We start from the raw sequence: 60,948 nt of genomic DNA on the forward strand, positions 1-60,948 counted from the left end.
CCAGACCCCCCATTCAATCTGGATTTTCTGTAATTCTCAGATCCTGCAAGCAACACAAGTGAGAATGAAGAAGGGGAAATTTCTCAGCGAGAAGGCAATGGGGACTATGAAGTTGAAGAAATACCTTTTGGGCTTGAACCCCAAAGCCCAGAGTTTGAGCCACAAAGCCCAGAATTTGAATCCCAGAGCCCCAGGTTTGAGCCTGAAAGCCCAGGGTTTGAATCCCGAAGCCCTGGGTTTGTGCCCCCAAGCCCTGAATCAGATCCTCAGAGCCCGGAGATTGAATCCCAGAGTCCTAAGTATGAGCCCCGAAGCCCTGGCTGCGATCCCAGGAGCCCTGGCTGTGAACCTGGGAGTCCTAGGTATGAGCCCAAAAGCCCTGGGTACGGTTCAAAGAGCCCCGAATTTGAATCTCAAAGACCGGGGTTTGAATCTCAGAGTCCTGGGTATGAACCGCAGAACTCTGGAGATGGCGTTCAGAATTCTGAGTTTAAAACCCATAGCCCTGAGTTTGAAACTCAAAGTTCCAAATTCCAGGAAGGTGCAGAGATGCCTCTGAGCCCTGAGGAAAAGAATCCCTTGAGCATCTCCCTAGGAGTCCACCCCCTGGATTCCTTTACTCAAGGGTTTGGGGAGCAGCCCACAGGAGCACTGCCTCCATTTGACATGCCTTCGGGGGCTCTGCTGGCTGCACCCCAGTTTGAGATGCTCCAGAATCCCCTGAATCTGACAGGAACCCTGCGTGGGCCAGGCCGTAGGGGTGGCCGGGCCAGGGGTGGGCAAGGCCCTCGACCTAACATCTGTGGCATCTGCGGGAAGAGCTTTGGACGAGGCTCGACCCTGATCCAGCACCAGCGCATCCATACCGGTGAGAAGCCTTACAAATGTGAGGTTTGCAGCAAGGCCTTTTCCCAGAGCTCTGACCTCATCAAACACCAGCGCACACATACAGGCGAGCGGCCCTACAAGTGTCCCAGGTGCGGCAAGGCCTTCGCTGATAGCTCTTACCTACTTCGCCACCAGCGTACCCACTCTGGCCAGAAGCCCTACAAGTGTCCACACTGTGGGAAGGCCTTTGGCGACAGCTCCTACCTCCTGCGACACCAGCGCACCCACAGCCACGAGCGGCCCTACAGCTGCCCCGAGTGTGGCAAGTGCTATAGCCAGAACTCTTCCCTGCGCAGTCACCAAAGGGTGCACACTGGGCAACGGCCTTTCAGCTGTGGCATCTGTGGCAAAAGCTTCTCCCAACGGTCAGCACTTATCCCCCATGCCCGCAGCCACGCCCGTGAAAAGCCCTTCAAGTGCCCAGAGTGCGGCAAGCGCTTTGGCCAGAGCTCAGTTCTGGCCATCCATGCCCGCACCCACCTGCCAGGCCGCACATACAGCTGCCCCGACTGTGGCAAGACCTTCAACCGCTCCTCTACACTCATTCAGCACCAGCGCTCCCACACAGGCGAGAGGCCGTACCGCTGCGCTGTGTGTGGCAAGGGCTTCTGTCGCTCCTCCACGCTGCTACAGCACCATCGCGTGCATAGTGGGGAGCGACCTTATAAGTGTGATGACTGTGGAAAGGCCTTCTCGCAGAGCTCCGACCTCATCCGCCACCAGCGAACCCACGCAGCCGGCCGCCGCTAACCAGTCAAGGGTGGGGAGGTGGTGTGCAGAAGAGATGGGGTCAGGGAATTTAAAGAAACCACTTAAGAGGATAGAGGAAAAGCTGGTGGAGAATAGAAGGACGAAATATTCTAGAAGATAGGTCAGGGCGCAGGAAGCCACATGCCCTCAAGAAGTCTGAGAGTTGGGCTATGAAAGGGTTGGAGGGAGGCCTGACAGGCACCAGGAAGCCCCAGGAGCGAGTCTGCCTCAGCAGCAGTGAGCTCTTTATCTGGGAGGCCCTGTTCTGGCAAAGTACTAGATGGGGAGGGGGGAGGGCAAGGGAGTGTCAGTTAGAGTAGGGTAGCTTAGACTGGTAGCTGCTGAGACCCTTGTGAAACCAGGAAGAGGGCAAAGGGTAGGCAGTGGGGAGTGAGGCCCAGGGGTAGGGTCTGGATCTCAGAGTAAACCCCACCCTGCCTTGTCTTCCTCAGGTTTTGGAGCCGTGTGAGTTCAATAAAACTTTTATGCGGTAAGAGATTTGTCCGTAAGATGTGTATGTGGACAGTTCCCTGAGCAATGGGAGATACCAGTCAGAGCTGCAGCTGCCGGGGTCTTGCCAAGGTCTTGCCCCAGAAGTTTTTTTATGATCAGTGGTTAGTGAGATCTTAGCATTCGACGTTCAGAGAATGGTTTATTTGCCCATGGGCACCAAAGTTCATGTGCTTTTGCATGCTGCACAGATTCAAAGGGAATGATTGTTGGAGGTGTGACAGTCCTCAGCTCTCCCTAAACTAAAGGTCTGTGATTCTGTCAGAAAACCACATGGGGGTGCTCATACCTAGGTGTGACCGCTCCCCATCGAGTGTTGGCTTAACCCCACCCTGTACCTGAGTTAGCACTTCCAGGCACCTCCAGTAGATCATCATCATCATCATCATCTTCTTCTTCTTCTTCTTCTTCTTCTTCTTCTTCTTCTTCTTCTTCTTCTTCTTCTTCTTCTTTTCTTCTTCTTCTTCCTCCTCCTCCTCCTCTTCTTCTTTCTTCTTTCTTCTTCTTTTCTTCTTCTTCATCTTTTCTTCTTTTTTTTTTTTGTTTTTGTTTTTGTTTTTCAAGACAGGGTTTCTATGTGTAGCCCTGGCTATCCTGGAACTCACTCTGTAGACCAGGCTGTCCTCGAACTCAGAAATCCGCCTGCCCCTGCCTCCCAAGTGCTGGAATTAAAGGCGTGCGCCACCACCGCCCGGCTAGATCTTCTGTCTAGGCTCTTGAGACTGGAGCAGGCAGCTGCACTTCAGCTCTACTCAAAGAGGAGGCCAGGCACTTGTTTGACCAAGATTATGGAACCACTTTACCAGCCAGTGTGACCAGCTGGTCTTGCTTGGTCTACTTTCTCTGGTACTGTGTATCAGTTGAAGGGGCTACCTTGCAACGACCCTGTTTTCCCATTCAAGTTCCAGACTCAGGCTGATGCAGACTTACAATCCGTGAGAATGGAGGATTCTAGAGTATGGGCATTTGTGACCTTAGCAGAAGAGAGCAGGCCACACCATGGGGAATCTTTTGGGAGCACATTTTGAGGCAGTGCCTACTGGGAGGGCCTGCTGAAGCATCTGAGAGTTTGCTCCTGTTTCACAGAAGTGGATACAGGCCACCACAGAGGACAGTCACTGTTTAGGCACTGTGTGTCTAAGACCAGATTTGACATTCACACTCCATTTACCTAGCTCCACCTCAGAGCTTGGCCACATCGGCACATTTTGAGTGTCCTTGGTCTTTGGACCTGGTGACATTCCCATCCTTAGGGCCTTCAAATTCATAAAAGCAAAGCTCCTAAGGCCATTTCCATCCAGCTGGTCATGGTCCGCAACTCTGGAAGAAACCACATGGTCCAATTCCATCTGCCTGGTTTTCAAAGTTAAAATAGACCATTATTGTTCTAGTGAAATTTTACAGTAACTGAAGGGCCTTTATGAACGTTGTGCAAGCAGGCCTCTGCTGCAGCTGCCGCCTCCTCTCTTTCCCTCCCTCCTCCTGCCCTTCCTCCCCTTCTTCCTCCTTAAAACGGCATGCCACTGTATAACAACTCACCCTGGCCTGGAGCTCAAGCTCTTACTGCTGAAGTCTAAGTGCTAAGAGCACAAGTGTGCAGCACATGCCCGGTTTATATAAGGTTGGGATCACCCCCATGGCAGGGGAGTCCCGTTAACTAGAGTAGTCCCTTGCTTACCTGCTTAGACTGGCAGTTACAACTTCCGCACTCTACCAATGGAGCTACATCAAAGACTTCATACCAGGCATTTTTATTTTATTTCATTTTATTTTGAGACAGGGTCTTTCTGTGTAGCCCCAGCTGATCTGGTACACTCTGTGTAAACCAGGCTGGCCTCAAACTCACAGAAATCCACCTACCTCTGACACATGCATCATTATGCTTGGCTTTTAAACATTCAACTCTATCATTTTATATTTGGATTTATTTATTTTATATTTGGATTTATTGTGGTACAGGAGCTTGAGTGCAGGACATGGCGTTTGTTGGACAACTGTTCTAGCGCTGAGCTACATCTGCAGCTTCAAATATTTTTCTTATTTTTCATTTGGTTGGTTGGTTTTGGTTTTTGAGATATGTAGCCCTGGCTGTTCTGCAGCTCTGTAGACCAGGCTGGCCTTGAACTCAGAAATCCGCCTGCCTCTGCCTCCCAAGTGCTAGGATTAAAGGTGTGCACCACCACTGCCTGGCTCAAATATGTATTTTCTAATTATTTTTTTATATAGTCTCACTATTTAGTATTATTTAACCTGGAATTACCAATGTAGACCAGGCAGGCCTCAACTTCACAGAGATTTAACTGACTATGTGTTCTGGTAGAAAATGCATTTTTTGATAAGTGGTAGTGGCACACACCTTTAGCAGCTGAATCTCTTGAGTTCCAGGACAGCTAGGGCTACACAGAGAAACCATCTCAAAAACAAAGCATTTTTATCTTCTGGATATTTATTGTTGTTTGTTTCATTTTGCTTTGTTTTTGAGACAGGCCTAGGTTAGCCTGGAATTTACAATGTAACCCAGGGTAACCCTGAACTCATGGCAGCCCTCTTGCCTCTACTTCTCAAGGGCTGGGGTTTCAGGCAGAGCTCTCTGTCTTCCTTGGAGTCAATTTTTGTTTTTATAAGTTTTATTTTTTATATGTACAAGTGTTTTGCCTGCATACACACAGTAAGTGTGTGTATGATAAGAATGTCCCTGAGGCCAGCAGAGAGAAGAGGGCGTAGCAGAGAGAAGAGGGCGTGGCCCCTCTGGAGCTGGAATTTCAGATGATGCTGAGAACAAAAGCTAGGTCCAGTGCTTCTTGTCTCTCAGCCAGAAGTTTCTTCCTAATGAGTTGGTACAACAAGAGTTCTTGACCATCAAGACATCTCTTCAGCTCTGAGATTTTTATCTTTTAGCCTATCACTTATTCTTGCGCGCGTCCGACTCGACCAGCAAGAACGACACGGCACACAAGTAGGATCCTCCTGCAGCCAAGCTTTAATGCATCTTGAGAGGGAGAGCATAAGCTTACACACGGATGCGAAGACCCTGAGGAACCCAGCCCTGTGCCTTACATAGAATTTTTGTCCCGCCTCTGACGTGGCGCATCCTCACAGGGCCATTTCCAAACAGACCAGATAACGTACTTAACGGGTGTGTGTCCTCGCGGACAGGGACTATCCAGAGACATGTGCAGTAAGCCTTTTTACTTGTTCAAACACCCAGCTCATGCGCCATCTTGTAATGGCGAATGTGGGAGCGGCTTTCCACAACTTATATGGATTATATATGTGGCATGGGCTTTGTAACAAGGCCACAGACCTTAGCACAACTGACTCCATGATGGAAGTATCATTCAGGCTGTAAAACTCAGCACGTGGACAACACCACCTGCCAAAACTAAAACAAGGAACTAATCCACTGAAGTCCAGAGTTCAGGAGAGCCTCTGAATGCTCTAACCTTGAGTTTTGGCTTTTGTTTGTTTGTTTGTTTGTTTGTTTGTTTTTGACAGGGTTTCTCTGTGTAGCCCTGGCTGTCCTGGAACTCACTCTGTAGATCAGGCTGGCCTCGAACTCAGAAATCCACCTGCCTCTACCTCCCAAGTGCTGGAATTAAAGGCGTGCACCACCACTGCCTGGCAGAGTTTTGGCTTCTTAAATTACACCTCTGGCTAACTGCTCTGGTCAACCCAGACCATGGTTTTTATGCTAAAAGCCCACTCTGAGAAAGGCTTGGGCTACCCTGGGATCCCAAACTCCCAGTGTAGTCACCGACCGGCTAATAAAGACTTTTATTGGCTTAAACCCATGTCCAAGCAGCCTTCTCTGGTAGATAACCCCTAACAGACATGACATGGCTTGCGGGTCACTTGAGGAGGCTAGAGGACTATTTGCAGGGGTCTGTTCTCTCTCTCCACCCTGTGGATCCCAGGAGTTAACTCAGGTTTTCAGGCTTGGTAGCAGGTGCCTAGAACATGTTTATACCCTGAGCCAAACAGACTCTGTCTTCAGCTGAGCCCACTTTCAAAAAAGTGTTGCAGCTGGGCTTCATAGAGGGCTGGGGAGAGCTGGGGACCTTCACCTGAGCACCGAGCTGCTCCACACCACCTGTTGTATAAAACTGGGCCCTAATTGCACATGCCCTCATAGGGAGAAGCTATAATATATAAGCCTGCAGAGTCTGGGGTTGGCAGTTGTGTATACATGTGTTGGAAAGCTGTAATTCCTGCTACATTAAGACTTTGCTGTTCAGTCTGTGTTTAGGAGGAGCACCCACACTTCTGTAAGCACCCCTCACCTGTGCTCTGTAAATATGTCCTTTTTACTCATTGGTTCTCCAGAGTGAACTCTGGTGAATTAATGCCTCAGTTTGTGGTTGGAACCTCAGGAGATGGAAGGGTGGGTGTTGTTCTCCCTGGGAAGGAATTTTAGCAACACGCCCTTGGCTCCTGAACATATTTTTTAAATTTATTTTTCATATGTACATAATATATACATATATAGTTTTTATCTTATGTATCTGAGGTTTTACCTTCATGCATATGGACCATGTGTATGCCTGGTACTTGAGGGGCCTAAAAGAGGACATTGGATCCTCTGGAACTTTTACAGGTGGTTGTCCTCTGCAAGGACAGCATGTGCTCTTAACCACTAAGCCATCTCTCCAGTTTCCCACCCCCCAGAACAGGTTTTAAATTTAGTTTCTAAACATGTTTGTAGGCCCTTGAAAGCTGGGAGGCATAGGCAAAGGGTATGGGGGGTTACTTATTTGAAAATAAATAGCTTGTGCGCACAGGTCCTCCACTTTATGTGTCTCTTGGTATCTGGGGATGAGGGCGACCCACTCTGTGACACCAAGGTCACAGGCTGCCCAAGGTCATCATAAACATTGTTGTGGTTCCTGCAGTTGACTTGGGCTCGCTCTCCCTAACACCGATTGTTGGTGATGTTGGACATGGAACACAACGCCCTTTGTGAGCTCTGCCACTAAGTCACATCCCAACGCCACCCTTGCACTTCTACTTAGTTCCAGATTCTTCTAAACACTAGCACAGCACAAGCTCCATAGCTGAGTTACTCTGTTAGGGAATAATGATGAGGAAAGGAGTCTGGTATACATTTAAATGTATTTTTTGGAGGTGCTGAAGAGCAAAACCAGGGACTCAGCGTGCCAGACACTTGCCTTACCATTAACCTACATCCTCAGGTCCTGAACACTTTCAACTTGTGGTTGGTTGACTTGGCAGATATGAAACCTGAGGACAGGGATCGGACTGTATCTAAAAACAGATCAAACAGATGCGCATGGGGCAGAGCTGTTCAGACTCCACCTCTTTTTTTCATGCAGCCCCTGAGGGACCGCCAGAGCAGTCTGGAGTAGAGCAACCCTGTCAGGGCACATTTCCAGAAGTCCACCACAAGGTCATGAGAGAACTCTAGGTCTGTACTGGCCGGTTTTATGTGTCAGCTTGACACAAGCTGGAGTGATCACAGAGAAAGGAAATTTCCCTTGAGGAAATGCCTGCCTCCATGAGATCCAGCTGTAAGGCATTTTCTCAATTAGTGATCAAGGGTGAGATGGTGTATTGTGGGTGGTGCCATCCCTGGGCTGGTGGTCCTGGGTTCTATAAGAAAGCAAGCTGAGCAATCCAGGGGAAGCAAGCCAGTAAAGAACATCCTTCCATGGCCTCTGCATCAGCTCCTGCTTCCTGACCTGCTTGAGTTCCAGTCCTGACTTCCTTTGGTGATGAACAGCAATGTGGAAGTGTAAACTGAATAAACCCTTTCCTCCCCAACTTGCTTCTTGGTCATGATATTTGCGCAGGAATAGAAACCCTGACTAAGACAAGGTCCAACACTAAGTCAAGCTGTTCAAGATCCCACATGTTATCTGTGGTACACTGCCCTACACAAGGAAATGGTTGTTGTTTGACCCTGTTGGCAAGTTTAAGCCAGGAACAGTGCTAAGCAGTCTTGTTTAATGTTGACAGCACTGTGCACAACTTTTTGTTTTTTGTTTTTTGTTTTTTGTTTTTTGTTTTTTGTTTTTGTTTTTGTTTTTGTTTTAGACAGGGTTTCACTATGCAGTCCTGACTGGCCTGGAACTGACTATACAGACCAGGTTGACTCCAAACTCACAGAGATTTGCCTGCCTCTGCCTCATGAGTGCTAAGATTAGACAAATGACCCACCATATCCTGTCCAATTTACTACCCCCCCCCCAGGGACTTTCTGTGCAAAACAGGCAGGACTTGAACTCACTCCTCCAGACTCTGTCTTCCATATTGCTGGAATTACAGGCACGCACCACTGTGCAAGGCTGGTCTTTGACCTCTTCATTCTCCTTTCCTAGGGCCCACATGGCACATATACTCCCTGGAGGCAGAAGAAGACCATCAAAGGTCACTGCCTGGGGAACCTCTTGACGCTTTTCTGTATGGGTGGGCAATTTTGTCTTTTCCCAGTCCTGGTATCAATTCTTGGGGGTCCTGATGACCCCAGGAGAGTATTACTGACTGTCTTTCTATGGCTTATAGGTTTCAAGGGCGGACATATTGCTTTAAATAAAAGCTGAGTCCCCTTGCATCCTAGCCTCTGTTCTTCAGTATGTGGACAGACCCAGGAACTCATGAACATCAGGCAAGCTCCTACTCCTGAGCTGAACCTCCAGGTCCTCGTAGCCTCATCTCTTTTAGTTTGGTCAAATAGCCCAGGGTGGCTGGGAATTCCAAATCTTTCTCCCTCAGCCTCTCAGGTGGTGTAATAACTGGTGGTGCCATCATCCCCAGCATGTATTATTCCCATATTTTGAAGGTTTATTATTTTTAATCATGTAATGTATGTCTCTGTGTAAGTGCAGGTACCCTCAGAAGTCAGAGGTGTCACATCCCCTTGGAGGCAAGCTAGAAGCAAGTTGTGAGTTGTCTAACATGTGTGTAGGAAACTGAACTCAGGTCCTGTGCAGCAGCAGTGTGTGTTCCTAACTGCCGAACCATTTCTCCAGATTTCTTATTCCTATTTCCCAAAGAACTGCCAGGTTGTTCTTAGCATCTTCTTCTATTTAGTCTTTCTCTATGCTTCTGTCTGGAATTACCCCACAATGTTAGCTTCAGGTCAAGGTTAACTGCCTGAGATTCATGATGGCAAAGCAGGAGAGGAATGTTGGGATCCGAATGAGACATTTCATGCGTAGGTTCATGTATTTGAACACATGGTCCCCAGCTGGTGATGTTGTTTAGGAAGGATATGGGAACTTCAGGAGGTGGGGACTCGTTGAAGGGGGTGGGTCCTGGGTGGGTTTTGAGATTTTATATCTTCCTCCACATCCTGTTTGTGCTCTGCTTCCAGAATTCCCATTCAGTGGGACGACGCTCATGTTCCTGGCACATGCCTTCCCTACACAATGACTTACAGCCGCCCTGAAAGTGTAAGCCAAAATAAACTGTTGGGAAACCAGGCTACTTAAGGTCGAAGTCTACCATGTGCAGATAGCTCCTTTGAGCCAGGTGCAAAACAGAGGACTCCCTTTACCAGCAGGGCTTCCCCTTCTCTGCCTGATCTGAAGAGCATGACCCCAAGCTTCTATCCAAAAAGGTCACCTAGTTCTTGGCCAACTTACAAGTTCAACTTCCTCTTTCCTGAGAACCAATGCAATAAGTAGCTGGGATCCCTGGAATGCCTTTCCATGTAAATGAGGCATTCACAATACATTAAGCGCCAACCAATGATTTTACATTCACCCTGAAAACTCCTTCCCACTCTCTAAGGTTCATATATAGCCCTTGATCACTCCGAATAAAGTGTATGTGCACCAGCTGTCTCACTGGACATCATCTAATAGAGCTGTTTCATTGAGTATCATCTAAAAGAGCTGTAACACTAAGACCCTCTGAGAAGGCCTCCTCCTGGCTGGCACTATCAGGTGGTTCTGCAGACCCTACACATTCCAGACTTCACCTCATCCCTTCAGCCTGGTGTGCAACAGCACCTGGACTCGCTGAGAGAGGAAATGGAGGATGCGGGACTACAGCTGGACCCCAAGACCAGTACCATAGCCAAAGCCCAGAACATGGGGCCACAGCGGGACGAAGTGAACACACATACCTCAATAAAGTGCACACACAAGAGCCGGGCGTGGTGGCGAACGCCTTTAATCCCAGCACTCGGGAGGCAGAGGCAGGCGGATTTCTGAGTTCGAGGCCAGCCTGGTCTACAAAGTGAGTTCCAGGACAGCCAAGGCTACACAGAGAAACCCTGCCTCGAAAAACCAAAAAAAAAAAAAAAAAAAAAAAAAGTGCACACACAAACCTTTCCCCATAAGCTGCTTTCTTTAGGGTGCTTTATTGCAGAAAACAAAACATAAAACAAAAACCCAACCCTAATACAGGAGAAGAGAAGCAGGGTTGATAATTTTGGCTCTATTTGGTGCAGCATTTGAGGAAATATATTCATTTAAATAAGCCAGGCTGGATCACTGCACTAGCACGAAACCATCAGAGGCGGACAGAATTCCACACTTACTGCATAAGCAGTTACGGGCATGCTGTATTAGCTACTTTTTCTGTTGCTATGATAAACTAGCACACTCAAGTAAGTTTGTTTGGGCGTATGATTCCAGAGAGTTTAAGGGTCTTTGATGACAAAGCCAAACAGCAGCCAGAAGCAGGCAAGACCGCAGGAAGCGGAGAGAGTAAGCAATCAACTGTATGAAGCTGGGAGTGAACTTGTGCTCTGTAAACCCTCACAGCCCTTCCGTGCTTCTTCAAGCAAGGCGGTGCCTCCCCATGGCCTCTCTGAGCCACCAACGGGGACCAAGCGTTTAGATGCCTGAGCTTGTGTGGGACGTTTCTCAGTCAAACGGCCACACACGTGCTTTGTATCGAGCTCCTTGAACCACTTTTAGATGGGAGCTGGGGAGCTTTACAGGGTGTGATGGAGCCTGGAAAGGCAGAGCCCTGAAGGATGCCATGCTGGGGCCCACCCAAGCTATTTCTCTACCAGAGCCTCCATCAATTCAATGAAACTACACCTAGTATATCGCTCCCTAGCCTATGACGTCACCAGAGCGTCCCAAGGTGGACAGAAAGCATATCCTAACCTGAAGGAGCTCAGTGATAGGTGGAAATTAATTAAGTCATCCAAGAGAGAAGAAATAGAACTTGGTGGACAGAGGCAAGGACAGGCTGGTGCAAGGTGCACAGCGTGGAACCCTCCTTAGTCAGGACAGGAGGAGGCAGAAACAGTCCAGGGGGAAGAGGACATGAGCTCAAATACAGCAATGCAGGAAGGAGAAAGACTCTGGGAAAGGCTGGCATAGTAGATGCAGCCTGGGAAAGAGAGGTGGGTCATCTCCAGCAGAGGCTGGGGAGGCCACTGGGGCCTGGCTTTATAAGACCTAAGGCTCATTAAGGAATGTTGTCACTGACTCAAGAAGAAATCTGCAGTAGCCGTGCAGTGACACAGATGTGATCTGCTGTCTGGCAGCAGAGTCCAGGCTAGACTTTAGGCAGGAGAGAGTGTGGGGCAGATCCAGGAGGTAGGGACAGCGGAGGGAAGTTGGGAAGGCTGGGGTATTACTGGGTCCTGAGATGGCAGTTTCTCCAAGTTTATTTCAAAGATTCTCTCAGAGGGACAAGGCAGGCTAGCAGAAGACAGGCTTCACCGATGACCCTCTTGGCCTTCATCAGCCTACTTACCAGGCACCTGTAGATAACATAGGAATGAGTTCTATGCTCGAGATGGGAAAACTGAGGACTAGAAACAGCAATGTCTAGTGAAGGACAGGATACACAGTGGCATGTGACTAAAGCTGGTCAGAGCCAGGGCTCTCAAGTCTATTCCTGGGCTGTCAGTGTATCAGACCTAGGCTTTAGTCCTTGTCACTCTCCTGGAGGGGCTCTAGACAGCCCATATCTTTGGTCTCTTCCCCAGGTACTGCCAGAGGGTCAGTGTCTTCTGGAGGGCTTCCATTTGGAACACCTCCTTCAGCCTCCATCTTCTCCTTCAGGTTCCGTTTGAAGAAGCCAACCTGCCAGAAGCACAGAGAGAGTGGGCAGATGACCAGACCAGCTGCCCCTGCCAGGTATAAAGAGATCCTATGCAGACAAACAGGGTCCACCGCAGTCAGTGGCATCTGCTCCAGGGACAGGAAGAGATCTGTATGTTTGATTCTCAGAAATATTTCTTTTTAAGAAGCAGTGAGGCCAGGTGTGGTGGTGCACGCCTCTAATCCCAGCACTCGGGAGGCAGAGACAGGTGGATCTCTGTGAATTCAAAGCCATCCTGGGTCTATGAAGTGAGTCCAGGATAGCCAGGGCTCTGTTACACAGAGAAAGCCTGACTAAAAAACAAAACAAACAAAACAAAAAACCAAAACAACAACAACAACAGCCGTAAGATGGTTCAGTGGATCAGAACATTTGCCATACAAGCCTGACCTCTTGAGTTTAGGTCCAAGAGCCACAGTGGAAGGAGAGGACAGACCCCTCAAAGTTGTCCCCTGACCCCCACCTGTGCACTATGGTAGCCTCCCACCCCCCACCAATAACAAGAGGTTTAAATTTTAGATTTATTTTTATTATTTTGTGTATGAGTGTTTTGCATGCATGCATATCTGTGCACCAAATGCATGCCTGGTGGGTGTGTAAGGAGGTGGTGAGCCTCCATGTGGGGGCTGGGAATCAAACTTTCATCCTTTGTGAGAACAGCAAGTACTCTCAACCACTGAGTCAACTTTCCAGCCCACAAAAATAAAATAATAAAATAAAAATAAAATAATAAACATGGGTGTGGTGGTACATGTCTTTCAAGTCAGCACTCTGGAATCAGAGGCAGGAAGATTTCTATGAGTTCAGAGCCAGCCTGATCTACATTAGAAGTTCTAGGCAGCTAGGACTACACAGTGAGACACTGTCCCCATGCCCCCCCAAAAGAATAAAAGTAAAGAAATATGGTTTTATAAATCTTGTGAATATTTTAAAAGCTTTAAGTCTGATAATTTATTCTTTCCACTCATGTGAATGCCATGTTTCAGGCAGGCATAGTTGCTCGGGCTCATAATCTCAGCATTCAGAAGGAGAGGCAGGAGGATCTTGAGTTTTAGCCATTTGGCCTACATGCTGATACTCTCAAAAAACCAAAACAAACAAACAAACAAACAAAAAACCAAAAAACCAAAAAAAAACCAAAAAAACAAAAACAAAAAAACCCAAAAAAAACAAAAAACAAAAAAACCCAAAAAACAAAACAAAACAAAAACCAAAAATAACCTCCTGTACAGCTGTGGGATGGTGGCTCACCTGTAACCCCAGCACTCAGGAGGGAGAGGCAGATGGATCTCTGAGTTCAAGGCCAGCCTGCTCTACAGAGTGAGTTCCAGGAAAGCCAGGGCTACACAGAAAAAACTGTGTCTACACAAAACCAAACCAAACCAACAATAAAAAATGTCACTAGGCTAGTGCTGTGGCTCAGTTGGTAGAGTGCTTGCCTAGCATACAAGCTGATTCCCAGGACTGCATAAAGTCAGGTGCGGTGGTGCAGGCCTGTGTTCCGGGCAGTAGGGAGGTGGAGGCAGGGGGTTCAAGAGTTCGAGATCATTTCAGCAATTATCAAAACAACCCCAAGCCTGTCTCAGAAAACAAAACAATAAACAAAATGCAAACCTGGTTTGGAGAGATGGCATGGCAGTAAAGAGTGGCTAACGCTTTTGCAGCAGAGCCGAGTTCAGTTCCCAGCCCCTCCCATAATCCAGGAGATCTGACTCTTTCTTCTAACCACCCTCCCCTGGGCTCCTTCATATGCAAGGTATGCATACAAGTCACGTATAAATCTTTTAAGCAGCTGATATTTCTTTTCAGCATTAAGAACGGAACCCAAGGCGTTCTGCATGCTTGCCGACTGCTCTACCACTGCCGCTCTTAGATCTCCGGTGGGGAATTTGTCAATATCTTCTACTAGGAAGAATCGGGGGCCAGAGAGATGGTTCAGCAGTTAAGAGCACTCACTGCCTTCCAGTGGTCTTGAGTTCAATTCCCAGCAACCACATGGTGGCTCACAAACATCTTTAACAGGATCCAATGCCATCTTCTGGTGTGAGTTACAGTGTACTCATACACATAAAGTAAATAAATAAACCGTTCTTAAAGATCAATAGTGTAGCTTAATATGTGCTGGGTATACTCTCCTGGAAGCTTAAAGCTGTGTGTGTGTGTGCGTGTGCTCCAGTTTTCCCATCTCTGTGAATTAATTCTAAGTAGCACTTGGACAAGCGTGGAGACACACTTTTTTTTTAACAACATCTGCTTTTTCACAAAGTTTGGGTAGATGTAAATGTATAGATTCTACACAGTCCTAATAGGAACATTGTTAATAAAAGACAGAGCAGTGGGACAGCAGGAAACTAACCAAGTTCAGAAGGAGGCAGAGCTGTTGGTGGCCATGGGGAGAGGGACATCAGGACAAGGCATGAAGTGGGAAACTCAAGGCCCAGTCGGCTGGGTGGCTCTATCCCATTTTTGTCTCTCTCCCCACCTCTCCCTTATCTTTTTAAAAGTTATTTATTTTTATGCACATGGGTATTTTGCCTGCATGAATGTCTGCGGGAGAGTGTTGGGTCTCTTGGTGCTTAGAGACAGTTGTGAGCTGCCATGTGGGTGCTGAGAATTGAACCCAGGTCCTTTGGAAGAGCAGCCAGTGCTCTTACCAGCGGAGCCATCTCTCCAGCCCCTCGCCCTTATCTTTTGAGGCGCCTCGCACTGACCTTGAACTTGCAGAGATTCTACCTCTGACCCCAAGTGCTGGGCTTGCAGGGGTGCATCACCGAACCCCGCTCCTTTTCTGAAACTCTGGCTCCTTTTTCATGGGCCATCGGTCCTCTGCCCTTCTTCACCTCTGATTTTCACGTGTCTAAATTCCACTTCAAGTGTCACCTATTCTTGGTGACCCACGAACTTAAGCTGGCATCTCCATTACAGGTCCCAGAGTAGACAGACCCTGGTCTAGCCCTCATTCAGCTCACTCCTGTCCATGTCCTGAGTGTTGACTGTGACCCTCACATGAGTGAGGAACCATGTATATATTACACATCTCTGTTTCACAGGGCCTAGTGCAGTCTGTGCTATCAGAAGCTCCTCAGGATATGGTCGTCTCCTTTTTCTCTCCTCCCTCAGTCCTGGCTGGGCCAGTGATGGTGAAGCCTCTCTCACTTGTACTTGGGGTCTGTGGAGTGAGCTGAGGCTTGTTTGGGCTCTTAGCCTCCCTGGTCCAGCACGTTCCTCCTGGTCCATGCCAATGTCTCTTCTTGGCCCCCAGCTTAGCCATCTGAAAGCTCGTACCTTGTAGAGCGCCAGGAAAATCAGGAACAGAAGCATGAGCCCCCCGATGCCGCTGAGCACGTAGAGGTGAAGCATCTCCTTCTCGTGGATCAGGTCAACCTTCACGAGGACCTGGGAAGGAGAGCTGGCTGAGGGCAGAAAAAGCCCACCCACCCTAAAAGCCCCCGTATGCCTGCTCCATCCCATCTCACTTCCTATGTGTGGGTTGCACCACAGCATTGGGCTCTGGCCACAGACCCTCTCCCACAAATGTGTCACCCTCTGTACTCACAAGTCATTTGGCCACACATACCACATGCTGCCCTGAGACTTCCATAACTTGCCATCGGCCCCAGGAGGAAATGCCTCAGCTGGGCATTCAAAGCCCCAAGACCCCACTCTCTGTGTTTAGAGACATCTCTGGCCACACCGAGCTGCCTGAACTCTGGGCCTCTGTGCTCACTGCTCTCCACTCACTGATGTCGGTGGCCCTCTGCTAAGGTACCACTGTGCTAATCTTTCGACCTGAGTCTCTGGCAGCTCAGACAAGCCTGGAGTGGCTTGTTTCTCACTAAGGTGGGACCTCGTGCTTCCCAAGGATTTGGAGTAGATTAGGGTCTGACTGGGCCAGGCTCCCCTTCTCCCTCTCCATGAGCTGTACATGGGGTCCCCGGGCCTCTCTGCTGCCTGGTCTTGGCTTCTGAGGTATATACCTGGGCCTCGGAGGCTTTGCTGCCATACAAATGGAAATGCTTGCTGCTGTTGAAGGAGATGGAGAGTGAGCTGCAGAGGCTGAGTGTGGAGGAGGCCTGTGGAGGGAGCAGAGTGTCCGTCAGCACAGGTCCGAGACCCTGGACTTGGGCCCGTTTGCACAGGGAAGGAGGGGAAGAAACCCTAGTGAAGGAATCCCGTTCTCTGCCTCATCTTATTTCTCGACTGTGATGGTCTAACATGTCACTCACTCCTTGGAGTCAGAAGGGAGTACCCTTGGTATACAGGTATGGTGGAACCCAGCTCTTGGAAGTTCTTGGAAGGCTAAGGTTAAAAAAGATCCTGAGTTGCCAGCTAGTCTGGCTCCCCAGTGAGACCATAACTCAAAAGCAAAGCTAAGTGTGGTAGTTTACCTAGTCTTTAATCCCACCCTCAGGAGGCAGAGGCAGGTCAATCTCTGTGAGTTCTAGGCCAGCCTGGTCTATTTAGAGATTTCCAGGGTGGCATAGAAATATTGTTTTCCAAAACCAAAACCAAAACCAAAGGAAAATAAATAAATAAATAAATAAACCTTCACCACAAAAACAAACAAACAAACAAACAAACAAACAAACCCTACAAACTTCCAACAAATCCAGATGGCTTTGCTGTTGCTGGTTTTTTGCAGCTGTGCAAACCTGGGTGTTTACTCAAGAAAAGACAAATGGATGGAGCTCATGTGGAAAGCCCATCCCCACCATTCCTGAGGCAAAGGGATCCTCACGGGCAACTACAATTAGGTGCTACCTTGATTTCCTTGGAGAGTTCCACGGTCCCCATCACTTGGATGAGGATCTCCCGCCTGAAGACAATTGGACAGCGGAACTGGACTTCAGGCAGACAAGGCTGCTGTGGTCAAGAGCATCAGTCAGCGGTCAGCCAGGCCCACTGTCACCAGCTGACTGCCCACCCCCCACCCCCCGCCTGATTCTTCAGCTCACACACTCATACCTCAGCTTCGCTGGACGGCCTCTTCAGGTCCTCGCTGTGGCAAGTGACAAGGGGATCCTAGGAATTGAAAGTGGGGGTCTCCAGTAGATCTGAGGCCACTTCCTACCCCACATAACTCAGGCATCTCCATTCTCTTCCCCAAGACAACCCTTGTCTAATCCAGACACCCGCATTGCCTTCCTACACCTAGCAGTTCAGTGCGGTTGTTTCCCACCATGGACCAGCTCAGTTGGCCCTCTTCTGAGTGGTACTCACCGTCTGTACACTCCATGTGTATGTGATGGGGTCCTCACTGTGAGGCCGGGGCACCCCAACCAAGGCCTCCAGTGTGGGCATGTTGTGATTATAGGCAGATGGCTGAATCCTCACCTGGAAAAGGGCAGAGACCGCAGAGCTTGAATGGTGCCACCCTGACTGCCAAGTACCCCGTGTGACCTGAGGCACTGCCTGGGTGAGTTCTAGGGCTGTTGTTAGCTAGGCAGTGCATCATGATGGACCACATCTGGCCCTGTCCTAGTGCTTTTGGTAAAGAGCACTGGCTGCTCTTCTAAAGGACTCAGATTCAGTTCCAAGCACCCACATGGCAGTTCCTGTCCATCTATAACTCCAGTTCCAGAGGACACAACACCTTCTTCTGGCCTCTGAAGGCACCAGGCATGCAAGTGGTGCACAGACATACATACAGTCAAAATACCCATACATATAAAAATAGATAAAATTTAAAAAAATAAAAGAAAGTGTGCCTTTGAGGATCCTTCCTTTTGGAAGCTCATACCTGGTAGACATGCTGGACTTGTTGGGTCTTGGGACCTTTAGGGGTGAAACTGATATAGAGGGTGGAGTTCTCCTGGCTGTGGAGAGAGACATGCAGAGATAGAAGGATGAAGTCATGCAGTCCGGACCCCAAGAAGCCTCTGGGTCTCCAGCACTGTGCTGGGGCCTTCAGAGGCACCTTGTCATTTAGACCTCTGAACTAAGGCCAGTTGAGAGACAGGTCAGAAGCTCTGGAATTAGGGTCATACCTTGGGAGCTGGGTCCTCAATACTACATGCCACCTTCATTACTGTATCAACTCAGCTCACTGTCTAAATGGCCATATTTCCATGTGCATCCTTCCCATGTGCACCACTGTAGGGAGAGGTGCTGATACTAAAGTCTGGCTCCCTAATTGGTTCTTGATTTGGTCAATCAAAGAGGTCAATAAAAGTCAATAAAGGAGGCTACTTGCTGGACAGAAGGGACAGGTGGGACTTCTGCATCCCAGGAGGAAAAAGAGACCCAGGGAAAGGGAAGGACTTTTCGGCCAGGCTTTGGAAGGAGGAGCACAAAACAACTGTAAGGTCTTGGGGAAGCAAGATCCCGTGGCCTCCACCACTGGGAGATAGCCAAGGAGGTCGGTGGATGCTAGCTGATAAGTTTATAAAGCTGTCTGAGGGTTTTTTTCATCCCTGGAGCAAAGGGAGGGAGAGGGAGAGGGAGAGGGAGAGGGAGAGGGAGAGGGAGAGGGAGAGGGAGAGGGAGAGGGAGAGGGAGAGGGAGAGGGAGAGGGAGAGGGAGAGGGAGAGGGAGAGGGAGAGGGAGAGGGAGAGGGAGAGGGAGAGGGAGAGGGAGAGGGAGAGGGAGAGGGAGAGGGAGAGGGAGAGCCAGGTCACAGCTGGCTGCATGGCTAAGCTGAGCCGGGAGGAACAAAAGAGAAGCTGAGAGTGAGCCAGTGGAGAGCATCAGCTCCCTGGCAAGCTGGGAGTGGGGCTGGCAGCAGCCAATTTCAGAGCTAAGCCAAGTCAGGAGGGGCCAGAGGGCAGGCCATGATCCCCAGGCAAAGGCAGGAGATGTTTTTAAAATTACCCACAGGGTTGGGGATTTAGCTCAGTGGTAGAGCGCTTGGGTTTGGTCCTCAGCTCTGGAGGAAGAGGAGGAGGAGGAGGAGGAGGAGGAGGAGGAGGAGGAGGAGAAGGAGAAGGAGAAGGAGAAGAAGAAGAAGAAGAAGAAGAAGAAGAAGAAGAAGAAGAAGAAGAAGAAGAAGAAGAAGAAGAAGAAGAAGAAGAAGAAGAAGAAGAAGAAGAAGGGGAGGAGGAGGAGGAGGAGACGACAAGAGACAGAAAGGGGTCATCCAGGAGGCAGGGCTTCGGAAAGGCGATCAAGCACACGGGAGGCGAGGATGCATAAACACGGCAATATTTAGAGCGTTTGGGAGCTGGAGGACATGAGCTTGTAGACTGAATGATGAGACGCTATGGACATTTTCTGAATGAAAAGATCCCAAAAAAAGGAAGCCTAGGATGAAAGGATAAAGAGGAAAGGAAGATAAAGCAAGGGAACACCACCTATGAGGCAACAGTAGTCGGATTCCCTGTGAGCAGTATTGGATGCTAAAATAGGACTCAAAAAAAAGAATTACACACAACACACTATCCTCTGACTGAAACAATTTCCAGGTGCCTGCAGCTCACCTGATCACACCAACTCTCTTCCCACCGTTCTTTTGCACATGCTGCCAGTGTTGGAGGCTGCCCACTTGCTTCCCTACTCTCAAGTCCCACCTTCTGGCCTCTACCTATCATGTTCTGCTCGCTGTCTCCTTCCTGGCCTCATCCCAGTGCCTCTAGATCAAAGTCCGAGGTCAACTTTCTCCATGAGCCTTCCATCTCTCCACACCTATCCTGATGTTTCATATCAACACCATCCTGCTTGACACTTAATGTCCAGAAGCACTGGAGACTTGAGCTCAGACATGGGCTCTGTCCTCACCAATAGAGCCAACTTCAAAGAGCCACTGTGCTCCGTGGAGTAACCAGAACACCCAGCTAGATACCAGGTAAGTCCAGCTGTACCTGCTGCCTGCTGACAGCGCTGACTCCATCTGTATGAGTCTGCTCTGACTGGAGGGGCTGGAGGGCGAAGTTCTTTCTGGACAAGTTCCTTCGCTCTCTTCTAGCACGCAGATCCCAGGGAACTCAGCACAACTGGACACGGCCAAGTGCTTTGGAATGAGACAAACTTGAGCTACTCCTCCCTAACTGCATGGCCCTGGGCAAAAGGCAACTTTCTCTGAACTTGCATCGTGCAAAGTGGTGAATCTCATCACAGGAATAAAGGAAGCTTCAGAAAGAGTCTACGACCAAGCAGACAACAGCACGCTTCCCCACTGGTGACTGCTCACCCGACTGATCCAGACAGCCCTTAAAGGGTCTCCTTGTAATGCTGGGATGAACTCTAATCAAACCAGGGATGTCCAAGAAGGAAGAGGGATGGAGACAGTGGGGGAGCGTGGCTGGCAAGGACACCCGGATGGAAGGCACAGGTAGAAGGGGTGCGTGATTGCGCTCAGTGGCACTTACTCCTCAGTAAGGATGTTGACAGGGTACAGGACAGGAATGTGGGTGGCGGCTGAGTTGTCCTCCTGGAGGCTTGAGTTCTCATTCTCACTGCACGGGGTGAGGTGGAGAGACACTTAGCAGAGCCTGGCCAGGCTTCCTGGCAGTGTAACCCCTAGCACAGGCATGTGGACAGATCTGCTCACCAGTGTACAGTGCCATTCAGCTTGACGAAGTCTTCCCAGGAGCTGTTGAGTAGCGTGTTAAACATCACCTGGAGGCTCACCTGGCAGGGAAGGAAGCAGAGGTGAGAGAAAATGGAGGTGGCTCAGGAGTAGCCTCATGGTCCAAGCTGGGTTACCAGCCCCACAGTGACTATGGACTGCATGCTTGCTATGTCTCTGGCACTGGGTAGGTGTCTCATCCCCACTGGACAGAAGAATCTGAAGCTCTGGGCAGCTGAGTTAGGTGTGCAAGGTCATAAAACGCAAAACCCAGTCTCGGGGTTGTCTAATCCCCAATCCAGACTCAGATATGCAAAGCAGCTCTGTATACTGTCTCCCTCGGTCAACCACCGGCTCCCTTCCCAGAACCAGGGTCTTCTCCCTGAGGGAGCGGCCCAACACTCACCTGCTGGCCTGCTTTGAAGATGGGAGAGCTTACATTGCATTTCAGTGTCTTAGTCAGATTTGACCCCTCGGTGAACTCCTCACAGCTCACAGGTATTCGGCTGTATGGCTGAGAGTGAAAGAAGCTTGCTGGGAGACAAGGCCTAGGGTCCCCAGAGGCCACTAACTCTCAAGACTTGTGACTCCCAGAACTCTGTTCTGCCATGACACATGCTCAGAGAGGCAAGGCCAGAGAGGACAAAGAGGAAGGCATGGCTGAACCTAAAGGAGCATGTCTCTAGTCCCTGTTACTCAGGAACCTGAAGCAGGTGGACTGTCTGAACCCAGAAGTTTGAGTCTAATCTGGGCAACATTGAGATACAATCTAAAAAAAAAAAAAAAAAAAAAAAAAAATGCAGGGCACATATTGTGAGTCCATTGCTACATGCAGTCTAATATATAATGTTGCAGAACCGTGTATGAGAAGATAGCAAGAGACGAAGAACAGGGAAGGGCACTTATTACTTAAGAGGACATAAAAGTTCTGGAGAGAGATAGTCATATGATCCAATGCCAGTGAGCTGTGTGCCTAGGAACTGTTAGAACGATAAACTTACATCATTCGCCACAAAAAATAAATAAAATAAAATAAAAAAGCTAAAAGTCTCAGCCTGAGTCTAATCCCTGGGAACCACATGACTGAAGGAAACAATTCCTCTGGGTTGTCCTCTGACCTTCACACACCTTCATATATACGCACACATGCGTACGCACTCAAAATAAGTAAGCAAAATATAAAGACTTAAGAAATTAAAAACAGTTGGGTGGTGCTGGGCGTGGTGGCGCACGCCTTTAATCCCAGTACTCGGGAGGCAGAGGCAGGTGAATTTCTGAGTTCGAGGCCAGCCTGGTCTACAGAGTGAGTTCCAGGACAGCCAGGGCTATACAGAGAAACCCTGTCTCGAAAAACCAAAACAAAAAAACAAAAACAAACAAACAAACAAACAAAAAACAGTTGGGTATCAGTGGTGCAAGACTTTAATCCCAGCGCTCAGGAGGCAGAGGCAGGTGGATCTCTGAGTTTGAGGCCAGCCTGGTCTACAGAGTGAGTTCCAGGATAGCCAGGGCTACACTAAGAAATCCTGTCTCAAAAAACCCAAGCAAACAAACAAAAGGTTGCTTGTTCAAGGCCCTAGATTCACTTGTCAGTGTGGCAAAATACAAACATACATGCAGACAGACAGACATGTAGTAATTGCTGAGCTCTCCATATAAACCCTTTGAACTTCTCTGTAATTTGTACGTTTCCATGGTGGCTCCTTATGATTTTTAAAACATTATTTGAAAGTAAAAGTTCTGTCCTTTTGGAGATAGGGTCTCAGGATTCCAGGCTAGTCTTAAACTTACTATGTAGCCAAGGAGAGCTTGACCTTCTAACCTGCCAGCCTGGACTCCCCCCATCCTTCCACCCTCCATCCCACACCCCCATAGCCACCTCCTCGGTGCCGGGGTTACAGGCAGGTACCACCCTTCCCTGCTGGATTCAGTGCTGAGAGAAACACAGGGCTTCATTCGTGCTAGGCAAGCACTCTGAAAGCGGCAGCCCCTAAGGGTCTACTCAAAACAATGCACAGCGCTGCTTGAAAGCATGCCAGCCATCGGAGGAAAGAAACTGCACGGTTCCAAGTGTGCCAAAGACACCACCCTCGAGCCTCGTGCCTGCACTCTTCTCTATGTCCTTCCTTCTTACTTATTCATTACTTTAGCTAAGCATAATGGTTCATACCTTTAACCCCAGCACTCGGGAGGCAGAGGCAGGTGGGTCTCTTATGAGTTCCAGGCCAGCCAGGGTTACATAATGAGACCCTGTTTCCAAACTCAGGTCTTCATGTGTGCAGCATAAACTGTTTACCTACTGACCGTGCCATCCATTTCCTCAGCCCTATTCCAATGTCCCAGACTCTCTCTCTCTCTCTCTCTCTCTCTCTCTCTCTCTCTCTCTCTCTCTCCAGGTTGGGATGCAGATGTGACCCTCAGAGCCCTACACATTGATGCCATCCCACCCACTCCAGCAATCCAGGCTACCCAAAGTGCCCTGTGGGGACGCCAGCCAGTGCAGGAAACTACCCAGGCAGGTGGTACAGTGGGGCTCACCTGAAGCATCTCCACTTTCCGGAAGGAGAGTCCCCGAGGGAAGTCCAGGTCTAATCGCACCCAGTAAGCATCTTCCCCAGAGTTCTTCAGTGTCCACTCCACAGCAAGGCTGGCAGAGGACATCAGACGCAGGACTCCAGATCTGGGGATTGGGAGGTGATCAGAATCATGGGGCCATGACAGCAGGAAACAGCATCAAGGTGAAGACTTCAGAGATGAGGGAACAGGCCAACCACAAACAACAGTTAAAATGCTCAGCTCAGAGTCCTTAACACGACCCCAACGCAGGCTCTGCTAATGACTGCCTTTGTCAGAGAGGGAAGTGCCCCTCCTAGTGGACACAGCCCACTGGTGAAGGGCCTTTTGACACTGTCTCAATATACTTGGCAGCTACGGAGGGAAGATGGAATTAAACTGGAGCCAGGTGGGCAGGGAAGATGGAATTAAACTGGAGCCAGGTGGGCAGGCGTCAAGGGACAAAGGCTTACAGACCTGGTAGGGGATGACAGGGCCAGGTCTGCCTCACACTTCTTATCTTCACCGCAGTTCTTCTCAAAAGGGATCTGAAAGGTCAAGAAGGAACCAGGAAGGAGGCTTAGGCCCCGGACCCAGCAGAGCCAGACAGGGTCCCCAGGCCCACCTGTCTGCCTCTCTCTCCTCTTACCTCCTTAGTCACTGCATGGATTGAAGGTCTCAAGATAGGCTTCATGGCCCTGCCCTGTTGAGCATGGAGGAGTGAAGACAGGGTGCTCAGGTGAGTGAGAAGGTCTTGTGATGGCACAAGAGAGACTCTGGGCTCAGCTGGGATGACTGTGGTCTTTCTACACCCTTACCCATACATGTCCAGGTACATGGCCCTTCTCTAGTGACAGCTACACAATGGGTATCTGGGCTGAGACAAAGCAACCTACAGTTCCACCCTTGGCAGGAGCTCTTGGCTGTTCAACATCTGGCCTCCCCTGCCTGCCCTTTTTCTGTGGTTTGCCTCTGCCCATCCCCCACCCTCCTAGGCCTGCTCTCCAGCTCCTAGGAATTCAATGCCATTTCCCCCAGCACTTCCTGAACTTCTCTGGCAGACCAGCCCCCACCCTACCCTCATTTCTGGGCACTTGGTAACACATCAGCATGTAAAATAGGCACAGAGGGAATGACGACAACTCAATGTCCACAGTGGGTGAGGGGTAATGATGTGACAGTACAGGAATGCCTCAGAGCACGGAGAAAAGACTCCTAACCCAGATATGAAGTGTCCTGAAGCAACGTGTCCTGAAGCAATGGCAGCCCCACTCACTGCCCTATTTGGATCTAGAACGCCCACCTCTGCATGTGTTCAGGGCCTGGTCCCAGCCTTGTGTTGTAATTGGATGGTGGCAGAGCCTAACTAAGAGCTAACTCGTAGTTGGAGGATGTTAGGTCATTGGAGGTGTGTCCTTGAAGTTGGCACTGGCACCCCAATTCTTCCTTCCTTTCCCTTTACTTCCCAGCCACGGTGATGGGGGTCAGTAGCTTTACAATGCACTCCCCACCATAATATGCACCTGTCACAGGTCTAAAGCAACAAAACTGATGATCACAGACTATAGCCATGAGACCATGAGTCCAAACGAACCTTTCTTCTTTATAACTTGATCATCTGAGTATTTGTTACCATCACAGAATGCCTACTAGGGCACTAAAACAGTAAGAGGAAGCCAGGTGAAGAAAATGGAGAAAAAAGTTCAGAGGATACATAGGCCCTGAGGCGTGACAGACTGTGCCTCCTGCCACACGCACCCCCACCTCCCCCAGGGAACAGGTCTAGCCCCAGCGCAGTCCATCAGAAGGATCAAGAAGTCAGAACACAGTTCAGGTTCCACTAAGCCTATGCGTAATGCTGGGGCGCTGAGATTCTATGCGTAATGCTGGGGCACTGAGATTCTATTCTAAAGGCAGTGGAACCTTGGAAGGTCTTCACAGGTTATCACAGTGGGATCTTTGGGAAGACTCCAGCCTCCAGACTCGTCTTTACGTGGAGAAAGTCTTGGTGCTCTCTGCTGATGGCTCTCCATCCACCTCAGCACTCACACAGATGCTTCACTACCCAGGCAACCATGAGCCACATGCAATCCAGGGCCTTGACCTCCTCAGCTGTGTTTCTGAAAGAAGCGAGGTCTGTCTCCCATCTCCCTTGACCATATCAGTACCACCGACACACACAACTAATTCATTCATTTCATAAGACCCAGAACTAATGACATTTCCCAGGAAGGTGTTCTTGATATTGACTGTGATCTCAGGTGCCAGGTCCTGATGTCCTGGGTTTCCGTTAGAGGAGGAGGCAGCGACTGCAGGCAGCACCTACACAGGGGTCCTCACCTCTTGCCTCTAAAACAGTCTCCACTTCAAAGCAAAACAAAACAAAAAAACATCTTCAGTTTTTAGACTCCTTTTCTTAGCCTTTCTTGCAGCTGAGTGTGATCATGGTGACTACATTTTAATCCCTGGGACATCAGTAAAAGTGCTATGTAGCTTTTTAAGGAAATATTCTTCAAGGGAAGCTGTGTGTGTTGCTCCGTTCTCCTTGGCCAGGTGCACAGATTTGATAGCTACACCCCAGGCATCTTTGAGCACAAGATGTGTCCACCACAGAATCCACACATCTAAAAGCAAAAGGCATGTACTCTTTGGTTTGTTGACTCCTGATTTAGAATCTCAGAAGCCATGCCAGTCTCCTCCTGCCTCATACAGGAGAAAGACTTCCCACACAATGGAAGGAGAGAGCAGACTCTTACAAATTATACACACACACACACACACACACACACATACACACACACACACACACAATCAACCAATCAATATTTGTAATACAAGATTTTTTTTTTTTGATGTATGTCACTCTTAGCTGGGTGTGATGGCTCATACCTGTAATCCCAGCAATTCGGAAGTAGGCAGGATTATTAAGCATTCCAGACAACCTTTTCCCCAAACAAACAACAACAAACATTCAAATAGCCAGTGTTAATGTAAACCTCTCTGGTTTGAAGTTGAGTAGGCCTAGCAGGTATCTAGGCCCTGCCTAGAACAGCTCTAGTTGCCTCTTGGGTGATTCAGAACCCAGATCCCACACATTCTAAGGCTGAACTCTCAAGTCCCCTTACCTGACACAGTTGTGCTCCCTCTAGTGCTCCCTGCAGTGGAGAGCCATCACCCACCCAGATGCACATGACAAATGGCCATTGCCTTCTGCCTCTCTGCACATCTCAAGTCCCCAGCTATCCTGCCTCTAGAGACTTCCCTTAATGCATCCCCCATCCCCACTCCCACAGAGTGCCTGGCTTCAAGCCTGACTCTTACCCAGTCCTTCCTCCCTCCAGGTTCCTGTTGTTGCAGTGCATCCCACATCAGTGCAGGAACCAGCTGCTTAATTGTCTATGTGAAGGCAACAATGTCTTCTCCCCTCTCCTAAATATCTGGTCCCACCCCAGAGGGCTTTGGTTGCCCCATACATACGGGGCATGGCATATGACCAAGGCCTGGTCTCTGGCATTGGGTTAGCGGTGTGGATATGACTAGGTCACAACAAAGGGAAGGTGTCTCTACCTGGTTGTCAGAGGTCTGACAGAGGTACTGATTTAAGGACAATAAGCTACATGAACTATGGAGTAGGCTTCCTGAGCTTGGCACAGGCCCCGTGCCTGAAATCAGGATTCAGGAGATGGAAGCAGGTAAGCCAGAAGTTCCAAGACAACCTGGGCTTCATAGAAAGTTCCAGAGCAGTCTGGGGTATATAAAGGAGAGAGCAGGGACAGAAGGAAAGAGAAGGAGAGAAAAAGGCTCTTGATGCCTTTGTACAGGTATCTGAATACAGAACATATAAAGCCAGACCTGTGCCTTAGGCTGGGTCAGTCAATTGCCTTTCTTGCTTACATCGGGCAGGTCTTACTGGGTTTCTGCCACTCACACAAAAAACACCCTGAAGGAGCTAAGAGATGGATGCCCATTCTTCCAGAGGACCTGGACTCAATTTCCAGCACCCATATACAGGGTAACCCAAACTCCAGGTCCAGGGGATCTGATGCTGTTTCTGACCTCCATGGGCACGTGCGTAGTGCAAATGCAAACACGCAGGCAAAACACACATTCAAAATTAATGAATTAAAATAATGAACACGAAAAAATTTAAGCTCGTGAAAATTCTTTGATGTTTCCGCAATGTCTAATAGCTAGACACTAAGCCCTTCTGACCTCATCACCCCAGAGTCTCCAATGTTTTTCTGCCTACACCACATGATCGTCTTTCTCAACCCTTACCTGTCCTCTTATGGACCTCTGGGTCACCTCTATGGGCAGGCTTGTTTTACCCTCTCAGATCTCTGGCATAGATTACTGGCCCCCAATTTAACAGCAGCACCATTGAAGAGGATTGCAACTGTGGCTTCTCGGGCAGCCAGCTGTGAGCCCCTCCAGAGCAGGGTCACATGTAGGAACCACAACACAGCAAGTGCCCAGAGGTGGCACAGCACAGAATGTGCCCCAGTCAACTTCATTCAAGTCATCTGTAGCAGCCAGAAGAGGGTGCTCACTTCTTGTAAGCACACTGCCCTTATCTCCAAATCCCAGGAGTGCAGGGCAGGAGTGCAGGCGGGGTGCACCCATCCTACGATGCCAAAGGCACAGAATGGGCTTGATGGTCACCATACAGGAATCGTCCTCCAGCTCTGGAAGAGTCTCCCCATGGGTGGGGATGGAACCCATGGAAGTTTTGCCAGGAAAGTCCACAGTCAGGTTTCCAGGCCACGTTCCTCCCTCCTGACCCTGTTTCCTCTCATCAGTCCAACCACCTTCTATTGTCAAGAATTTTAAAAGAGAACACCATTCTCTGGCACTGCCAGGGAGTGTCTGACCCTGGGAATTAGGATAGATATCCCCCATTCGTTTTATAGCATCCCAATGTGGTATTGTGTTCACAAGAGAGAGGAGGCTCTGTGTTAGCAACAACAAGGAACAGACCCCTGCCTCAAAGCTAAGCCTTCTGAGGCTCTCTCCCTGGAATGTAGGTGTGTGCAGTGCTGGTATGTAACAGAGTTAGAGCTGATGCCCAGCTGGGACCTGGAACAGGCTCACTAAAGGGGCCCTCCAGACTCCACCCATTATCTCTTCTTCCTCAGAGCCCTCAGAGCCACCTCAGGCTCACCTTCTTTCCAAAGCTGCTTTTAATACAAACTCCTATGGATTCACTTCCTGCTTAAGTAAAACATATTAGCTTTACTATTGCTAAGCAGATTTTCCAGTCTTCCCCTTAAACATCCATTCCTCCATTAGTCTTACCACCTTTTGGTCCTTTGGTGTTCCTTCTTCCTCCAAAAGAGAGAAATTCAGAGAGACATTGATAGGAGAGATGAGGTCTTGAATGCAGATCTAAGGGCAAGAACACACTGTCATGATGAATCTGAGAGCAAGCCTTGTCTGAGAGAGTGCGATAAGATTCTAGTTAAGACCTTATCGCTTTCTACTGCATACACTTAAATACACTAAGCAATTTTACTGTGTCCAGTGTTTATAATGTGCTTCCCAGCACATGCCAGACATCACTAATCAATCCCACAGTTTTCCATAGGCTTATAGTGGAAGCACTTGAACCATTTGTTTGAATGAGAACGACAACTATAGGTCCATATGTTTGGATACTTAGTCTCCAGTTGGTAGAACTATTTGGGAAGGATTAAGAGGTGTGGCTTTGTTGGGAGAGGTGTGTCACTGGGGTGGGCTTTGAGGTTTCAAAAGCCCATGTAATTCCAACTTGGCTCTTTCTGCCTCTTGCTTGCAAAGCAGATGTAGGCTGTCTGTACCTTCAGTGCCATGCCTGCCTGCCTACTGCCACACTCCATGCCATGATGACCATGGACTCAATAAAACTGTAAGCAAGCCCCCAACAAACTCTTCTAAGTAGTCTTGGCCATGGTATCTCTTCATAGCAATAGGAAAGTAACTAAGAAGACACCATTATTAAATTGATCCAGCCATGGTGGTTCATGCTTATAACACAAGGACTTGGGAAACTGAGGTAGGAGGGCCACCAAGAGCTTCAGGCCAGCCTGGGCTACAGAGGAAGATGTTTTTCAAACAACTTTTTAAATTTTGTCCTACGGAGCTGGAAAGATGGTTTATTTGTTAAGAGCATCGGCTGGTCTTCCAGAGGTTTGATTCCCAGCACCCATGTGATGAATCACAGCTCTCAGTAACTCCAGAACGAGGGGATCCAGTGCCTCCTGGCTTCCATGGGCAGCAGGCATGCAGGTGGTACAAAGATGTACATGTGAGCAAAACACCCATATACATAACAAATGTACATGCATAATATACATTATGTATATTTCTACTCTAGGTGCCCATTATCAAACTTCATGAAAGAATATTCCAGTAAAATTGTGGCTATTAGTTCTTTTTTTTTTTTTTTTTTTTTTTTTTTGGTTTTTCGAGACAGGATTTCTCTGTATAGCCCTGGCTGTCCTGGAACTCACTTTGTAGACCAGGCTGGGCTTGAACTCAGAAATCCGCCTGCCTCTGCCTCCCGAGTGCTGGGATTAAAGGCGTGCACCACCACGCCCAGCTGGGCTATTAGTTCTTGACAACAGAGTTGTCATTAACAGCCCAGATAGACGTTCAATTTGATCTTTGCCTAAGGAGCCTGTTGATCGTTAATGGGTGGTCAAGATCACTCCCTATTTCCAATGAAGAAAAGAGCCCTAAAACCTGAGCTAATTGTCTTCAGACAATTAGTGGAACAGAGCTAGGAACCCACATACCCAGGCCCAAGGCTCAAGGTCCCCCCAAGCCATGTTGCTGTCTTCTCTGGCAAATTCATGTTTTAACTTTGCAGAATCAGAAGGGTGGAGTGTGAGGAGCAGAGGGACACACAATGTAGCTAGGGACAAATTGGGACTGTGAGTGTGGGTACCGACTGGGGGGGGTAGGTGATGCTTCCAGCTCTGTATGTCTCACGTCCCAAGGAAGAAACCTTCTGGAAGGAATGAGTAATGTGCAAACCCCATTGGGACATTTTGGAAACTGGCCAAAATAATACTTTAAAAAAAATGGGCCAGGGGCTGGAGAGATGGGTCAGGGGTTAAAGCACCGGCCACTCTGCTCTTCCAGAGGTCCTGGGGTCAACTCCTGGCATGCACATAAATGGCTGACATCCATCTATAATGGAATCTGATGCCCTCTTCTGGTGTGCAGGCGTACATGTGGATAGAGCACTCAAAATACATATATAAATCAACCTTTGGGAGAAAAAAATAGAATCTGGGTGGTGGTGCGTGACTTTAATCCCAGCAGAGGTACACCGATCTCTGAATTTGAAGCTAGCCTGGTAGCCTGGTCCTTTTTTTTTTTTTTTTTTTTTTTTTGACAGGGTTTCTCTGTGTAGCCCTGGCTGCCCTGGAACTCACTCTGTAGACCAGGCTGGCCTTGAACTCAGAAATCCACCTGCCTCTGCCTCCCAAGTGCTGGGATTAAAGGCATGCACCACCACTGCCTGACTGCAGCTAGCCTGGTCTTGAGCTAGTTCCAGGACAGTTGGGGATACACAGAGAAACTCTGTCTTAAAAGCCTTTAATCCCAGTACGTAGGCAGTTCTCTAAGAGTTTTAGACCAGGCCGGCCTAAATACGTGAGTTCCAGGCTACATAGTGAGATCCTGTCTCAAACAAACAAAAATCACACTTCCTGGTAGAAGTGCTGATGGTAATGATAAATTTCCGTATTTCCATATGTATCAGGTAAGTAAAGTCATACGGTTATAACTGGGGAAGCTGAGTGCAGCGTCAATACAGGAGGGAGAGGAATGTGCTGAGTAGTCACAATTCTCATCACATCAGAACGCCCAGGCTGGGCGTGGTGCCACATGCTATTAAGCCCAACACTCAGAAGACAGAGGTATGTTGAGGATCTCTGCGAGTCTGACTCTAGCCATGCTTACAAAGTGAGTTCTAGAACAGCCAGGACTATATAGACAGACCCTGTCTCAAACAACAACAACAAACAAAGGAAGCCACTGTATGCGCAGTAGTGCATTCTTATAACCCTAGCACTCAGAGGGCTGAGGCAGGAGGAGGACATGGGTGCAAGGGCAGCTTAGGGTAGCAAGCACCAAATCAGCCAGGGTCACGTAAACCAGGCAGGGTTACACAGCAAGACCCTGTCTCAAACCAAACAAAAAATGCATGCAGATATAATGAAGACTAGGAAGGACATCCCTAAAGAGTGTTACGTCGACTACCGAAGAGCAGAGGAAATGGCAGAACAAAGAAATCAATGTCACTTGTCACAGCTGTTCGGTGACAGAGCTAAGCCTACACCCTCGCTGCTTCTCACTGCAGTCAGCTCTTCCCAGGACCGCAGCAAGGCTCCCGTACCGGGAAGTGGAAGTGGAAGTCCAAGCAGGATTTATCTGGGGTGACGGAGGTGTTTCCACTGAGCTCGTGGCTTCCATCTGGGAACAGCCCTCGGCTCCTCGTCCGATGGCCATCCAGCTGCAGGGTGTAGCTGAGGTTGGCAAGCAGGCGACCTGGGCAGGTGGAGGAAGGCAAGAGATGAGTGGTGGGAGACCCTCCCCATGCTGGGTCTGTGAGCAGCCCTTCCGGGAGCACGGCTGAACCGACCTTGAAACTGTGGCGTGAGGGGCCGGATCTGGAAGCATGCCTTGAGCTTGACTCCGTGTTTCTGCTCCTCGCTGGCTGAGTAGGAGCACTCCACCTCGTGCACTGGGATTTCCTCTGGGGAGAAGGACAGCTCAGTCACAACATCGACCACCGGCCTCGAGCTGCAGAGCAGAAAACCACTAAGTCTCTCCCATGGGCACACCCCACTGGGCTTGTGACACACATAGAGCAGATGACAGCGGATTCTCCTTCCCTGTCACAGTCGGAAGTCTCTCAGGAGCAGCAGTGACAATTAGGGCTTCCCTGCCTCTCAAGAGTTAGGATTAAAGGAGTGAGCCACCACATGTAGCCCAATAGACATACTTTTTCAAAAAAATGATGCCTGTGATGTGGCTCAGCAGGTAAAGGCACTTCCTACCAAGCCTGAGAATCTGTAGCTGGTCTTTGCCACTGTGGGTTCCTCTTTCTTCCAACCTTCTCCACCCTATTTCCACACTTTCAACTCCCTAACACTAGATAGAAGAGAAAGAAGGACAGCGGGAAGAGCGAGAGAGAAAGAAATAAATCCCTGAATCTAGTTCCATTCCCTTCCTTTCTTCTTCAACCACTACTACTAGCAAACAACAACCAGCCAACCAACAAACAACAACCCACTGAACGACCAACAACCACCCACCCGCCTCTAGGGGTCCAGCATTTATATACCCTCTGAAAAGATCCCAGAATGCCAGCCATCACATAGTAGCAGAAACTAGCTGTAGCCAGCAAACACTATGCCCCTGCTAGAGCATGAGGCAAATCCTAGTCAGCTGCTGTGGACAATCTGAAGCATCCCCACACCTGGGATTAAATGAAAACATATTTTATAATATTTCTGTATTTATAAAGAAACTAAAATTCGAAAATTATAAGTACAAAAACCTATATGGTGGAAAGAGAAAACTGACACCCATCAGTCGTCCTCTGACACCCTCTATGTGTGTACCCACATGCCCACACTAAACAGTTAGAGACAGACAGACAGACAGACAGACAGATGATAGATAGATAGATAGATAGATAGATAGATAGATAGATGATAGATAGATGATAGATAGATAGATGATAGATAGATAGATAGATAGATAGATAGATAGATAGATAGATGATAGATAGATAGATAGATAGATAGATAGATAGATAGATAGATAGGTAGATAGATAAATAGATGATAGATAGATGATAGATAGATAGATAGATGATAGATAGATAGATAGATAGATAGATAGATAGATAGATAGATAGATAGATATGTTCTCGATGAGAGAGTGAACAAGAGAAACCAGGGTGGGCGCACACCTATAATCCCAGTACTGGTAAGCCTAAGACAAAAGACCACAGCCTGGGATAATGAGGCCCTAAGAGGGAGCAAGAGACCTAGTTATGCCACACGATACGGGGGAGGAGGGACTTCTACACTGTGTTTTATGGTATTGGGAAATGAGCTTAGAGACATGTGCATATCGCCATGTGATTTTTTTTTCTTGAAACAAAGTTTTACTCTGTCACCCCTGGCTGACCTGAAAATCACTATGTAGAGCAGATCATGCCATATAATAATCAAAATATACTTCAAGCCTTTTATTACCCATGATGCATTGCCTGTCTCAATCTTACCACACTGCCCTGGGGCAACCACATACCGGCCACACTTGCCCTCTTTTCCTGTCAGCCTTCCACCTTTCTTAATGGCCTTGGTACATGCTGGGCTTTCCGTAAAGCTCTTAACCTAGGCTTCTGCCAGCCTGACACATCCCCATCTCTCAGTTCTCAGCTCCAACCCCAGCCCTTCAGAGAGGCTCTGCCTGCAATGAACTGCCTCTGATGCTATCCCACCGGAGTCTGCTCACCTCCTTGTAGCACTCAGTGGTCTAACGGCCGATCTAAGTTCTCATCATCCATACCCTCACACACACTCAGGGCCCACCCAGTGTTTGACCCTGAATTCAAGGCACAGCATGTGCTGGGCACGGTAGTACAATCCTACAATCCAGGCGAGGAGGTGGAGGAAGGAAGATCTTGGCCTCAAGACCAGTCTGGGCTACCATACTGAACTCTAGGCTAGCCTGTGCTAAATTGTGACCCTGTCTAAAAAAGACAAAACACAATCTCCTGAATAAAACCAACCAACCAACCACCAACCACATAGTAGGTGACGGGGCGGAGGGCGCCGTGCAGTGACAGAGCCTTCTTACACTGCACAGGGTTCTGGGTTCCATCCCCAGAACTGCCACAAAAACTAAAAGGACCAGCAAAATGGCTCAGAGGATAAAGGAGCTTGCGTCCACGCCTGACAATTTGAATTCAATCCCTGAGACCCACGGGATGGAAGGAGGGAACTGACTTCCAAGAGCTGTGATTCCCCCACACAGTGTGGGATGTGCATGAAAGTAAACACACACACACATAAACATAATTTTTAAAGGCATACTATGTGATAATATTAATTCCCTATACCATGTCACTAACAAAGCAGGAAATGTCACTGCCACTTCAAAAAACGGAGAAACTTAGGTCCCAAGAGCCCGAGCCAGCAGATTTTAACATCATACAATGAAAGAGACTTGGGTGCAAATCCCATCTGGGCCTCTGAGTAGCAGCTGCTGAGCCTGGGATAAGACATGGAGACCCAGAAGGAAGGCGAGCCCCAGGGACTCCTTGAAGGAAGAGACGTGTGATGTCAGGCGAATCAGGAAACCCATCTTACCTCAGCACAATCACCTGACCCTCAGCTCCTACAGCCACATCTGCCAGCCTGTCCCCTCCAAGGTCCTTCACCCCATGGATGGAGCGGCCAAACCACCGGATTCCTGGGAACACCTGGCTTCCTTGTATACGCTGGGTGCAAGAGAGAAATGGATGGTAAGCCAGGAGAGGCCAAGTACAGGAAGTCAGGCTCAGACTTAAGTTTGGGGGCTTCAGGGTGTGTGGGATCCCAGTTTGATGAACAGGCAGAGTACCTTACCTGGCTTGGCTGGGGACTGAGCCCACCAGGCTTCCCATTGAAGATATACACAGCCCCCTGCTCCTCCAGAGGGGCTCCCACAGCCACATCAGTCAGCCTATCCCCATTGATGTCTGTCAGGGCAGTTATGGCGGCTCCAAACCGACCAAGCGGGTAGCCAGGGTCACCCTGTAGCTCTGAGACCATTTCAAACAGCGACTGGGAAGGAGACACACATTAACCTCTCAACCACAGCAAACTTCCCCAGAATGTGGCATTGTGGTAAATACACTAAAGAGCACAAAAGAAATGTGTGGCCAGGCCCCTCAAGGCATCAATTCTGTCAGGCTGACCTGGGCTAGGTACAGCACAGTTTGTTTTTGTCTGCTTGCCCTGGTGGCACGGAAGCATGACAGGAGTCTCCTTAGCCTTGTGCTCCCATGTGTAACATAAGAATTGTAGATGCTTAGCAGATGGTCAAACAACAAAATGAGGCTGTGTGTACGGATGCTTGGTACCCAGTCTTGCACAATAGACCACATCTATAAGCTGCTGTTTGTTGTAAGTGTGGTTGGCATAGTGGAGGAGAAGAGCCCTTCAGAATAGCCCAGACCTGAGCAGGACTTCACACCTTCACCCTGCTCTGCCTCACTGCTGGGGTCCCAGTTCTCACCTGTCTTCTCTGGTAAGTGAACACTCGGCCTCCTCTCTGCTCCCCAAAGAACAGGGGTGCTCCAATCAGCAGCAGCTCTGCCTCGCCATCTTGGTCCAGGTCAACGCTACATAGTGCCCCACCAAAGTAAGATCCGATCTGTGAGGACAGCAAGACATCTGAGGAAGAGTCCACAGGGCCAGCGAGAGGCACAGGTCCTCTCCAATCCTGCAGCTGTACCGTGTCCACCTCCCCCACCACCTCAAATGCAGGATCAAGTCCTGAGCTCATGTGAACTGAGACACATTGGGCCCCTGGAGCCTCCGAGGCTTATGACAGAGTTAGGAAATGGCATTTACCCCCCAGACTGCTCTGAGCAGCAAACATGACTCATTCTACACACGTACCGTGTTTGCAGGACACAGCAATCTACTCATGCCACTCTCACCTGAGTCCCTTCTATCTTCTGGGTCTGGTTCCAACGTCCTCCAGCCTCTGGGGCTTGGAAAAGCAGTACTTGTCCCACATGCTGGTACCGTGGGGCTCCTGCTGCCAGCAGGGGTCTGGAGCTCCAGGAGGTCAGCCAGGCCACAGTGTAACCTGATAGAACAGGGGAGGCATCTGGAGTTAGAAGTGCAAAGGCTGCTGGAAGAAAGAGAACCCAAGACACTGAGCTCACAACCACGATGCATGGAAATAGCCAGATGACATTTTACCTGTGGGGCGGCCATATGCACTGCCGCCCCAGCACTGTTCAAGTGTGAACAACATGCTCACCCCGGAAGCAGCCAGCCATCTATCTGCTTCGGACACAGTAGATCTGCTGAGATGTGGTTGATTTTGTTTCATGTACATGAGCGTTTTACCTGCATATACATGTGTCCCATATGCGTCCTTAGCAACCATGGAGACCAGCAGAGGGTCTCAGATCCCTTGAAATTGGTGTTACAGATGGCTGTGGGCCACCATGTGGATGCTGGGAATCAAACCCCTGTCCTCTGCAAGAGTAGCCAGTGTTCTAAATCACCAAGTCATTTCTCCAACCTTATAGTTAAACAACCAAAGAGGGGGAACAAGCCCTGAACGTGGGCAATATTGTTTCATGCTGAGCTCCTGGACAGATAAAAACAGTAATCAACCTACAGATGAATAGAGACCTCCAACTCCTGCCTCCATGGCTCCACCACCGTGTGCTGTGCCCCTTCCTAAACTCTAAGCTAAAATTAAGCCCTTCCGTCCTTCCGTCCTTCCTTTTGCTACCTTTTCAGATCTATTGCCTTAGCAACAAGATAAGTAATTTATACAATATGCTCAGAAGAAGAGGGCAAAGAGCTGGGCATGGAGGTGCAGGCCTTTAATCCCAGCGCTCAGGAGGCAGCGGCAGGCAGATCTCTGAGTTCAAGGCCAGCCTGGTCCACAGAGGAAGTTCCAGGACAGCCAGGGTTGCACAGAGAAAGCCCTGCAGAGTTGATGTGCACACTAAAAACAAAGAGCTGATAAATGTTCGTACTCCAGGGCCAAAGCAGGGGATCCACCAGTCCCACGCCAGCCACTCACATGAAAAGAAAGGGAAGGGAGGACACTTGAGAAACTTCCATTTTAAACAAGTTAGCTCAAAACCCTTTTTAAGGCTGAAGAACTGGCTCAGAAGTTAAGAACACTGGCTTATCCCCACCCTCTCCCGCCAGAGAACCTAGATTCTAGTCCCAGTACCTATAGTGACTCACAATTCCAGGGTATATGTCTCCCTCTCCTGGTTTTCAAGGGTACTGCATGCATGTGGTACACAGGAATACATGCAGACAAAACTATACACATATAATAAAATATATATAAATCTCAGAAACAAAAATCTTTCCACCAAGATGGCACCGAAAATTTAAAAAGAAGCCCCCATCCTTCCCAGAGCTGAAACCAAAACCAAGGCTTTGAAAGTTACACAAGCAATGCTACATGACAGCCACAGCCACCGGAAGATGATTCTCATGTCTCGTACTTTCTGGTGGCCCAAGCTACTGTGGCTCTGAAGGCAGAAGAGCTCCCCAGGAGAAACAAGCCTGGCCTACACTGTCAGCCAGCTCCCCTGACCACTGCATAGGCAGAGGTACCTGTAGGTGACAAGACCAGAACAAACAGGCTATGGTGACCTCTAAGCCACTGCTGTGGCCAAGGTCACTTGATAAGCTTGGCAGGAAGAAGACATCACATGCCCCCAGCTGCTGCTCCAGGTGTTGCCACAATGAATAACGCAAAGTAAATATGGTTCCAAGCTCTTTAACCACAGCACTCGGGAGGCAGAAGCAGGTATATCTTTCAGTTTAAGGCCAGCCTGGTCTACATAGTGAGTTCAGGTTGGGAATTTTGGTCTCTACCCCCACAACGTGTGTGTATGTGTGTGTGTGTGTGTGTGTGTGTGTGTGACACACACACAAGTAAATATGGTTCAAGATTCTTATTCTTTTTGCAGAGCAACTGAAAACAAGCAAATCAGAGGCAAAGAGCCGGGAGAGACTGCACCTCACCCCTGTTCAGTTCATGTACCTGTGAGGCACACACCTGAGGAGAGTCTGAGACATGGCTCAAATCTCAGTGTTCTGACTCTCTAGCTAATGGCCTGGAGAAAATCATCCCATGCCCCCTCTCAGCCTGTGCATAATCTAAACAATAACAACAAAGAGAGAGAGATAGACAGACAGAGACAGAGACAGACAGGGACAGTACCAGCTGCTCGGAAGTGGTTCTGAGAATCAGAAAAGCACACAGTGCTTAGCTTCCCACTAGTGAGAGCTAAGGTCAAGTAAGAAACACAAAAGGCAGACTGCAGGGAGTGAGCTGAAGGAGCCTCAGGGTGAGGCCCCATGGCGGCCTGGGAAGAGCACCTCAGGTGGCCCAGAAGCCTAGAACAGCACAGGGTGAGACCTCAACAGGGTATGAACAGACTGACGCTGGCACCTGTGACCAGACAGACAGACAGACAGACGTGCTTCTTTTTCTCGGTGCCTAGCATGACTTTTGTTTGGTTGGTTTTGGTTTTTTGAGACAGGGTTTCTCTGTGTAGCCCTGGCTGTCCTGGAACTCACTTTGTAGACCAAGTTGGCCTTGAACTCAGAGATTGGCCCACCTCTGCCTCCCAAGTGCTGGGATTAAAGGTGTGTGCTCCTACCACTTGGCTGATTTTTTTTTTATTCTGTGTGTGTGTGTGTGTGTGTGTGTGAGGCCAGAAGAGAGTTCCTGGAGCTGGGGTTACATTACAGGTGGTTGTGCAGCTGCCCAGTGTGGATGCTGGGACCTGAACTCAGGTCCTGGGCATGAGCAACAAAACAGTTAAACTCTGACCTGTCATTCCAATCCCCCCACCCTCCCCTTCCTTTGAAGACAGAATCTCTCTATTTAGGCCATAATGTCCTCTGAATTCACAATCTTCCTGCCTCAACCTCCCAAATGCTGAGATTACAGGCCCGAGCCATCATCGCCATGCCTAGATGAAAAGAATCCTTGAAATTAAACAAAACTGGGCTGTTGAGAAGGCTCAGCAGGCAACGGCTATTGCCACCGGAGTAGATGGTCTGAGTTTGATCCCTGACCATCAAAAATGAACACACATGGTAGGAAGAAAAGCAGACACTCGCAAGACGACCTCTGACCTCCACACATTCCCTGTGGCATGCTCATACAAGCTGGTCTAGAATACAAAACAGCTTGTCTAATAAAAAAAAAAAACAAAAAAGTTCACACCTGTAATCTAGCATGTGGGAAGCTACGATAAAAAGATTGCCGTGCGTTCCTAGCCAGCCTGGACTAGGAAAGACTCAGACCTACCCCTCCTGAGAGAGAAAGAGAGAATGGGAGAGAATCCACTATTATTTTGAAAACAGGTTTGAGCTACTCTCTGGCCTCTCCAACCAGAAATACAAACAAACAATAACAACAACAAAAACCCAGCAGAAAGGCAAAGTGCTCACCCAGGTAACCCCCTCTCACATCTGAGGTCAGCGGTTCCTGCCCAACAAACGTGGCACCCTGCAGGTCTTCACGCAGGTCCAGAAAGCCCCCGGCCCAATCCTTAGCCCCAACAGCTCCCACAACTGCATGGCCCTGCTCAGGGAAGGAGAGGACTAGGGTGAGTGTTATCCCGAGCCAGCTGGAGTCAGTTAGATCCCTCAGCACCCCTCAGCTCATCGCTGTGCACCTTGCTGAGGTCTGCGCTGATCCCGCTGGAGGAGAGCTCCATATTAAAGGATGTCAGGTCCTGTTTGCTTGTGCCTGAGGGACAAAGGAGACCCAAGGAAAAATAAGAAAGGAGATATTTGGGTGAACAGTGAGCAAAAGGCACAACAACTTGACCTTTGAACAAGGTAGAAAGCATAAACCTGAGTGTCACAGTCACTGCATTTCAGGGATCTGACTCCGGCAGATGGCCCCACATCTACACGAATACAGGCAGTGATAAGTGTTCTCAGACTATTCATTGTTTTTTTTTAATTGGGGGCTAGACATTGGGAGGAGGCATGTGGGGGGTGGGGGGCGTTCTGGAAGGAGTTAGAGGGTGAGAGTGGGAAAATAATTAAAATACACTGTATATTGAGTCTGGAGTGACAGTGCACACCCTTAATCCCAGCACTCGGGAGGCAGAGGCAGGAGGATCTCTGTGAGTTTGAGGCCAGCCTGGTCTACAGAGTGAGTTCTAGAACAGCCAGAGCCAAAATAAAATAGAATTTTACATATGTATGAAATTCTCAAAGAGTAAATAAAATAGTATGTATATTTTAAGAGTTCTACAGTTGAGGGAACCAAAGACCAAATAAGCCTTCAATCTGTAAGCAGCCTTGGCCATAGGGTTGCATCTCAGCAACAGAGACAAGGTTATTTTAGGACAACCAGCCTTTGGTGCTTTGTTACAGAGGCCACGGAGACTAACACAGCAGCTAAGTTTTACATCCATGAATCTTGGTCTTGTCTTTTATCTTTTGTGGGGGTGACAGGGTCTCTCTATGTAGTCCTGTCTGTTCTGGAACTCTGTGGATCAGGCTGATCTTGAACTCACAAAGATCCTCTTGCCTCTGCTTCCTGAGTGCCAGGACTAAAGACATGTACCACCACGACCGGTCCTTGTTGTTCTCAGTTAACAGACAAGAGTAAAGTGAACAACAGAGCAGGAAGAGGTTTCATAGCAAGCGAGATGCAGCAAAGGTCCTTGACCTGGTCTACCTACCCTGCGCACCACAATGTATCTTCCACCGAGTTGGTCGCCAAGGCTATGGCCTGGCACAGGGGACTTCCCTATGGATCCTGCACACTTGGCTGCCTAGGGAAATGTCCCCTCCCTTATCAGTCCTCTGTCTGCTGACTTTATCCAAAACCTCTTTGTATTCTAGGTCAGGAAAGAGGGCCTGTGGGCACTCTTCGCATCTGGCTCCTGCCCTGTTGCCTATCTTCTGTAATGTGAAGCCTACAGTTAGTGAAGGACTGGTGAGCCTTCTACCCAGACCCCACTCCCCACTCGCTGCCAGGGTCTGAGACTCACCTTCAATAGCATAAATCTTCCTCTGCAGGTCAGTAAAAAGATCCTTCAGCTTCTCGAAGGTGTCCAGAATCTTGACAAATTCCTCTACAGGTTCTGAGGCAAATATGTGGAGCGTCTTCTGCTTTTGTACGGACACAAAATGCTTGCCAATCTGTGAGGGGGGAGATGGGAGGGCTGCAGCACCCCAAAATCTCTGACTAGTTTTCTATCAGCCAGAAGATCTTAGCACGGCGAGGAGGGAGCTTAGGCCTCAGAAGAAGAGGTGAGACCACACGGGTCTGGGCGCCATACCCCGATGATGTAGCGGGTTATGTCGTGGGCCGCGCTGATGTCGCCTTTATCACTTGCCTCCCCGTCTGTAATGATGACAAGCACCTTGGTAGCATCTGGCCTGGCACCAGACTCTTCTTTGAACACGTGTGCCCTGAGTCCAAGGAGAGGGGACGTGAGATGCCTCCCACAGCAGAGCCCAAGGCCCCTCCCCACTGCTCACTGAACCATTGGCCACCCAATCACTCAAAAGCCTCTCTCCAATTTACCAGGCAGGTGTTCCAAGCCTTCTGGTCTTCTCCTAGCCCACTCCCACCTCACCCCTTGACCACCCTCTCCCTCTAGACTGGTGGGCTTCACTCTGCTCTGGTGTGTCCCAGAATCTACTTGTAGCAATGGGGAAGTTTGAGGTAGGGTGACTCTGGGTTTCACATGACAACCACAAGTTAGTCAGCTACAGGTGTTTGTCTATATGAAATTCCACTGGGGAAAGGACTTTGTGGTCACAGAAGCTTGGAGTTACTTTTCCCAAGCAAGCAATTTATCAGCAGCGTCTTCTCCCCCCACCGCGTCTTCTGCTACAGCAGAAGAATCTTTGCCTTTCTTTTTTATTTATCTATTTTCAAGACAGGGTCTATATAGCCCTGGCTGGTCTAGAACTCATTATGTAAACTAGATTGGCCTCGAACTCCCAAAGACCCACCTGCTTCCACCTCTAGAGTGCCAGCATGTGCCATGACACTCAACCCAAGAGGAATCTTTTAAAAACATAAATCAGAACTGGGCACAAAGGTATAATATGTCTTTGATCCCAGGACTCGGAAAGTTAAGGCAGGAGTATTGTGAGTTAGGGGCTAGCCTGAACTAAAAGAATAAGACTATATCTCAAAAAATAAGGCAAAACACAAATAAACGTAAGTCAGACCATGGCTGCTGTGCTCAGAACGCCCTATGACTTATTCTGGGGAAGCCAAGGCCTCACTACAGACCCTCAGACCTCACTCATCTGATCCCCTACCACCATGCCTCTCACCACATCTGCTGGGTCCCCTCAGTTCTCAGTCATCTGGACTCTACCACCATGCCTCTCACCACACCTTCTGCAGTGTCACCTCTCCATTATTCTCTCCAGCCACAGAGTTGGCCTGGTTCCCTTTTCTTCCTTCAAGATTTTGGGTTGGGGTTTTGGCTGTTTCTTTTTTTAGTTAAATTATGTGTATTCACATGTGTCTCTGTGGGAGCGTGTGCACATGGATACATGCTGGGTACATGCATGTGCAGGGGCAGAAAGAAGGCACTAGATCTCCTGGAGCTGGAGGTACAGGCTGCCCAGCACGGGTGCTGGGAACAAAACTTCTGTCCTCTACAAAAGCAATACAGGGCTGCATTATGTAGGTTTCTGCCTCTGCCTCTGCCTCGCCTCTGCCTCTGCCTCTGCCTCTGCCTCTGCCTCTGCCTCTGCCTCTGCCTCTGCCTCTGCCTCTGCCTCTGCCTCTGCCTCTGCCTCTGCCTCTGCCTCTGCCTCTGCCTCTGCCTCTGCCTCTGCCTCTGCCTCTGCCTCTGCCTCTGCCTCTGCCTCTGCCTCTGCCTCTGCCTCTGCCTCTGCCTCCTGAATGCTGACATTAGACTCATGTGCCACCACATCTGGCTCTTCTTGAACATTCCAAATATGCTAAAGTTGGCTCATAAGTGTCCACCAAGGCTTAGTCTCCTGAGTGGCACTGTCAGCAGCTGATGGGACTTTCAGGAACTGGAACTTAGTGAGAGCTCTTGAAGTCATTGAAGGGGACCATGCCTTCTTCCTCCTTTTTCTCCTTGACTTCTGGGTCACCTCTGCCATACCTTCCTGTGGTCCATGATGGACCACAATAATCCATAGCAGTAGAGCCTGGATGATCATGGACTGACGTTTCCAAAACTGAGGCAAGGGTGGGAGCTTGGTGGGAGCAAGCTTTCTAGCACCACAGGGCCCCTAGCATGCTTGCTAGCACCATGGGGCCCCGAGATCCAATCTCACTAGCACACGTATGCTGCCCAAACTACATGCCCAAGCAACCTGTCTCTTTATAAATTGATGATCTAAGATGTTTGTGATGGAAAGTTTCCTCGGGGTCTGTGTGGCTCAGGTCCTCACACCTAAGAAGTCTGATCAGCAGGATCCCTCTCCAGCTGGATATAGTGGTGCACACCTGCAATCCTAGAACTTGGGAGATTGAGGCAGGAAGATTAGGAGGAGGCACCCTCATGCCTGGCTCAAGGTAGGTTTAGGGAAAATTTCTAAAGATTTCTCTGTGTGTGCATGTGTGTAAACATCCCTGCGCACTCCAGTGCAGGCCATAAGGAGACACATTGTGTCTTCCACTATCCTCCAGTGCAGGCCATAGAGAGACACATTGTGTCTTCAGCTATTGCTATCGCTATCGCTCTCTGTGTATTTCACAACAGGATCTCTCCTTGATCCCGGGGCTCATGTGTTCTTACCTAGACTGGAAACCAGCAAGTCTCAGTGATCCTCCTGTCTCTATCTCCTCCAAAACTGGGGTTACAAGTGTATCCTGGATACTTGTTACATGAGTGTTGGGATCCAAACTCTGGGTCCTTTTAACTGCTAAGCCATCATTCTGATCCCCTGATTTAGAGGACGATGGTTGGGAAAGGACAGGGTTTTACTATATAGCCCAGGCTAGCCTCAACCTATAACACTCAAAATTCTCCTTCAGAGGCCTCCCCAAGCTGCATTATAAGGTGTGGGCCAATCACATGCTGCTCTCCTCTTGACTTTATACAATCAAATGCCACAGTCTGCTCCTGCCCAGTAACTTCCTGTCTTCCACCGCTGAAAGACCTAGCTCACATCAAACAAACACCTAGACTCGGGCAAGTCTTTCCTCAAAAGGGAACTTACACCACATAGTTGATGGCACGAAAGGTATTGGTCAGCAAGAACATGGGCTGCACGCTGCCTAGCAGAACATCGGGGTTCTTGTCCTGCTTAACGTAGTCCAAGAAAGTAAATTCTGTTCTGCAGTCTGTGGAGAACTGGACGGCTGCAAACTAGGAAAGAAAGACATCCCTTCTCACCATCGGCTCCAGGCTCTGCTTCCCCCACAGCTGTGGCGCCAGGACCTTGTGATTGCTGGGCAAGCACTGCCCATTCAGATAACTTCCCAACACCAGGCTCTGCTTCTTCTGCAGCCCCAAGTAACCCAACTCCACTTCCCTGCCTCAGATAAATATAAACAGATGTAGTAGAAACAAAATTAAAGAAACCTCTGCTTTCTTATCTAGAGACGTGTGCTGGGCTCCTGGTTTCTAGGCCCACTTAACTCACCAGTAAGGATAGCTCCCAGTAACTATGTCTGTGAAGAAAACCCCCTACACTGGACAGGGTTAGCTCGACCAGACAGCCACCCAACTGATGCTGGGCCAGCCAGAATCTCTTTAGAACTGGGGCTTTGTAGAAGGAGGTAGCTGAAGCGGCCTTTTGGAACTTTATCATGAAAATTTAGTTTTCTACCCATTGAACTCTAATGAGGAAAGGAAGCCCATCTACAAAGACAGCAGAGACAGACGATGGAGACAGACACAGAAACAGCTCCAGAGAACTGGGCCGAGTTTAACTCCTGGCTCTCGATGCTGCCAGAGTTACAGGCGCAGCCACAACCACGCTTTCTGAAGACACATCTCATAATCCACGTAACGGCCCAAGCCAGTCCAGGTGGACATCTTGGGTCTGTGACTTAGGGTCCTGATGTCTGGGTGCACTCTGGTACCTGGTAGGAAGTGTTGCTGAGCTTCCTCATCACATCCTTCATGAATTCCAGGATTTTTTCAAAGTCCTTTCTATCCAAGCTCTGTGATCCATCGAACAGAAACACCAGGTCGACTTTGCCTTTCATACATTCTGCAGAGATGACATGCAAACCAGTCTGACTGATAAAAGCTTAGCCTGTTGTGCTGGCTCCTGTGGAAACCAGCTTCTCAAAGGTATTTTTACCCACTGGGTCTCCAATTCCTCACCCTGATAGGCAGGACGATTTTGTAACATAGGTCCCTCCAGACTCTGGGGGAAGAGGTAGCAGAGGCCACTGAGGTAAGTGTTCTGATCACATGTCCGCGACAGTCCAGGGTCACAGGCCTGAAGAGAGGAAAAGAGGGAAAGGCAAGGCTTCCTTGTGCTTTGTGTCTTACAGGCTTTATCAGCAGAGAATAAGAGCCTCCAGAGTCCTGTCCCCTCTCTCACTTCCAAAGGGTTTTCAAAGCAAGGCATTTTTGCCTCTAAGGCAGCTAGCGTTCTATAACAATGGATGCTCACATCTTTGGAATGGCATCTAACCCTTCGTAGTTCATCGTGTGTTCTGGGTACAGATGGACATCGCCCCACATTTCTAAGGACTTGCCCCTCCCAACCACACATCCTGCATTCAACAAATCAAACCTCACTCTTCCAGAATATGCAGTACTACTCCTTGCATTTATGACTGCTCTGTGCTGTCAGGCAGCATATTTATAGACAGGGCTTTTGTCCTTTGTACATCTTTGCCTCTTACAGCCTTGTCCCATGGAATTCAGCACAATGCCTGATCTGTGACAGTAGATAAGTAAAGAAGTGACAATTAAGCACTGCATCCCATGATGCTTAGAGGCACGTACATGCCTGTGATCCCAGCACTGGGGAGGCTGAAGCAAGTGAATCTCTGAGTGTGAGACCAGCCTGGTCTACAGAGAGAGTTCCAGGACAGCCAGGGCTACACAGAGAAACCTTGTCTCAGGGGGAGAAAAAAAAAAGCAACTATTATAAAATTAAAAATAAACATAAGCGGCCTGTATACAGCTCAGTTAGAGGCAGCGACATCAAGAGTTCAAGGACAACCTCAGCTATGTACCAGCTATGTATATCCAGACTATGTGAGAAAAGACTATAGACTTGTCCGTTCTTAGTAAGTAGCAGTTCAGTCAACTCTCGGACGCTACTAACAGTTTGTCAGATTTTTTTATTTCTGAGACAGGGTCTCATTATACAGCCCAGGCTGGTTTGTAACTGTGCAGTCCAGGCTGTCTCCGCTATCCCTGTGCTGGGATTGCAGGTCAGTACCCCAACATCTGGCTCCTCCTCCCACCCCTTTTCAACATCTCTACTGGTACTGTGTAGTTCATCTGTGTAGTTCAGCTCCATGGGCTCTGATGCCATCATACAAAATTCTTACCAAAAGGCTTCCCTTGGCGGCGTCTGTTGCCAGAGTCATTCCCAAGTATTTGGAGGTATGGTTAGAACCTGTAGGCACAGGAAAGGCAGGATGGAAGGACTCAGGTAGTCAGGCGTGTTGGGGTCAGCCTCAGGTTTCCTGGGAAGGCACGTCCCCTCACCTTCCCTCCATACTCACCATGTAGGCTGACTGGCTGGCAGAACTCACTGCTTGGACGGCAGTGATAGAGGCCTCCTGTGTTGTCCCCCTCACCTGGAGCTCCCACGACAACCCTGATGGGAAAATCTCACTTGAAATGAACCTGCCCAGGACTTTGCCCACCTAGTTCCTCTTTTCTTATTTCCTACCCATTCCTTCTTTTCTTTCTTTTCCCCCTTTCTTTGAGACATGGTCTCACTATACAGGTAGCCTTGGCTGTCCTAGAACTTGCTATGTAGACCAGGCTAGCCTCAAACTCACAGAATGATCCAGCTTCCTTCTCCTTTCCAAGTGCTGGGATTAAAATTGTGCCCCACAATCCATTAAGGTTTTTTTCCCCTGAGACCGGGTTTCTCTATGTAACCCTGGCTGCCCTGAAACTCACTCTGGAGCCCAGGTTGGCTTCAAACTCAGAGATCTTCCTGCCTCTGCCTCCCAAGTGCTGGAATTAAAGGTGTACACCACCACCACCTGGCTATGTATCTTTTTTTTCTAATTCATTTTATATCCCAATTTCACCTCCCCTCCCTCCTCTCCTCCCAGTCTCATCTTTACAAGTCCCACTCCCCATTACCCCCTCCCTTTATCCTCAGAGAAGGGGAAGACCCCCTTTGGGTACCACCCCACCCTGGGCTATCCAGTCGTTATAGGCCTAAATGAATCTTCTCCCACTAAGGTCCAAAACCATACAATGGAAAAAAGAAAGCATCTTTAACAAATGGTGCTGGTCTAATTGGATGGACCCATATCTATCACGGGGCCATGTATCTTAACAAGCACTTCAAAGTGATGCTAGGCTCGTTGTCGGTCGCTTAACAGGCTTGAGAACCTGAGTCAGATTTGCTCTCCTAAGCAGTAGAAGGAGAGAACTGACTCCAGCAGGTTGTCCTAACTTCCACATGTGCACGAGAGCATTCACATAAACACGCAGCCCAACAACAACAATAACAACTGTATGCTTAAAACTTGCTGCCACGGCAATACAGCTCTTACTCTCCAGGTGAGCTCTGGAGTGGCCCCTATTTCCTAATAGCCAAATAACATAATTCTAGAAGTTAAAGCTTCATTTCATTTGCATACTAGAAAAATTCAAGGCCCAAAGAGTGTCTGTTAGGTGGGCACCTTGAGTTAGCCATCAGTTCAAAAGCTATTTGTGACTAGGTGTTGGTGACATAGGCCTGTCACCTCTGCTACTCAGAGACAGCCAGAGGCAGGAGGACAGTAGCCCCAAGCTACCTGTGGGAATTTAATAAGATCCTGTCTCAAAAAGAAAATAAAAAAGAAACCAGGTCTGGTGGCATCTGCTTGTGACCCCAGCACCTCAGAAGTAGAGGATAGGGGGGTCAGAAGTTCAAGGCTCTGCTCAGCTACAGCAAATGTAGAAGCAAACTGATCTACAGAGGCCCTGTCTCCAACCAAAGAACACAAACCATGATGCAGCTCAATGGAGAGCCTGCCTAACACACATAGACCTGGTATTCAAACAGCAGCACCACCACCAACAACAACAAAGCCATCAATGCCCAAGCCTGTCCTACTATGTGCTTAGCTAGGCTTTGAACTGGGAAGCAGAGAGGAGATGGTCCTCAGACACTCGTGTGGCTTAGGACCCATCACCCTCACTCTATGGTACTAGAGAGAGCCTTGCTCCTGTTTCATAGATTCCACCTAGCAGACACTCGCAGAAGGGAGGCCAACCCCTGACATGGGACAGTCCCCACCCCAACCCCTGGGCAGATGTGGGGCCCTGCATACCCTGCTGCTGGAGGATAGTTGAAAGAATAATAGCTCACCCATCTCCAACCTGCAAGACCTGGTACCCAAAATGTCTTCCAGCTTGTGCCAAGAAGCTCTGCGTAGGCCGTGTGTCCAGGTTGTAGCTCCAGGCCTTGGCTGTGGGGAGAAAAGCAATCAGCTGCTCCCTATCTGGACCCCACACACACAGAGACTAGTGCTGCTTCTGGGGCCTGTTCCTCCAAACCCAATCATGCTCTGAGGCTGCCTACACCCAAGCACAGATGGGTGGCGCCAGGACTTTCCCTCTGAGGCCTGGACTAGAGACTAGGAGACGACACAGTCTGTCTCCCAGGGTAACTCCTCCCAGACCCAGAGGACTCAACTTCCCCTTGGACCTATTGGGAAAGAAGGAAGGGTAAGAAGGCGGAGGACCATGAGAAAGAAGCCAGGGAGCGGGCCTCCAGGCATAGAATGACCAAGTTCCCAGGCAGGGACCAAAAGAGTCTGCCCTGAGGCCCCATGGCTGCCACACTGACTGCGCTTCTCTGGGCACCTTGCATCCCAGCACCTGAGAAGTGACCAGCCTCATGGAGTCACCATACCCAGAACCCAGCAGGTGACTTAAGTTTCCCAACTCTACCCACCAGACACAGGTATCTCCTAACCTTTTAAAATCCAACACCGCCCCCTCCCCCATCTTAGGCAGCTAGAGTGCCCTCTGCAGCCTCTAAACTGTCCTTTTCTGGTCCAACTTTCCTTACAGAAAGACTTAGCGCCTTGTATCCTGGATATCAGAGATGAGGGTACCCTCTTCACCTCCCTTCAGGTGTCCAAAACTCCCAAGCAGACATAATACAAAGGAGGTGGAGTAGAAACCTAACCCAGCCTTCTCCTCCCATCCTGAGTCCTTCCAACCATCTACCTAAACACGTGAAGGCTCACTCCACCTCCCACCCTCTCTTCCTTCCACGCCCTTCGATATCATGCTTCAAGTTTGTGTAGGTTCCCTCTTCTCTCGCCGGGATTCCTGGGTCCCACATCACCTATACCGTCCATCCCCTGGAGTCTCCTCGTCTTCTTTGGCTCTACAGAGCCTTCTGGTTTCCCCTGTCACAGACAATGTCCCTTTCCCATCCCTCCTGGATTTCCTACCAAACAGCTGGAGTCCCAGTAGCAAAAGTCTGGGGCCCGCAATCCGGAAACTCATCTGCGCTTAGGAGGGACCTGTGGGTCCGGACTCGATCTCAGAGAGCTCTTAAGATTTGCTGGCAACCTAGACCCGGGAGGAAGAGGGAAATGGTGGCTTCTCTTGCATGGGGCCCCTTCCAGTATAACTTTCTCAGGGCTGCCAGGCTGATGACACTGGGTGGGGGTGGAAGGAGGGGTGCGCTCCTGTCCGGGTTGTGAAACCTCTCTGTTCAGAGAGGAAGTATAAGCAGGTTAGATACATTTCCTGTGCCTACTTGCATTTTCACATCATCCAAGAGCAGACAGCAAGGCGGTTAAATTACTGCCACTTCAGCTAGGCAACCTCCGCTCTCATACCAGGCCCCGGAAGACTCTTCAAAGCCTGATAGAAGGGAGGGAGGAGGGGGGGGGGGGGCGTAAGGGGGGAGGGGAGAAGTGCTGTAATTATATTATCTAAAACAACAAACAAACAAACAAACAAGCCAGATAGAGGGTTGCTCAGGAAGCATCCCTAAAGCGTCCCTGCTTGAACCACACAGGAAGATTGTGGGTGACAAAAGGATGCATGCAGGAAAGAGAGCCTGGAGCAAGCCACAGAGCTGCAGGCTTCAAAGCTAATTTCTTTTCTTTTCTCTTTTCTTTTCTTTTCTTTTCTTTTCTTTTTTCTTTTCTTTTCTTTTCCTTTCCTTTCTTTTCTTTTTTCTTTTCTTCCTTTCCTTTCCTTTTCCCTTCCTTCCTTTCTCCTCCTCCTCCTCCTCCTCCTCCTCCTCCTCCCCCCCCCTCCTCCTCCTCCTTTTCTTTTTTCACATTTTTTCCCAAGACAGGGTTTCTCTGTGTAGCCCTCGGTGCCCTGGAACTCACTCTGTAGACCAGGCTGGCCTCGAACTCAGAGATCTGAGATCTGAGATCTGCTTGCCTCTGGGGTTACTGGTGTGCATGCACCACTACCATTTGGTTAATTTTGTTTCTTAAAAAAAAGAAAAAGAAAAAGAACTCAGGACACAAAGACAACTCAATAACAACTTTAAAAAGACAACTTTTGGGGGGATTCTTTTTTTATTTCTTTTCTTTAAAAAAAAAAAATCACTGGGCCCATAAGATGGCTCAGTGACTAAAAGGACTTGAGGTGTTAGCCTGACAGTCCGAGCTCCACCCACAGAGCCCACATAAAGGTCAAAGGTCAAGGTTGTCTTCTGCCCTCCCCATGTGTTCCCCGCTCCCCATCGTACACACATAGTAATTTTTAAACATTCAAAGTTTTATAAATAAATATATTTTTCAAAATCAAAAATAACAATAATTTTCGCAGTGCAGGGATCAAACTGATGCATTCTATTACAAAGCTTTGCCCCTCAGTTCATATTATTTAGGGGGGGGGGTGTTGTTTTGTTGGGTTTTTCTTTGTTTGTTTGTTGGTTTCGTTTTGTTTTGAGACAAAGTTTCTCTACGTACCCCTGGCTGTCCTAGAACTCACTCCATATACCAGGCTGGCCTCGAACTCATGAATATCTCTTTGCCTCTGCCTCCAGAGTTCTGGGATTAAAGGCATGTGGCATCACGCCCAGCCATTTATTTATGTTTTCAACAAGCACTCTCCCACTAAACTACCTGCCCGCCCAGGCAGACATTTCTTTAACCATGAAATAGAAATGGCTGACAAACAACATTAGTTATTATAGAAAGAGCACGGCAGCCTATAAGACCTGCAAATGGGGGTGGAAACAGGCATGAGGTACCCCTAAGGCAAACTACAGTGCAGACAGACCCTGAAAACAGCCGGGGGTGGGGGGGAGGGGGAGCAACCAGGTGCAAAGTCTCAGATGTGGAATTTCATTTGAGTGACGTGTCCAGAATAAGTAAATGTGTATGTGTGTGGTGGTGGAATCAAATGTAGTGCCTCAGGCTTGTATTTCAGTTGTCTATCACTGAACTGCGTCCCCAGCCCCCAGACAGGTAAGCCTGAAGAGATGAAGTGTGGATGAGTAACTGCCAAGGAGCAGGAGGAGAGCGAGGCTGCGGGGGGGTGGGGGGGGTTGTTGTCAAGTTCTTTAATGTTTCATGTTCTGGGTTGAGATGGTAGAGATGACTGTACGACTTCATGAACATATATGAGAAAGCTTTTAAATGAGTGTATGTCTGTGTCTCTTTCACTCTCTGTGTGTTTGGTTTTTGTTTAAGATAGGCTCTTGATTGGCCCAGGTTGGCCTTACACAGCAGTCTTCTTCTGTATTGGCTTCCTAGAAACAACACACTAGGTCTGAATATATTAACAGTGACTGAACTGGCCACTTTCTTTTTGACATAAGTGTCCAAAAACGTGCAGTGGAAAGAACACTTAGCACCTTGTGCTTGCAGGGCTGGGTGTCCAACTGCAGAAAGATAAAATGAGTGATGTCTCTAACCCGGAAGAAAAATCAACTCAAAGTAGGTCAAAGTCTTTAATACTCAAAGTGTTACAGGAAAACATGGGAAATACACTTCACCATACAGCTCTAGGCCAGCTGTGCTGACACTAGCCCAGCACTTGGGAAGCAGAGGCAGGGGGATCTCTGAGTTTGAGGCCAGCTGCTCTACAGAGTAAATCCCAGGCAAGACAGGACTACATCCACCAGAAAGAGAAAAAGGAAAACATGAAATAGATATTTCTCAGAAGAAAAAATACAACAAATGGTCAATAAGTATTTTTAAAAGTGTGCAATCTCCCCAGTCCTCAGAGAAATGTAAATTAAAACTACTTAACCTTACATTGTGCCTCACCCTAGTCAAAATGGCTGTCATGAAGAAACCTTACATTGTGCCTCACCCTAGTCAAAATGGCTGTCATGAAGAAACCTTACATTGTGCCTCACCCTAGTCAAAATGGCTGTCATGAAGAAACCTTACATTGTGCCTCACCCTAGTCAAAATGGCTGTCATGAAGAAATCTAACAACAAACAAACACTGATGAGGATGTGGGGAAAGAGGAACTCTTATTTACTCCTGGTGGAAGCCCAAACTAATACAGAATTATGGAAATCAATATGGAAATTTCTCAAAAATGAAAACTCTAACTACCATATGAGTGAGCTCCACTCCTCCTGGGCCTGTGCACATGATAAATACTCTACCACAGCGCCACTTGGTCTTCTGAGCTTAGTGTTCTGTGCTCAGAGCAGCAGAGAAACTGAGGCAGCTTAGACACCCATCAACTGATGATGGATAACAAACATGTAATATAGATACATTCTGGAGTGCTATTCAGATGTAAGGAAAATTAAGCTGTGACATTTGTAGAAATATGGGTGGGTCTGGAAAGTATAATATTAAATGAAGTACCCAAACTCAGAAAGACAACTACATAACTTTCTTTATCATCTGGGGGCCTTAATCTTTAAAGTACAAATGTATTTGTATAAATAAGTATGGATAAAGCCTAAAGAACCAAGAAGGGTAGTGGCGCACGCCTTTAATCCCAGCACTTGGGAGGCAGAGGCAGACAGATTTCTGAGTTCGAGGCCAGCCTGGTCTACAAAGTGAGTTCCAGGACAGCCAGGACTACACAGAGAAACCCTGTCTCAAAAAACCAAACCAAACCAAACAAAAGAAGAAGAAGAAGAAGAAGAAGAAGAAGAAGAAGAAGAAGAAGAAGAAGAAGAAGAAGAAGAAGAAGAAGAAGAAGAAGAAGAAGAAGAAGAAGAAGAAGAAACAAGAAGGAAACTGGGCAGTGGTGGTGCACACCTTTAATCCCAGCACTTGAGAGGCAGAAGTAGGCAGATCTCTGAGTTTAAGGCCAGCCTGGTCTACAAAATGAGTTCCAGGACAACAGGAACCTAGAGAAACCCTGTCTCGGAAAAAAAAAAAAAAAAAAAAAAAAGACACAGTAAGAGCAGGTGGATCAAGAGTTCAAGACCATCCTCAGCTACTTTGTAAATTCAAGGCCAACCTGGAGTATATGAGACTCCATCTCAAAGATAAAACAAAATAACATTTGTATGTGTGTATTTTGAAAATCTTGAGGATGAAGCTGATGAAATAATTCAGTGTGTTAAGGTACTTGCTGCAACCCTAGTGACTCGACTTCAATCCCTGAGACCCATACAGTAAAAATCAAGAACCAACTCCCCCAATATTGTCCTCTGGCCCACACATGCATGCCCTCCTACAATCAATCAATCAATCAATCAATCAATCAATCAATCAATGTATTAAAAATAAAAATCTTGCCAGGCATGGTGGTGTACATCTTTATTCTCAGCACTCTGGAGAAAGAAATGAACAGATCTCTGAGTTTAAAGCCAGCATGGTCTACACAGCAAGTTCCAAGACAGCCAGGGCTACACAGAAGAACTCTGCCTCAAACACACACACACACATTGAGCTGCTAGACAGCTGAGGGTGCCTCTGGATCTTCCTGCCCCCAGCATCACTGTGCTGGGATCATCACCCTGTGCCATCATACCTCTTTTACTAGGTCTAGAATGTCCGAGGCCTTCATGCCTCCTAGGTGAGCAACAACGCAACATCCCTCCACAACCTGATTCTAAACAGTGGCAATTTTGGTAGAATGAGCCTTAAACATTTCTTTATTAACTGATTTTTTTAAACAACACGAATGTGTAATTTTACTATTTATTTTAAAAAGCATAAAAACAAGGCATAAACCTGTAATCACAGCTACTTGAGAGGCCAAAGCAGGAGGATGGCAAGTTTGAGTAATTTAGAAAAATGGAAGACTCTGTCTCAAAAGCTAAGGAAGGATGAAGCCGGGGCAGTGCCACGAGGCTCCAGGCTGTCGCCCATGCTGACAACAGACGGGATAAGGGCAGAGGTGCTGTATTACAGTTTAATTCTCTCTGTGCTGAGCAATCTTTTCAGCCTGCAAGGTCAGAGGCTTTCCTCACTGGTGTAGCCCCCATCTCTGTCTCTGTCTCTGTCTCTGTCTGTCTGTCTGTCTGTCTGTCTGTCTGTCTGTCTGTGTCTCTCCAAGGTTTCTCTGTGTAGCCCTGGCTGGCCTGGAACTCAGAGGTCTGCCATTCTCTGCCTCCTAGACAATGGGTGCACCACTAAACCCAGCTCCTAAACTGTCATCTAGCCGGATTCAGGTGGCGTGGATTGCTGTGGACACACAGGTGATGGCAGGTAAAAGAAAAGGCTAGGGGCTGGTGAGATGGCTCAGTGGGTAAGAGCACCCGATTGCTCTTCCAGAGGTCCAGAGTTCAAATCCCAGCAACCACATGGTGGCTCACAACCATCCCTAACGAGGTCTGGCGCCCTCTTCTGGAGTGTCTGAGGACAGCTACAGTGTACTTACATATAATAAATAAATCTTATAAAAAAAAAAAAGATACAAGATACTGCCAAAATTTAAAAAAAAAAAAAGAAAAGAAAAGAAAAGGCTAGAGCCTGTGATTGGGCAGTAGAAAAAGAAGGCAGGCTGAGAGTTTTAGAGACAGGACAGAGAGGGACAGAGAGACAGAGAACGGACAGAGAAAGATGGAGGAAGAGGACAAACTGGATCCATGTGACTTGAAGTAGCCACAGGTAGCTATGAATATCGTAGAAGAGCATTAGAGTAATATAGGGCAGTTTGTCCAGTCTAGGTGGGCAGCTTGTATAAATATCAATTGACTCTGGGTTCATTATGTGGGCATTTTGTGGGTTGAGAATTTACTGATGTAAATCTAACTGATAATTTACAAGCCTCTGGAGTTTTGATTTTACTGGGCTACGGGTATTTGTGACAGCTAGCTATAGGGGGGCAGATGACAAGGAATGTAAGTGGTTTGGCAGCAAGCAAACCGAGGGAATTTGGGCAGACTGCCTCATGGGGATAGCCATGGGGGCAGGAAGACCACTGTGGGCAGAGTAGCCAGCAATAGCAGAGATTGTTTTATAGTAGTTACACGCACCAAGGTGTAACTTAATATATGGTTCATCCTGAGGCTGAAGGGAACCAGATCTCCCTACAGTTTTGAATCTGCCATATTGAGCAAGTCCTGAGCTTCCAAACTTCAGCGGAGAAACAGAAGCAGAATAAGTACATTCATTACAAAAGGAGAAATGGGAAGTTAGACGCCCAGCGGAGTGTGAAGGGCAGGGAGACGGAAGGAAACCCTCACAGCTGGGTAATCCCAACCGAAGCAGGGGGATTTTGTGGCATTCAAGGTCAACCTGAGCTGCATAGTGAGATGGCTCAGCAGAGAAAGGTGCCCAAGTTGGTGGCTCTCAAACTCCTACTGCTCCAGCTCCAAGGATCTGATGCCTCCATCTGGCCGTCCTAGACTCCCCACATGCATAAATTAAATAAAGGCTTTTTAAAAAGAGAAAGGAGCCGGGCCAACTGTTTGCAGCTCCTATTCCAGGGAACCTAACACCTTCATAGGCATACAAGCAGGCCATGCACAGAAGGAAAGGAAAGACTAATGTGTAAAGCGATAATAAATAATTTAAAAAACAAAACAAAAAACTCTGAGCCTGAGAAAACTGTGAGGCTCAAGAGTTACAGGAAATCTGTAGGCAAGCCAAGAGAGTGATTCCCCTGAGGAACTTGGCCACAAAGATCTCAGCCTGGGACCACATCGGGGAAGTCCTGAGGCAGCACGTGTGTCTCTCTTAGTCTGTCTGATCCTCTCTCACACATACACACATCACACACACATACACACATTCTCTCTCTCTCTCTCTCTTTCTCATACACACACACACACCTTCCTAGTCAGTTATCATGTCCTTTGAACTATCTCTCATCCTCATTCCTTCTCTTCCGACTTTTCTTTGGTCCTCCCTGGAACTAGTAGTCATAATTCAGCTCTTCTCCTTCAGTGGGACTGCTATATTAACTTCAGACACCTGAGTGTGGCCTTCTTCAGCTTCGTAAACTTCTGACAGCTAGGCATGGTGACACAGGACTGTAATTCCAACATTTGAGTGTTTGAGTCAGGAAGAATTCCAGGCTCAATAACCTAAGCTACATTGCAAGACCCACCTCAGAGAGAGAGGTGGGGGGGTGGGAGAGGAAGGGGAAGGGGAAGGGAAGGGGAAGGGAAGGGGAAGGGGAAGGGGAAGGGAAGGGAAAGGAAAGGATGTAGGTGTAGTGACATACAGCTATAATCTTAGCATTTGGGAAGAGGTAGAGACAGGAGGATCAGGAGTTCAAGATCATACCAAGACTGAAACTAAATGAGCTAAATGAGACTCTATCTCAGAAAACCAAAGGGGGAAACAATGGACCAAATTGCCAGGCATGGTGGGGCATGCCTTTAATCCCAGCACTCAGGAGGTGGAGGCAAGGTGGGATCTCTGTGTTTGAGGCCAGCCTGGTTTACAGAGCAAGTTCTGGGACACTAAGAGATCCCAGGTGAATGTCTGTACAGTTGCTTCAATAAAATGCCAGCTGCCACATGCAGTCCCTAAGGCCTTCACAGTCCAATATCAAAAACAAACGCAAGAATAGGAAGACTAAAGGCTGATACTCTCCCCATTCGCAAAATCCTACAAAAGGAAAAACCAAATCTACTCACTGATCTCTGGAGGAAAGGCCCTGCCTGCTAAGGATGCTCAGGGATGAGGGCCCAGGATGGGGTCATTTAGGCCAGAGCTCCATGCTGACAGGGCACAGCTGGAAACTCGTTTCTAGAGCTACAATCGTCTTCCTGTTTTAAACTGGTGAGGTAATGACAGCTCTGAGAAGCCCTGCTTCAAAGGTGACCTCAAAGCTCAGACAGAAGTCAACAGTGTAATCAGGAAATAGCAACATGATTTGCAAAATTTGTCACCACCAGGATTGTTCCCCTTGCCTTTCTTATCAGTCAAAGAGAGCACAGATCAACAATTCTCCATTCAGCACGGTACCCCTCACCTGTAATACTAGCACTTGGGACGTGAGTTTAAAGCCAGCATGACCATGCAGTGACATTCTAGTGTTAGGGTTCTATTGTTGTGAAGAGACATCATGACCTTGGCCACTCATAAAGGACACCATTTCACTGGGGCTGGCTTACAGTTCAGAAGTTTAGTCCATTATCATCATGGAGGGAAGCATGGTGGTACACAGGCAGAGCTAGTGCTGGAGAAGGAGCTGAGAGCTCTACATCTAGATCATCAGGCAGCAGGAAGAGACTGTGAGACACTGACCTGGCTTCAGCTTCTGAGACCTCAAAACCCACCCTGTAGTGATGTACTTCCTCCAACAAGGCCATACTTCCTAATAGTGCCACTCCCTCTTGGTCTATGGGGGCCATTTTTTAAACCACCACAGTTCTAAATCAAAACATAACAAAACAAAGGCTGGGTCTATATGTCAGTGAAAGAGCATTTGCCTTGTGTGATGGCTGTTCTTGGTTATCAACTTGCCTACATCTGAAGTTAACTAAAACCCAAATGGCTAGGTTCACCTGGGAGGGATTTTCCCCCCAATAGGATTATTTGAACTGGGAAGACCCACCTAAATCCAGATCTTCTGAGATTCAGCAATCCACCTTAAATCTGGACCATACCTTCTGCTGGCAGCCTATACAAAAGACATGGAAGAAGGAAGCCATTGCTCTTTAGCCACTTGCCCTCCTCGATCCTGCTGACAAGTCTATTTCACTGACAAGTCACTGGAGCCAATTTGCAGAGGAGGGTTGAGGACGTAGCTGTATGAATGACCTGTCTGACATGCGTGAGACCGAGGTTCAAACACCAGCACTACCCAAAATGAGAACCTTCTCGAAATAAATACATACCATTTTCAAATCAGGGCAGGAGAGATGGCTCAGTAGTTAAGAGCACTGGCTGCTCTTCCAGAAGACCTGGGTTCAGTTGCCAGCACCAACGAAGCAGCACAAACAGGTCTATAACTCACACCCTCACCCAGCCGTATATACAGGCAAAACACCAATGCACATGAAATAAAAATTTAAAAAAAATTTTTTTTCAAATGAAGTAGAAGTGAAAGGAAGCTCTGGCGAATGCTTGTCCAGAGGTCCTGAGGTTTGGCAGGCCTGGATTCCCCAACCCCACAAGTAAAACTAAGAAACTGAGGGGGGGTTGGAGAGTGGAGACAGGGAAGAGGTGTATTTCAATTAAAACTGAACTAAAATCTTGTTTTAAAAAACTGAAAAAAAAAAAGTGCATGCATACAGAGAAATGGTCACCAATGTCTTGTACTCTGACCTAGGGGATCTACAAAGACCACTAGCAGTAACACGGGCTCATTGGTTAAGAGCGCTCGTTGGTCTTACCGAGGACCTGAGTTCGGTTCCTAGCGCCCTCAGCATGGTTCACAACTATTCCTAGCTGTAGTCTGAGAAAACTGGATGTCCTCTTCTGACCTCCATGGGCACCAGGCCCCCACACACAGTTCACATGCGTACATGAATGCAAAATAGCCATACAAGTAAAAATAAGTGAATAAAAAATAAGGAAAGGCTAAAAGTAACCTGGTAGTAGCCTCCACAACTAATGGCCACCCTAATCAGCCTATGTGCTGGTGTACTGCTTGTATGGCTCTTAAATCTTGCAAGAGCAAAAGTAGTGAGCCTCTGGCCATGCTTGGAGCGTATAGACCTCTGACCAGAAACTCTGGCCTGCTAGCCCACTGGGGTCTCCTTGCTTTCTTCCAGTCTCACCAGGCTGATCACCCACAGGCCACGAACAAACCACTGAAATGTCTCTGCAGAAGCACAGACTTAGGGTGGACAGGCTGACTGCAGTCAGCTGGTGTCGTCTGGCTTACGTTCCCCACCTACCACTTCCTCTCCAGTGTGGTGACACAGGAGCTTTGGTCATCTGACAGTAGTGTAGGGGTTACCACAGTGCTCCAAGAGATAAGGAGACTCTACCTTGAAGAGAGGACATCTCTATAGGTCCACCACCATATTCTAAGATATCCTATATCATAGATCTCATAGTAGGTGAGCATGGACATTCTAAAGTTCTAGGAAGCTGTGTTTTTTATTTTTCTGAGGGAGGGCTAAGCAGAGCAAACCGTAGGTAAGAGTTCTGTCAGGATGGTATCTCTTGGGGATTATATTCACACAGAGTAGGTAAGGGTCACTGAGTGACTCATGCCAGGCCTTCCTTTCCAACCTCTGGCCTGTGGTTCATTTTGTGAATGGTCAAAATGTGGTTGGTTTTGTGTATGACCAAAAGAGCATGAGGTTTACAGCCAGTGACCTGGGAGCCAGTGACTGGCTCTGCCATGGCTGTGCTGTCAATCATTTTCCTCTGTAAGCCTGGGACTTCTGCTTCCCACAGCTCTGATCCTACAAAACATGCCATCTCTGCATCTATATGGGGATAGAGACCCCCATCACTGCCTTACCAGCACCACCTCTAAAACAGAGTGATAAGAGATGCCTCTTAGTGGCAGCCTCAGATCCCAGGTCACATGCACTGAACTGAAAAGCCTTCAAGGCAGGTGTGTGTGTGTGTGTGTGTGTGTGTGTGTGTGTGAGAGAGAGAGAGAGAGAGAGAGAGAGAGAGAGAGAGAGAGAGAGAGAGAGAGAGAGTCCAGGTCCAGAAGAAGGCAAATGTCGGGCTGGAGAGGCTCAGTGGTTAAGAGCACCGAAGGCTCTTCCAGAGGTCCTGAGTTCAATTCCCAGCAACCACATGGTGGCTCACAACCATCTGTAATGGAATCTGATGCCCTCTTTTGGTGTGTCTGAAGACAGTGACAGTGTACTCAGACACATAAAATAAGTAAATAAATCTTTAAAAGAAGAAGAAGAAGAAGAAGAAGAAGAAGAAGAAGAAGAAGAAGAAGGAGGAGGAGGAGGAGGAGGAGGAGGAGGAAAAGAAGAAGAAGAAGAAGAAGAAGAAGAAGAAGAAGAAGAAGAAGAAGAAGAAGAAGAAGAAGAAGAAGAAGAAGAAGAAGAAGAAGAAGAAGAAGGAGACGACGACAACAACGACGATGACAACGCAAATGTCTACCTTCCTTTGCCATGACCAAAGGAAGTCCAGAACCTTCTCTTATTCTATACCAAAGGCAAAAGGTGAGTAACAGGCAGACAGCAGGGCTCACAGCAAGGCCGAGACTGACCGGGAAGTGGAAGCCATAAGCTGAAGTTTCCAGTTGAGCTCTCTCCCCGAGGATGGGCCTCTCACCTCTTTCCAACTGTGGGCATTTTATAGATGGCTAACTCTGTGGGAAATGATTTACCCACACGCTGTTCTCAAGAACACAGTTTTCTGTGGGTTTGGAGTAGGGTTTAGTTTCCTTTTCTGAAGGCTCCCCCAGCCTGAAGCAGGCTGATCCTGACTCTGACCTTGCTGCCACTAAGAAGGAGATTACCTAGGGTGGGGCCTTTCAACCTAGAGGGCTCTTTTGTTCTGTCACCTGCCACTGCCCCCTCCAAGACATTGA

The 60,948-nt window shown here is 48.4% G+C and overlaps 2 protein-coding genes across 5 annotated transcripts in view; one reads left to right on the top strand and one right to left on the bottom strand.

Annotated features, from left to right (window-relative positions):
• Nucleotides 1-2,134, top strand: part of Znf768 (zinc finger protein 768) — a 2,648-nt gene extending 514 nt beyond the window's left edge. The window contains exon 2 of the mRNA XM_021168733.3: nt 41-2,134. Coding sequence (XP_021024392.1) covers nt 41-1,638 — 1,598 coding nt within the window. The 3' untranslated portion in view covers nt 1,639-2,134. The remainder of the gene's footprint in view (nt 1-40) is intronic.
• A 9,585-nt stretch (nt 2,135-11,719) lies between these two features.
• Itgal (integrin subunit alpha L) lies at nt 11,720-49,852 on the bottom strand. Of its 4 annotated transcripts, none has more exons than XM_021169193.3 (31): nt 49,586-49,852; nt 48,490-48,589; nt 46,676-46,770; nt 46,499-46,566; nt 45,312-45,429; nt 45,065-45,195; nt 44,197-44,345; nt 41,313-41,445; nt 41,022-41,172; nt 39,687-39,760; nt 39,460-39,592; nt 35,946-36,097; nt 35,519-35,656; nt 34,867-35,064; nt 34,609-34,739; nt 31,863-32,023; nt 31,617-31,768; nt 28,532-28,618; nt 23,883-23,936; nt 23,711-23,781; nt 23,219-23,360; nt 21,087-21,194; nt 20,663-20,742; nt 20,481-20,567; nt 17,918-17,993; nt 17,398-17,511; nt 17,143-17,199; nt 16,939-17,037; nt 16,155-16,250; nt 15,463-15,573; nt 11,720-12,158 (listed from the first exon to the last, which is right to left on the bottom strand). In XM_021169193.3, exons 1-31 carry the CDS (start codon nt 49,638-49,640, stop codon nt 12,000-12,002), a joined length of 3,480 nt encoding a protein of 1,159 aa, XP_021024852.1. In that variant the 5' UTR covers nt 49,641-49,852; the 3' UTR covers nt 11,720-11,999. The 4 variants fall into 4 exon arrangements, with proteins under 4 accessions (XP_021024852.1, XP_021024851.1, XP_021024849.1 ...); XM_021169192.3 differs by having other exon boundaries at nt 28,529-28,618; XM_021169190.3 differs by having other exon boundaries at nt 16,939-17,040; nt 28,529-28,618.
• Between the last annotated feature and the right edge of the window lie 11,096 nt (nt 49,853-60,948).

This window comes from Mus caroli, unplaced genomic scaffold (genome assembly GCF_978045245.1).
Source record: "Mus caroli unplaced genomic scaffold, Mus_caroli_1 scaffold_8, whole genome shotgun sequence".
Classification (NCBI taxonomy): domain Eukaryota; kingdom Metazoa; phylum Chordata; class Mammalia; order Rodentia; family Muridae; genus Mus; species Mus caroli.

Excerpts from the sequence above, each read along its gene's own strand:
- Itgal (XM_021169190.3), bottom strand. The coding sequence starts at position 49,640 with ATGAGTTTCCGGATTGCGGGCCCCAGACTTTTGCTACTGGGACTCCAG. Across the intron at positions 17,041-17,142 it reads GGCCGTCCAGCGAAGCTGAG|CAGCCTTGTCTGCCTGAAGT; the intron begins GTATGAGTGTGT and ends TCTTGACCACAG. Across the intron at positions 15,574-16,154 it reads GCAAAGCCTCCGAGGCCCAG|GTCCTCGTGAAGGTTGACCT; the intron begins GTATATACCTCA and ends TCTCCTTCCCAG.